This window comes from Erinaceus europaeus, chromosome 1 (genome assembly GCF_950295315.1).
Source record: "Erinaceus europaeus chromosome 1, mEriEur2.1, whole genome shotgun sequence".
NCBI lineage: Eukaryota > Metazoa > Chordata > Mammalia > Eulipotyphla > Erinaceidae > Erinaceus > Erinaceus europaeus.
The window spans coordinates 12731058-12803146 of NC_080162.1; positions in this window are offsets into that span (position 1 = coordinate 12731058).

Genomic DNA, 72089 nt, shown 5'->3' on the forward strand with positions numbered 1-72089 from the left:
GTTTGATGCTCTCAGCAACTTTCAAATATCCAGTTAAATATTTTATCTGTAATCACAGTGTTATACATAAGATTCTCCAGGATGTAGTCATTTTATCACTGGAAGTCTTTACTCTTTAATCATAACTTCCCTGCATCCCATCTCCCCCCACCACCACCCATCGGACTCTGAATTCTGTTCTATTGGTTTATGTGTTTCTCAGTTTATTATTATTTTTTTATTAATGTAGTTTTGTAGCATAGTTTCAGATATCGAATTATGATGCCTCTGTGTTTTGTCCTTCTTACTCATGATTCCTTTGGCTAGTCAGAGTTTGCTTTTTTTTTTTATATATATAGTTCTATACAAACTTTCTGATCTTGATTCTCTGTGTGTGTGTCTCTCTTTCTCTTCTACCAGGGTTTTCAGGCTCAGTGCCTGCATGACTCCACTGTCCCTGGCAGTAATTTCTTTTTTTAGAGGGGAAGGGGGTTGAGAATTAGATATATAGAGAAAAAAGAAATGTAGAGAAAGAATTCAAGAGAAGACAGACAACTACACTGCCCCAAGGCTGAAACCTGCCCCCCCTGCAGGCAGAAACAAGAGTTTTAAGCCCCCAATCCTGGTGCTTGGTAACTTGTAGATTCTATATGTGAACCACTGCTTGGCCCTTTTATTATTATTTTTTTTGTTCTCTGAAGAAATGCCACTGAAATTTCCCAGTGATCAGGTTGAATCTTCAGATGACTGTGTAGTATAGAAAATGTAAGGATATTCAGTATTCTCATCCATGGGCACAATGTGCCTTTACATTATTCATGTTTTCTTCAACTTACTTTATTTGACTGTTGGAGATTTTAGTGTACACGTATTTCACGTCCTTGTTTAAATTTGTGCATTAAGTACTTTAATTTTGATTCAAGTATGAATGTGATTATTTTCTTTACTTTTTGTGGTATTTCATTGTGAATAAAACGAAACAATTTTTTTTTTACTTGATTCTCTATTTTTACAGCAGAGCACTGCTCAGCTCTGCTGGGACCTTTGGTGCATGAAAGGTGTGAAAGTCTTTCTGCATAACCATTTTGCTATCTCCTCAGCCCCCCAAATAAATGTCTATATATTGACTTTATATTCTATAACTCAACTGAATTTTTAGTTCTAATAGTTTTTTCTTAGTAGCTTTTGTCTAATAGTTCCAGCTGTAAGGTTTTGCTGTGCTTCACATGACTAAGTAGTACAGTATCCAAGTGAGCTATTTTGTCATCCCATACTACATCTTTTTAAGACATCTAATCTGTGCTTGGGCATCTGGGTTGCCAATAAAATGATAAAAAAACATTTGAGCCTTTATGACCTTGCTGGTTGGTTATTTCAAGGCAATTCAATTTTAGATATTGCTTATATTTCTTCTTCTAATTTACTTCTCTTTTCCTGTTCTACTTTAATGTGTATATGCTAATAAAATATTAGTTTAACTTCAAGATAAAGAAAGGGACTGAGCAGTTACATCCTGCGGAAATAGTCTTTTATAAAACTAGTTGAGGAAAAATACCGGTAATATCCTTGTTCTTGTTTGCACACATATTTCTAATTCATTCTGAGTAATCAAATTCTTAAGATTACCTCCTGAGACTTTCAACTGATTTGATATTGAAAGTTTTAATTCTATCCACAAAAGACCACTTCTCTCATTCATTTATGTATATCTCTTTGAGTTATTAGTGCAAACAACCTTTGAAATAGAAACAATTCAGTATTCTTTGTTTAGGTTAGCATTCATGTTTCAAGGATCGTGAAATACATGTGTTTAATATTGGGAAGATAAAAAGAAGGTCTACAGAACACCAGGGAAGGCACCAGGGGAATTCCATGGACTATGGAGCAGTGCTAAGGTATCTCTGTTGACTCTCTTTCCCTGGCTCCTACTAAATTAAGAAAAACAAACAAAATGGGTCCATGAGAAAATTCAGTTGTACCCTGTAGGAAAATGGCCTTCATCTTTCCTTTTTATTTTCTTCTTCATTCTTTCCTTTTTTTTTTTTTTTTCACTAGAGTACTGCTCAGTACTATAAATTAAACCAGAGACGCTGGGGCCTCAAGCATTATAATCCTGGATAATGATTATGCTACCCTCTATCCCTTGGATCTGCATTTAAATTTGTGTGTGTGTATGTGTGTGTGTGTGTGGGGGGTAAAGTCAGAGAGTTTATTTTTTAGATTTTTTTTTTTGCTTTGTTTCCCCCTCTTATTCCTTTCCTTTCTTCATTTCTTCCTGATTATTATTATTACTTTGGATAGAGACAGAGGCTAATTGAGAGGGAAGGCAAACTTGGGGGATAGAGAGAGAGATAGACAACTACACAAGTGTGAGACTTAAGGTGAAAGTGGGCATTCACTTTGGCTCTTAGCATAACAGCAACTACTTCTCAGATCCCACCTAACATTCTAGTTCTTTATAACTTCTTTCACTCCTGTGCATATGTGCTTTTATGTATCCAGTCATTTATGTTCCCCTCCTGACTCCTATAGACAGGGAATTTGCAATTTTTGTAAAAAGAAAAAGGAAAAAACAAAAACAAAAACTAGTATAGCCACAGGCCCTTTGGAATTTAACTAAAATATGCCTACTAGCTATCTACAAAATGGAGAACCCCCCAACTCTTCAACTGCACTATTCCAGCCCTCAGGTCCATGATTGGTCAACAATTTGTCTGGCTTTGTATGTTAACTCTTTTTTCAACCACCAGGTTCCAGATGGTAGCATGATGCCAACCAGACTTATCTGGACAGACAACCCCACCCTTGTGTCCTGGAACTCCGCTTCCCCAGAGCCCTTCTCCTCTAGGAAACATTAACTAAACCATAGGATGAGAGGGGTACAACTCCACACAATTCCTAGCACCACAACTCTGTATCCCATCCCCTCCCCCAATAGCCTTCCTATTCTTTATCCCTCTGGGATTATGGACCCAGGGTCATTGTGGGATGCAGAAGGTGGAAGGTCTGGCTTCTGTAATTACTTCCCTGGCTGAACATGGGCATGGACAGGTCGATCCATCCTCCCAGCCTGCCCCTCTCTTTCCCTAGTTGGTTGGTGCCGGTCCCTGTTCAGGCGCCAATATGCTGTGCTAGCTTTGCAAGCGGGAGACAGACGACCAGGGACTCATGACTGAGCTTGGAGTGCAGTTCAGTCTTTATTGATGAGCGGGGATGCAGTGCAAGCAATTTAATCTCTCTGCGTTAGAAAATCCTGTCTTTTATATCTCCTGAGGTGGAAGTGTCAGATTGGAGGAGGAAATACGTAGGATAGGGGGTGGGGAGAGGGAAAAAGCTCGCATATCAAGTTTGCATGGGATTAAACCAATGCCCTGTAGGCAGGGCGGGTCTCAGGTAAAGCAGTGATTATGTAAATAGACCACAGTGTTAAGCAATGCAGCAGAAGGCGTCTTAGAAGCAGAATTAGAAGCAGACCAACAGGGTGGGGTTCTGGAGAAGCTTAGCTCCAGGACACATTGGTGGGGTTGTCTGTCCAGGGAAGTCTGGCTGGCATCATGCTAGCATCTGGAACCTGATGGTTGAAAAGAGAGTTAACATAATGTAAGTTTTAAAATCTGTCTAGACCAGCACACTTCTTCTACTGGGAAATCCCTATCTCTTTTTTAACTTTTTAAAATATTTATTTATTCCCTTTTGTTGCCTTTATTGTTTTATTGTTGTAATTATTATTGTTGTTGTTATTGGTGGTGTTGTTATTGGATAGGACAGAGAGAAATGGAGAGAGATGGGGAAAACAGAGAGGGGGCGAAGAAGATAGACACCTGCAGACCTACTTCATCGTCTATGAAGAGACTCCCCTCAGGGGGGATCTGGGGGCTTGAACCGGGATCCTTCTGCCAGTCCTTGCACTTCGTGCTACGTGTGCTTAACCCGCTGCACTACCGCCCGACTCCCCAGGAAGTCACTTTCTTCTACATGACTGTTTAAGGTACAGTTCAACAGCCTGAAAGCCCGCACACAGCAAAAAGAATGATCGTATACACTTTTTTGCATTTCCTCTTTTTCATGATAAAGAATTTCTTTTTTTTTTCTATTCCTACTAAGGTCTGACTGGAAATATAAAAATAGTTTTGACAAATTTGAGCATGAGTGGACCTTGAGGACCTCTGATATTTGTGTTTGCATATATCTTGATACACAAAACTTACATAAGTAAATAGTTAATGAGGATGGAACATTGTCTACCGTTGTTGATCCAAGTTGAGGGCAAGGTCCTATGGGGGCCCACAAAAGGATCTATTTTGTTGTTCCTGATAGAAATGACCAGTAAAAATGGAGGGAGGGATTTATTCAAGGTCTAGGCCCATCATGTCTGTTTGGGAATCTCAGGACTCCCCAACTAGGGCCCTAGCTGTCAATGTTTCCTTTTTATGAATAAAAAAATTTTTAAAAACTTACAGTTTTTCATGTGGATGCAACATGGAGTGAATACATTTTCAGGTGAACGTCTCTCCAGTCTCAAATCACATGCTGTCACTTATTTGCCTTAATCCTAGATGTCATGTAATTTTTTTTTTTGAGATGGTATATAATAATGTGTGATGGGAAATCCAGAATTGACTGTCAGTTTTTGTTATAATATCCTACAATGCTTGAGCAGTTTGTCCATTGCCACGGTCTCTGTCCTTAAGATTAGTTGGTAGGGTTTCTTCACTAGTTTTCTGTAAGGAAGAAATGGATATATCAATCTGTGGTTTAAGCAAAGGATGTGAAGAGGAAAACTTGGACTGTAGTTGATGTAGGAAACTAAAGACTCTGAGGGAGTAAGCAAATGGGAGAGGATAAGATGGTGCTGGGTTTTGGTGCATTATAGTAGAAATGAACCTATGTTGAAGGTAAGAATACCTGCAGGCAGCAAATGTACTGTAAACCACTAACCCTTCCCCAATAAAATGCTTACAAACCTATCATAGTTTTAACTTCCAGTAGGTCTTTTATATCTATCAAACTTCATTTTTGTGTGTGTCACCCTTTGAAAAACTAAATGTTTACTCTTGGAATTGGATGATGGAAGGGTCACATTGTAATCATCTAGGTTCAAGACCATAATCCTCATCTCCAGGCTGAGTGGAAACATCATAAGTGGTGGAATAGCGCTTCAAGTGTCTCTCTTTCTCTTTCCCTACCACCTACTCTATTTCTCTCTGTATCTGTTAAAAAAAACAAACGCCACTAGAATTGGTAGATTTGTTATGTAAGCACCAAGCCCCAGTAATAGCCTTCCTGGAAAAAAAAAAGAAATATCTCTGATGTTGTATGAATAATTTTGCAGGTTATTTCATGATAATTTTTATATATTTTTGCCTTTATATTTATTGTATTATTTATTTATTGCATTTATTTCATTTCGCATTTTTCTCTTTAATTATAGAGAATTTATTTTTTCAGGTAATTCTGCTCTTGTCATACTAAGGTCTGAATGGGGATCTGAAAACAGTTTTGAAGAATGTGAGCATGAATGGAACTATTTTTAATTCTAAATACCTCTGGTATTTGTCTTTATAATACTCTACTATATTCACATATTCATTGGTTAGAGGAGGAAATGAAAGTAAATGTATACATTTGACCCACAATACCTGTTGGGTAGTATGCCACCTCCCCCTGGCTTCTGCTTAACCATATGCCTATATAGGGATTTACTGATCCAAAGCTTTGGTCTATTTACATAAATCACTTTTACATTTACATAAAGCACTCCCTCCAGGGCATTGGTGGTTCAGTGATAGGATTCTCGCCTGTTCCGCCCCCTCCTTGTCACACTCTAATTTTCACCAGTCACTTTTCTCTCCACCCTCTCTATATCACATCCTGTTTCCACCCTACTTGGAGAGTATAAAAACAGCTGCTCTTCTGATTAAAGACACTTGGAAATTGCTTTCCGGCTCCGAGAGTTCCAGAGTGTATCTCCTGTGAAGTTAGTGCGGCACAAGTTCCTGATCCCTCTCCCACGCAGCAGCCTAGATCGGCTCCAGTTGAGTTCTCTCCAACCCAGAGAGCACTAGCTCGGGAAGAAGCACCCTCAGGCTATCCCGGCAAATACCTAAGTGAATTTTGATTCTCTCTCTCTCTCTCTCTCTCTCTCTCCCTGTGTGTGTATGTATTTTATGGGAAAATGGCATGAAAACAGAATTAATGCCCTAAGATTGATGATCTGTTCAACTTCATCTGTCTGTGCATAAGTACTAGCATGTACTAGTAAAAAAAATACTTTTTAACTTATTAGAATAGAGAATAATTTAGAGGGGTAGGGGAGATAGCTGACAGAAAAAGAGATGGCCACAGCCCTGCTTCACCACTTGTGAAGCTTCCTACCTACAGGTGCACAGTAGGGACTTGAGCCAGATCTTTGCACATGGTACCATGTGTGCTTAAATAGGTTCACCACTGTCCTCGCCCCCTAACCTTGACCTTTCATCCGTTGAGGGATGGCAGCCTTGCTCCTATCAGTCATAGGAGCTACTATCCAACATTTCACATGAGTCTGCAAGTTTTTGTTCTATCTTTTTTTTTCATTAGGGTTTTTTTTTTTTTTTTTTTTTCCTGGAAGGAGTTAGAAGAATAAATAGTGCCCAGTATTTTGGACTAAGAGTGAGTAGACATTGATAAAACAAGTGAAGTAAGCCTTCTCCTGTCTAGGGCTAAGATCTTAAATTCTAATTACTGACAACTGCCTAAATTGCCAGAACCACTTGCCATTGAATTATTCAATTATCTGTAGAGGCGGATTTTATTCTGGTTCATGTCTTTTTCCTAATTCTTGACATCATAAAAATCAACTCCACTTGAATAATTTTATTCATGTCCCATGGCACAGTGACTCACTGGACCTGAAAGGACAGAACAAATCATGCATGATCATGAGGGGGAAAATAACATAAAGAACATAAATAATTACATTTCCTTATACTGTACACAAGTAAAATTTCAAACCCTGTTCATATTTGGTAAATGTATTTAAACTGTGTAAAATGATTTTGCATTAACAATGGATATATTTTTTATTTATTATTAATTTATTTTTATATTACAGAATTACATGTTGACAGGGGTTTGAATCCAATCCACACCATTCTCACAACCAGAGTTCTGATTTTCACCCTCTCCACAGCAATCCACCACAGTTCCCCTAAGGTTGTAGATATGGGTCAACCATCTTTTCTACAACTATCTGTCCACATTTATACATAGTTGCCCAATTTTTTTCTGATTCAATTCTTTCTTTCACTCCAAGCCACTCATGACAACATAACTACCTCCATATGTCCCTCTCCTTTTCCTTCTCTCTCTGGGTGCTGATGGAGTTGGAGTTCAGGGCCCTCTTACCTTCATCCTGTCACTTCTCCTCTGCTGGGATTATGTATGGATCAAGGTTGTTTTGCGAACAGAAGGTAGGAGTTCTGGCTTCTGTAATTGCTCCTTCATTGAGCATGGTTATTGACAGGTCGATCCATACCTCTAGCCTGTTTCTGTCTCTCCCTAGTGGACCAGAGCTCTGGCGATGCAAGGGTTCAGGACACATTGGTGAAGTCATCTGCCCAGAGAGGTCAGGATAGAGTCGTGGTAGCATCTGTAACGTGATGTCTGGAAGGTGACATGACCTAAGTTGAGACAAAATGGTTAATGAACAGGAACCAAAAAGTAGGAATAGAGCAGATGAGCTCTTTTCTCTACTCTGACATCATTCTCTCAGACAATATTCTTATCCAACCTCAGGCTAGATACCAAACTCAAGCAAACCTACCAGAGTTGTAGACCCCCAGGAACAAGCCTAACATGGATATATTTTTTATTAGTGACTTAATAATGATTAAAAAGACTGTAGTATAACAGGGGTGCAATTCCATACAGTTCCCATCACCAGAGTTCTGTGTCCCTCTGTTGGAAGCTTTCCTATTCTTTGTCCCTCTGGCAGTATGGACCAAAATTCTTTTTGGGGTACAGAAGGTGGAAGGTCTGGCTTCTGTAATTGCTTCTCTGCTGGACATGGGGATGACAGGTGGATCCATATCCCCAGCCTATTTCTATATTTCCCTATTGGGGTAGGGCTCTGAAGAGGTGAGGTTCCAGGGCACGTTGGTGAGGTTGTCTGCCACGGGAAGTCATATTGGCATTATGGTACCATCTCCAACTTGGTGGCTAAAAGACAGTAAGATATAAAGCAGGTCAAATTGTTTAATAACTAAGAACCTACCTAGAGGTAGTTATAGATTTTAGGTATTTCTAATACCACTGACTAATTTATTTTGAAAGTTGTTTTTTGCTTGAGTGTTGCTGTGGGAATGTTATTTTATTTTAATGTATAAAAAGGAAACACTGACAAAACCATAGGATAAGATGGGTACAACTCCACACAATTCTTAGCACCAGAACTCTGCATCCCTTCCCCTTCACTGATAGCTTACACACTTTTTAACCCTCTGGGAGTATGGACCCTGTTGGTATGCATGAGACCCCTTCTGTTTCATTGGTTTAATGCCCCCTGCTTAACACTGTATTCTATTTACATAACCACTGTATTCTATTTACATAACCATTGTATTCTATTTACATAATCACTGCAGGGCATTGGTTCAATCCCCACTGGTTCATGATATGTTTTTGTCCCACCCCCTCTCCTTGTCACACTCTGATTTTCACCAGTCACTTTTCTCTCCACCCTCTCTATGTCACATCCTGTTTCCACCCTACTTGGCAAGTATATATAAAGACAGCATTGTGAGTTTTAGGGTACTTTAGTTTAGCTTAGCTTGGCTTGGATTGTGCTGCATCCTGCATGAATAAAGAGATACTGCCTACAGCTCAACGATGAGTCCCTGGTCGTCTGTTACCCGCCTGTGAAGCCAGCCCGGCGAAAACAACAGGACCCAAGGTCATTGTTGAATGCAGAATGCCTAGCTAGTGTGAGGGTGTTTCTTTCCAGGAACATGCTCTCTGGGTTGGAGAGAACTCGACTGGAGCCAACCTGGGCTGCTGCTTACTCAGTGATGTGGGGGAGAGACCAGGAACTCATGGCAGAGTGGGAACGCAATGCATCTTTATTGATCAGAGACAACCCTTTTATATATTTAGAACCGGAAGTGGCAAGTCTGAAAAGGAAATGGCTAGGAAAGGGGGTGGAGAAAAGGAAGGGAAGGTAGAAAGTTTCCATAGCAGCGGTTGCTAGGGTTTTAACTGGTAGCATTAATTAATACCCTGAAGGCAGGGCAGGTCTCGAGGTAGAAAGAAGATCAGGCAAAACAATGATTATGTAAATAGGCCATAGTGTCAGTAATGGAGGATGGAGCAGGGGGGCTGCCTGACAGCAGAAGGTTGAAGGTCTGGCTTCTGTAGTTGCTTCTCTGCTGAACATGGGTGTTGATAGGTAGATCCATACGCCCAACCTGCCTCTCTCTTTCTCTAGTGGGGAAGTGCTTTGGGGAAGTGGAGCTCCAGGACACATTGGTGGGGTTGTCTGTCCAGGGAAGTCTGGAACCTGGTTGCTGAAAAGAGAGTTAACATACAAATCCAAACAAACTTTTGACTAATCATGAACCTAAAGTCTGGAATAGTGCAGATGAAGAGTTTAGGGGTACTCCATTTTGTAGATAGCCAGTAGGCATATTTTAGTTAAATTCCAAAGGGCCTGTGGCTATACTGTTTTTTCCCCCTGAACCTGAAATCTGATATGCAGGTGGATCCAAGTTATTGTCTGGGGAGTTGATGTCATGGCTGGAAAAAGGACCAGAAAGCTGGATCAAGTACTAGAGTAGCTCCCTAATATGGGGAAGCTGTATAAATATGATTGACTGTAAACCTCATCAATTTGATGTCATCTGGGGCCCATATTCAGCTTAGGAGCCAATGGGAATGGTATATAATACAGTGCCAATCAGGAGTAATAGTATGGGAAGTTGGAGGAGAGAATTACCATGTCCCATAAATTATTCTTTCACTTAACTTCCATGGATGAGAAAAAAAAATTGAAAGAATCACTAGTTGAGAGTTTATTAGGGGGCCACACCTGGTGACACACCTGGTTAAACGCACACATTACAGTGCTCTGGGACCCAGGTTCAAGCCTGTGTATATGCTACATTTTATTTTATTTATTTATTTTTTTAATTTTTTATTTAAGAAAGGATTAGTGAACAAAAGCATAAGGTAGGAGGGGTACAACTCCACACAATTCCCAACACCCAATCCCCATAACCCACCCCCTCCCATGGTAGCTTTCCCATTCTCTATCCCTCTGGGAGCATGGACCCAGGGTCGTTGAGGGTTCCATTCATTCAGGGACACTTAGACTGTTTCATGATTCTTACTGTAGCGCATAATAATGTTGCAATGTACATAGGATTGTGGAATTGTTTTTGTTTCCTTTGGTTGCATACTCAGAAATGGAATTGTTGGATTGTATGAATGCTCAGTTTTTATTTTTTGAGGATTATTCATATTGTTTTCCATAATGCTGTTCCAATGTATATCCCTGTCAACAGAACATTAGGGTTTCTTTTTTCCACATCCTCACCTTCCACATCACCACCAATACTTGTTCTTACTTGTGTTTTTGATATCTTGTACCTCTTGTACCATTGTATCTTGCATATCTTATATCAGTATATCAACAGGTATGAGGTAGTGTCGCATTGTGGGTTTGATTTATATTTTCTGATGAATTAATGGTGCTGAGTAGTTTTCATGTACCTATCAACTATTTGTATATCTTTGAGAAAAATGCCTATTTTGGACATCTGCTCACTTAAAATATGAGTTATCTGTTGTTTTGCCATTGAGCTGTATGAGTTCCTTGTATGTTTTGCATGTTCACCACTTTTCCAAAGTGAAGTTTTCTTTTCTTCTTCAGAGTTTTCGTTTTTCCTATCTTTTTGGGGGAAATAATGGTTTAAAGGACAGTTGGTGAGATGTCACATCCAAGTCCCTCTTCACCACTGTGTACTGGGTACCCATAATTCTCCTCCAACCCCCCTCTAGTTCAGAGTCCTTTGATTTGCTGCAGTGAACTAAACCTAGTCCAAGCTCCACCCTGTGTTTCCCTTTTCTTGCCTTCCTTCTTCAGTGAGATCATCAGCTATTCATCCTTCTACTGGTTTATCTCACTTAAAATGATTCTTTCAGTTTTCATCTAAGATATCAAAAAGGAGCATACATCATTTTTCCCAGCTGAATAGTCTTTCATTCTGTACGGGTAGTACAACTTTCTTAGCTACTCATCTGTCATTGGATATTCAGGTTGCTTTTGGGTTTGGGTTATTACAAATTGTGCTTCTCTGAGCATAAGTGTATGTAGATTTATTTGGAGTGTGTGTGTGTGTGCGTGTGCGTGTGCGTGTGTGTGTGTTTGTTCTTTGAATCTATGCCTAGGAGAGGAACTGGCTGTTCATAGGGTAGATCTGTTCCTACAGTTTTCAATTTTTTTTCTCCCATTGTATAGTTGCCTTTTTGTTTTATTGATTGTTGCTTTTGCAGTACAGAAGAATTTGTTTTTGTATTTTGCTTTGATTTAGCTAGCAATAGAAAAAGCCTATGTATATACTCTCCTTCAGATTCACTCCAGGACATAAAAAGATGTTATTGAAAGTCAACTTTTTGTTACCTTTCCTTTGGTTTTTCTGTCCTTCTTGTCAATTCTCTCCCATGTAGTGCCAAATTAGCTTACATTCAAATGCATTAGAAACTCCATCAGACATGAGTTATCTTGTCTTTTCAGCCATTTTGTTAAATTCCAGAATCCAGTCCCTTGTTATCTTTTTGGGTTAAGTGCTCATCTATGTACATCAGTCCCTGGAGTCTGGAATATAGTCACCTGACAATCAAGTCAGGCATCTATCACAAGCCACGTGTGGAGTTAGGACTCGAGTTAATGCCATCTATCTCACTTGAAATAAGATGTCTAGGAGTTCCCCACCAGGGAAAACCAGAGAGGTGTATCAGAAAAAAAAGTAAATAGATGTTGAGCAGGTAAAATAATAACTGGTGGTCTTGGTCCAGTTTAAACTTTTATCTTACAGCACACTTAAATTAAGAGCATGGAAATTTTTTTAATCAAGGGTCGAACAGTGGCACACCTGAGAGAGCAAACGTTACCATGCTGCCATGTGGGCAGACCCTGGTTCAAGTGCCCAGGCTCCACCTGCTAGGAGGACATCTCATGAGCAGTGGAATGGTGCTTCAACATCTCTCCTTCTTTCTATCACTTACTCTCTCTCTCTTCATCTCTATCACAGAAAGAAGTGAAAAAAAATCACCAACAGTGATGGAGTGCTGCTACTAGGTCTGAGCCCTAGTGATAACCCTGGTGAAGAGAAAACAAGATAATGTGATGATGATAATAATAAAGGTTATGAAAATAGAAGGACTTGAAAACAATACTTGTAAATACAGTATACTAGCACTGTACATAAAAAGCAAATTTAATTAAATGCACACATGTATAGAACTAATAGCTCCTGTTACTGAGTATTGTGGGAGCTATCAAGATAAAGAATGGTAATCTTTGTCCTCAGAGAGGTTAGGAATAACGGGTTCTGGTGAGTACAAAGCAATTAACCACAACACAAGGCAGCTGGAGGTAATCACTAAAGGGCAATGTGTGAGGGAAATCTATTAGGATTCTGGGCAAAGGAATTCAGAACATAAGTTAGTATCTTTATAAACTAGAAGATTTCATGGTTTTTTTTTTTGCTGCTAATACTTCATGTGCTATGATCCCAGTGCTCCCGCTGAACTTCTCCTTTTAGTCTCACAGAGAAACAGGGAGAGAGACAGGGGAACAGAGGCAGAGACAATAGCTCCTCTCTACCTCTCCCAAATCTTCCCCACGTGCATGATGCTCTCTCTCATGTGCAGCCAAAGGCTTGAACCCAGGTCCTTGTGCATTCTATTGGGTGGGCTCTACTCTGGCCCCAATCTCACAGTTTTTGAAGAGAGCACTGGAGTCTGTACTAATTTTAACATGCAGATAGAAAGGAAACAGAGAATTGGACAGTGGAATTTAAGAGGAGAGAAAGGAGTAATATATTAATATAAGCTCAGAAAAGAGAGTAAGTAGATGAAAGTGAATGTGGTTTTCAGTCATGATTAAGAATTAACTATGGAGACTTTTATTCATTTTTATATGGGGTGTGGGAGCCAAGATCGAGAATTATAGGAAGAGAAAATAAAAAGGGGGAGACACCATAACATTGCTTCACTATTAGGGAAACTTTCCTCTTGGTAGTGGGGGCTCAAACCAGGGTCCTTGCACATGACAAAGAATACCTTTTATTGAGTGATCTGTATCCCCACCCCTAACTGTGGAAATTAAAAAATGGAGAGAGGTACAGTTTCTCCCTTGGCTGTCAGGATAATTAACATTATCAAAATGAATATTCTACCCAGAGCCATATATAAATGTTATCCGATCCCCATCAAGGCCCCACCTTCTGAACCCCCAAAAGAATTTTGGTCCATATCCCAGGGGGGGAGAAGTATTAGGGGAGAGGAGTAGAGGGCTCTGAACTCCAATTCCATCAGGACCCAGAAAGAGAAGAGGAAAAAGGAAAGACATTCAGAAGTAGTAATCGTGTAGATGTGACTTAGAAAGGAAGAGAAGGCAGGGCTATAGAATGAGTGGGAAAAATATAGATAGATGATAGATAGATAGATAGATATATAGGTAGATAGATAGTTAAAGACATTAGTCAACTCATATCTATGACCTTGGGGAACCACTGCAGTTTCCAATGGAGGGAATTCAGACACAGAGAAGTCTATTGGTAGGAATGGTGTGGAATTGCACCTCTGTTATCTTGTAATTTTGTGAAATGATATTAAATCACTAATAAAAATAAATATTCAAAAAGAAAAAAACTGCTGTGTACTTGTCGGTCTAGCTTCACGGGCGGGAGACAGACGACCAGAGACTCATGGCTGAGCTGAACGCAGTATCTCTTTATTCATGTGGAACGCAGCACAATCTAAGCCATCTAAAACTATCTATAATCACAATCCTGTCCTTATATATATATACTCACCAAGTAGGGTGGAAACAGGATGTGATGTAGAGAGGGTGGAGCAAAAAAATACCGGTGGAAATCAGGGTGTACTAGGAGAGGGGGCGGAGCAAAAAGACTTCATGAACCAGTGGGGATTAAACCAATGCCCTGCAGGCAGGGTGGTTCTTAGTTAACAGTGGTTATGTAAATAGAATACAGTGTTAATCAGGGGGGATTAAAACAATGAAACAGAAGGGGTTTTAGAAGCATACCAACATGTACTCAATAATAACTTAATTTACATTGTACGGCAACATTATATAACTGGGGGGATGGAAAGAAATCAGTTTTCAAACTCAAATCATTTTCCTAAACTCTTCAGTTGAAAACAATTTACATAATATCATAGTGTATTAATATGCCACTGATGAGTATTTTATTTAACCAGCCAAATCAAGTACTGGGAACTTAGTTAAGGACCAAGGGGAAATAGAACTGTAGCTATAGTTCTCAGTCGGTCAGATTTTAAAGGGTGGTTTACAGTGGGATGGGGATTGGTGACCCACTGCTCAATAGTTTAGGACCTAAGCTGGTGGTGGGCGTGGTATCCGGACAAATACCACGGAAGGAAGAGAAATTGTACTCATGGGGCAACTGTCTTAGAAGCGATTATCTCCCTAGTAAGACATGAAAAAGAGTGATTCTGTGAGCGCCTCTCTCTCTCTCTCTCTCTCTCTCTCTCCCTCTCTCTTCTTGCAACACTGCTCTATTTATCTATATCAAATTAGAAATAAGTTGTTAGAGGAGAATTTGGGTAGCAAGAGGGATTACTAAAATCAACAGTGATGGCCCCAAAATGATCCCCTGAAAGTCAAAAATGAAAAGGAGACTAATATATATGGATAGTAGCATATGAAGAATGCCATATGCATACATGCTCCCTTCTTAAAGTTTTAAAACATGTTTTAAAATATTAATGTATTTACTTATGAAAGAAATTCACAGAGGAAGATCCACAGAGAGAGAACTGGAGCATTGATAAGTTCTGACTTACGGTGGTGTTGGGGACTGAACCTGGGACCTCAGAAGCTAAGGCATGGGATTCTTTCGCATAACCATTATGCTTTTCCCCCAGTTTTCATACATGCTAGTAATTAGAAACCTGAGTTATCAAGGAGTATTGATGTTCAATTCATTCAGTTTCTCAAGTCAAGGAAAGGGAATAATATAATTTATATGCACATATAATTTTATGATTTACTTATTATAATGTTAAAATTTAATTCACATATTTTATTTTGCATTTAATTAAGAAACCTCCCTGGTAGACTTTTAAGAAGTTATTGCTTAATGCAGTGAATTTCAGTTATTTGGAGAATGCACTGACTTGTAACATATTCTCTGACTTAAAAGAGACATTATGAAACTCTCCCTCTGATATTTTATGTATTAAGAAGTATGAATAAGGAAGAAACAGTGATACATATGTAAAAATACATGTGGCTTTGTTCTGTCGGTTAAAATTGTTTTACAACAAACCAGATTTTCATGAAGCGATTTAATCACCTTCTTATCAACAAATTATTTGATGTTAATGACACTTTATTTAACATTTTGCCATGAGGGCTTCTCCTAGAAAACTGTTTTTAATTTTTTAAAATATTTATTTCCTTTTTCTTGCCCTTGTTTTTATTGTTGTTGTTATTGATGTCATCATTGTTGGATAGGACAGAGAGAAATGGAAAGAGGAGGGGAAGACAGAGAGGGGGAGAGAAAGAGAGACACCTGCAGACCTGCTTCACCGCTTGTGAAGTGACCCCCCTGCAAGTGGGAACTGGAGGCTCCAACCGGGATCCTTCTGTCGGTCCTTGCACTTTGTGCCACATGCGCTTAACCCGCTGTGCTACCACCCGACTCCCTGTTTTTAATTTTTTTTAAGTTACCTTTATTATAACCAGTAATCGAGGGTAAGGGAAGATAGAGAGAGAGTCAGACGCTTCACTGCTTCAACACTAACTTTACCCCCCTGTAGGTGGGGCCTGGGGGCTCAAACCTGGATCCTCACTCATTGTAACGTGTGCATTCAACCAGGTGCGCCACCACCTGCCCCACCCCCCCCCAAAAAAAAAAAGAAAAACACTCTTCATTAAGTAAAACTGAGGAGGGAGCATTTGGATCTACCTCTGTGGAGACTGGAACTGAGGCTGGCAAGTTTCTTCGGTATACAAGTTGATCACATGGCGCATATCCCAGGATCCTATCCCAGCAAGCCCCTGAGGTCCCCCCCCCCATTTGCTAGAATCCTCCATTTCTCATAGTTTGTTAAAAATGAAACAAGTTCTACCTTCTGCATCCCACAATGACCTTGGGTCCACACTCCCAGAAGGATAAAGAATAGGAAAGCTATTAGGGGAGGGGATGGGACAGAGTTCTGGTGGTGGGAATCGTGTGAAGTTGTACCCCTCTTATCCTATGACTTAGTCAATATTTCCTTTTTTTAAAATAAAAAATTAAAATTAAATAAAAAAATAAATAAACTGCAAAAAAATGAAACAAGTAATCCTGCAGCAAGTCTGTGATTACAAAACGGAGTTGCAATTTAAAGGTCTTTGCAAATCTCATGCTCAGTGTATAATGTTAGAGCAGCTGTAGACTGTCTGACATTATTGTTGAATTAAAGGGTTGAATTCCCTCCAGATTCTTGTGCAGTCTCAAGTCAGTGTTCTTGTTGAAGGGTGACTGTTCACTATTGGATCAGCTTGTAAGTTTGTCTTTGTGTCTAGTAAATGCAATCAATCTATATATCTTATTTGATTTGTATTGGTGTTGTCATTTAAAATTATAATAACTTGGTGAAAAGATGGGCATTACTCACTGCAGTCAAGCCTTTGCAGAATCTCTAATTTGATTTAGCATTGGAAATTTACAACTTAGACTATTTCTTCAGGAAATGTTATTTGGAATGATGCAAGGCAGTAACTTAAGTTGGTGTCTTATCTTCCTGCCTTATATAGTGCTGGTCTCATAGAGAGAAGGTGAACCATTACTTATTGTAGTCTGAAGTCAGTTCAATTGCTGGTTTGATCTCCTGCCCTCATGTGGCAAACTATAAAAGTTCATTCTGATCTCAAGAGCAAAGGCTGTTATCTTAAATAGTTCCCAAGGAGTTGGTCCCTCTTTGAATGGCATTAATGGTTCAAGTTGAGAGCTTTCTAAAAATTAAGGACAAAAATAAAGTGACGGGGCACTGAATAATCAAGGAAAGTAGTCTCCTTTCTTCATAAATAATCTTCAAAATCATCCAAGGACCTCAGATTCTCAGGATTTTGACATTGCTGTTTTGTAGATCCACCTAAGTATTCATGTTGATTTTGATTTATTCAGGTAGATTAAGCATGAAGGCGGCTCACATTCCAGTATATGTTCAAATCTAATGTGAGTTACACCCATCTAAAGCAAGACATAATATGATGTCTTACTTGCTTCTTTGAAACAGGTTTTCAAGACACCCACGTGAATATCTAGTCAGTTCTGTAAACCAGCAATTTCATAGTGGAAACTTAATAATTTCAGTGTTCAGATCAGATGATTCATAAGATACTTTAATCTTAGTTTTTTGGGGGGGTGAATTTAGGATAATAAAATGCTGTCAAAAATTCAGGTTGCAGTGAATAAAAGATTTTCTCAGATGGATGTTTCTAATTTAGAAAGAAAAAGCTTTTCTGAAGAAATGAAGAAATGTTTGATTTTTTTTTTTAGCCCTTATATACTTTGCCACAGATGTGTTACTTGTTCTTCAGTCACTGACATCACCGTTTAACGACCAGTCATTAACTTAAGTTAAAAAGAAATGCTTTAGAGAGAATGCAGGAAATGGAGTGAGAATTACCTGTATTATCTTACATAGAATTTAGGAATCAGGTCTTCAGATACAAGCGAAGGACAGGGAGCAATTTCAGGCTAGATCTTTCAGAACAGTTGGTCAGGAATTTGACTTATAAGAGACCCCAAACTATAAAGGAAAGTAACTAACAGCTGGCAGGGCAATGTGCTTAGTCGGCTGCTTCCTAAGTAGCTCATCATGTGAACACTAGGGGGCACATGTCTAATATTCCAGTACAGGTCTCACAGAAATGCGGGCTATACTGCTGCTTATGGAATATGTACGTGTGTGTGTGTGTGTGTGTGTGTGTGTGTGTTTCTGGTAAGCATTATAAGTACTGCACATAATAGGAACAAAGACATGGTCTGGGGCCAGATCAGGAATCACAGTCTATCCTTTCCCTTCCTGTTACCCTTTATCCCATTTACCCCTCATCTTTGCCCCCTGTCCATCCCCACCCCCTGCCCCAGTGTCTTTCTGAGGACACATGGTCTTGTATCTCTGCCTTTTGAGATGCATTATCCTTCCAGTTCTCCTGCAGACTATTCCCTCTGTTTCAGGTGTTGCTACTACCCATCTATAAAAGGTGCACAGACGGCTGAGAAACTGATTCGGTCTCCAAAGCCATTATGTCCTATGTCCTTTTTTTTTTTCCTCCAGAACTTAGTAATTGTTAATAATACTCCTGTGTCCTAGTCTAGATAATCTGACTAAGTCGACCCTATGAATTGCTTTCTTTCGATAAGGAGCTTTATTCTGGTCAACTCAGCAATGGCTAGGGAAAATCTAGGGTGAAGTGAGGCAGAATTGAATGTAATCCACTCAGAAAGTCCATGGGCAGTTAGATTCAAAGAGGAAGTTAGGCTTGAAAGCAGCAGATTGACAGACATCATAAAGGTTATACTCAATAATTCTGACATGTTAGATTCTGAATGTTGAACACTTTAAGTTGTAATGTGTACTTGTTAAAGAAGGTTTGAGAAACCATGCAAATGTTGAATAAAACAGAACAAGAACATCATAAGAACATCATCTTATTATGCTGTGTCTCACACAGACACTCTGATATATTTACTTCTAGATTTCCACCCCCCTACATGTAGATCTCATATTGCTGTAGTTTATAAATGAAAACACTAAACAGATAGGAATCAGTAAGTTCATTTTTTTTTACAATTAGATGAATTTTAATAAGTTAAAATTTTCAAGTAATATCTCAAGTTGCTGTAGTTTATTAAAAAAAACAAACATAGGAATTAATAAGTTCATTTCTTTACTATTAAGATGAATTTTAATAAGTTAAACAGTTTTAAGTAATATATTTTGAGGAAAACTTTAAATATACATTACCTTTGATTCAATAACTTATTTAAAATGCTTATTTCACGAGAGAGAGAGAGACAGAGATGGAGAGAAACAGAGAATGAGACTGCACAATGCCCGGAATAAAATTAGCTCCATAAATTCAGTGCTGTTCCCAAGGATCTGACTGTCTTCAGTATTGTAATTTCTTATTTGAGGATTCACTGACAAAATATTCACAAATGTGTACAGATATGTAGTATATATAGGAAGATACCCACCAGCCCATTATTAATTATAGTTCAAAACTGGAAGTAAGAGAAATGCTGACCATTGGTTGACATTTGGTTGAGCAGACAGATTGCCGTGTGCTAGGACCAGGTTCAAGCCCCTCTTTCTCACCTGCTTTGGGGGAAGCTTCACACACAGTGAAGCAGGGCTGCAGGTGTATCTTTCTCTCTCGCCCTCTCCTTTTCTCTCAACTTTTCTCTGTCCTATCAAATTGAACATAATACATGAAAATTAAATCTATCTTAAAAAGATTAAAAAAAAGTACAGCAGGCTGCTAGACAGGTTTTCATAAATAGTAAAAAAAAAAACTTTTGGAGAGAGATAGTAACTGCACTACAAATGTTTACAACAAATTGCTAAGCAGGTTACAAAATCATATGTATTGTGTAAACATCCTTTTGAATAAAATGATATGCATATGGAAAGGGCTTAGTATGTTAATATGATTGTCTACCCTTGTATTATATAATATCCATTCTTACTGTATAATTTAAATATTTATGTGAAATTAACTCACTGCTAATACAGATTCTGTGCTTCTAGTAAACTTCTAGAAGTATATAATTATTAATACAAACCCATTTTTAATATATCCTTATCTTTTTATTTTGTTTATTCTTTTAACTTTTCATTAGAAAATTTGGTTGATCTGTTATACTTTTAATAGTTAAATGTTAAGATTAAATTTCAGACAAAATGAAAATTTTTTTTAAAAAAATTCATTTATTTACTATTGGGGAGAGATAGAGAGGAATTGAAAAGGGAGGGGGAGATAGCGAGGGAAAGAGACAGAGAGACACCTGCAGTCCTGCTTCAGCACTCATGAAGATTTCCCTTTGTGGGTAGGGACTCGGGGCTTTAACCGGAATCCTTGTGCACTGTAATGTGTGCGCTTAACCAGGTATGCTACTGGTTGACCCCCCGAACACTGACTTTTTAAATTACGTTAGCACTGGCTATACAATGTACTAAATTTCAGAGATGTATCTTCACCCCTGTGTATGTGCATATGACTCATCATACTTCCATTGCCACTAGGGCGATGAGAACCCCTTCCTATGCTTTTCCACCAGAGTTTTCAGTTGAAGAGTTAGTTTTCTTATTACATTTATTTTGAAAAATTGTATAAATTATTTATATTCTAATACAAGTAAAGCCATTTAGTGGAATTCCTTCATTTCCTACCTTACTTCACTTTCTTTTACTTCCTTTCTTCACTTAGCACAACCATATCACTCTCCATTCATTTTTTCCTGAAAGGTATGATGTTATCTTTTTTTAATTATGTAATTACATTTATTTACTTATTGAATAGAGACAGCCAGAAATTGAGAGGTAAGGGGTGGATGAGAGGAAGAGAGACAGAGAGACACCTGCAGCACTGCCTCACTACTTGCAAAGCTTGCCCCTGCAGGTGGGGACTGGGGACTTGAACCTGGGTCATTGCACATAGTAACATGTGTGTTCAACCAGGTGCACCACCACCCGGCCCCTATGATGTTATATTTTTAGTTGCCAAGTAATGTTCCATTGACTATATATCCAACAGTTTCTTTATCTAGTCATCTGTCATAGGTCATTTATGTTAATTTATATAGATTCCATATTCTGGCTACTATGAATAGTGCTTGTATGAGCATAAGGGTACATATCACCTTGCAAACCAAGATTTAAGTATCCTCTGGAATCTAATACTGGACTGTTTTTACCACCCCAAGAGTATGCTTTTGCTCATTGCAGTTAATTCTCCCCTTGGCTATAATAAACAACAAATCATCACTTTCTGTCTCTATAAATTTCCCTTCACTAGTATGTATTTTTCTTTTTATAAATATTTATCTGTTTTGACTAGTGATTTACAAAGTTATGAGATAACAGGGGTATAATTCCACACTGTTTCCACCACCAGAGCCTGTGTTCCCATTCTCTCCATTGAAAACCACAGTGGTTCTCCCAAAGTCACAGATACGGGCTGACTGTTATTTCTCTAACAACCTGTCTGTCTATTTGCCCATTTTTTCTATGATCCTGCCTTTTCTTCCTTCATTCGTCTCAACTACATGTACTTCTGAATACCCTTCTTTTTTCCTCTTATCTCTTCCAGGTCCTGATTGAATTAGTTTAGAGCCCATTGGACATCATTCCCCAATATTGCTTTCAATTCTAAAAAAAAAAAAAACTTAATTATTTTATTGAGGGGTTAATGGTTTTCAGTATAATCTTTTTTTTTTTTTTTTTTTATTTCTCACCACTCCAGCCGCCAAAGGTCTGTGTCCCAGTCCCTCCTCCATAGATAACCACTCTGGTTCTCCCACAGTCTTAGATAGAGATTGATATTCTTTTTCACATTCCTGTGTTCAATTCTCTATATTTGGCCTATGAGTGAAACCATCCTATAGTTGTCCTTCACAACTCTTACTTGCATCACTAAGCATAATCTTCTCCAATTCCATCCACTTTATCCAAAGACACAATACCAACTTTTGTTGTTGCTGAGTAATATTCCATTGAGTATGTGTCCCGTAAGATTTTTATCCAGTCATCTGTTGAAGGGCATTTTGGTTGTTTCCAAGTTTTTGCTATTGTGAATAAAGTTACTATGAAAATGGGGGGGGGAGCACATATATTCTTTAGAATCAATGTGAGTATATCTTTTGTGTATATTCCTAATAGTGGAATTGCTGGGTCATATGGCATTTCCATATGTGTTTGTTTAAGGATTCTCTGTACCGTTTTCCATAATGTCTGCACCAATTTACACTCCCACCAGCAGTGTAATTGATATCCTTTTCCTCCACATCCTCTCCAGCACTTAATATGCTCTTGTTTCATTGATGGAACCCATTCTCACAGGTGTAAAATAATCTCAATCTATTTTTAATTTGCATTTCTCGGATGATGAGTGAATTAGAGCATTTCTGCATATGTCTGTGGGCCATGTGTATCATCTCTTCTTTAGAGAACTGTCTATGTATATCTTCTGCCCACTTTTTTTAGTTGGGTTGTTCTTTTTGTTGAGCCACATGAGTTCATACATATTGCATAATACAAGTTGCACTTAACCGGGTGCACCACTGCCCAGTCCCTGTGTGAGTTCCTTACAGATGTTTGATATCAATTGCTTGTCTGAAGTGTAGTTTGCAAATATCTTTTCCCATTTGGTGGATTTCCTGTTTATCCTTATGAAATTGTCTTTTGATGTGTAGAAGCTTTTCAATTTGATATAGTACCATTTGTTCATTCTTGTTGTTTCCCTTTCCCATGGGGTGGCCTCACTCATGGACAGAAACTGAGAAATAAGAACAGAAAGGGGAAACACAAAGTGTAACATGGACTGGATTTAGTGTCTTGCACCAAACTAAAAGACTCTGGGGGAAGGCAAAGGGGTGACTTTCAGATCCTGGTGCATAATGATGGGGGAAGACCTAGCTGGGGGTGAGATTGGGAGAAAATTGAGAACATTTACACATTTATCAACAAGTATATATAGTGTAAACCATTATAAAGTAAAAAAAATCTAATAAAGTAAAAAAAAGAAATTGGGAATAAAAGAAAAATTCTTCAATTTAATAAATACTATACACTGAAGTGGAGAATACTGAAAATCTTTCCCCTTAAAATCTGGAACAAGGGAGTCGGGCGGCAGCACAGAGTGTTAAGCTCATGTGGCGCAAAGCGCAAGGACCTGCGCAAGGATCTCAGTTCCAGCAGGGGAATCACTTCACAGGCAGTGAAGCAGGGTTGCAGGTGTCTGTCTTTCTTTCCCTCTCTCTGCCTTCCCCTCCTCTCTCCATTTTTCTCGGTCCTATCTAACAATGACGACATCAATAACAACAACAATAACTACAACAACAATGAAAAAAATAAGGGCAACAAAATGGAAAATAAATGAATAATTTTTTAAAAAAAAATCTGGAACAAGGCAAGGTTATCTACTCTCATTACTTCTCTTGTACATATTACTAGAAACCTTTGTCAGTGATTTTGGGCAAGAAAGAGATGTTAAAGGAATCCAAATTGCAAAGAAATCATTCAAACTATCACCTTTTATAGATAATTTGATGACAGTGTCTCTAGAGAACCCTAAAGATTATACCAAAAAGAATAAAAATAAAACTAACAAAAACCCAAAATAACCTACTAGGACTCATCAATAACTTTTGTAAACTAGCAGGATACAAAATCAATGTACACAAACCGATGACCTTTGTATATACAAATAATGAATCAGAGGACAGGGGACTGAAGAAATCACTCCCAGTTCTATTTGAACCCCAAAAGATAAAAATCCCTTGGAGTGAATCTAACAAAGGAGGTATAGGAACTTTACAATGAAAATTGCAAGACATTGTTAAAATAAATAGAAAGGGATAACACACACACACACACACACACACACACACACACACGGATATCCTTAGTTTATGAATTGAAAGAACAAATGTTATGAAAATGTTCATCCTTCTAAAAAGCAATATTTGAATTCAATGTAATACTTATTAAGATACAATGACATATTTAATAGAAATTGAACAAATTAACCAAAAACATTATGTGGAATCACAGAAATCCATGAATAGCCAAAGCACTCTTGCTTTCATTTTAATAATTATTTTCCCTTCTCCACTAATCTTGAAAATATTGGACTAGGAAAGGAGGAAAGAATGCATTAGGCTTCAGTTGTTCAACTTCTTGTATGTTAGTCTATGATTAAAATCTTTGCAATATAAAATAAAAAGTTACACAGATTGATGAATTTGAGTACTTGTTTTGATTATTGACTTTCTGTATAATGTGTGTTGTTGTAGCGGTCTGGAGTCGGGCTGCACCACGGAGAAGAGAGTGGACGTCCAGAGCAAAGGGGAACACAAATCTTTATTATAGGATTGGGGGGGGTTGGTTCAGACCACGTGGAGCCAGCCAGCAATGGCCATCCCCACTACCTGACCACGGGGAGAGAGAAGGGGGCGAGATCTGAGAAAGGGAGAGCTGAGAGCCCGGGGGGGGGGGGGGGGTGAGGGGGATTTTTATTGAGCGACAACCAGGGGTGAGACAACCAGGGGTGATGTATGGGGCCAGTATTGGTTGAAGGGGGCACTGCTAGGATTTCGCTGGGCGTAGTAAAACCTGGGGGCAGAGACTGCATCAGAATAATTCCTCAGCAACATCTCCTCCTATCCCTTTATATCTAAATGGACACAGTAAAGAAAAATGGAATGGAACAGGCTTAAATGTTTTTTTTTTTTTTTTTTTTTTTTAGTGTTCTTTTTTTTTTTTTTTTTTAAATTTTTTATTTAAGAAAGGATTAGTGAACAAAGGCATAAGGTAGGAGGGGTACAACTCCACACAATTCCCACCACCCAATCCCCATAACCCACCCTCTCCCATGATAGCCTTCCCATTCTCTAGCCCTCTGGGAGCATGGACCCAGGGTCGTTGAGGGTTGCAGAAGGTAGAGGGTCTGGCTTCTGTAATTGCTTCCCCACTGAACATGGGCGTTGACTGGTCGGTCCATACTCCCAGTCTGCCTCTCTCTTTCCCTAGTAAGGTGTGTCTCTGGGGAATCTGAGCTCCAGGACACATTGGTGGGGTCTTCAATCCAGGGAAGCCTAGTCAGCATCCTGGTGGCATCTGGAACCTGGTGATTGAAAAGAGAGTTAACATACAAAGCCAAACAATTTGTTGAGCAATCATGGATCCCAAGTTTGGAATAGTGGAGAGGAAGTGTTAGGGAGGTACTCACTGCAAACTCTAGTGTAATCCTGCTTTCAGGTATATATTTTGCAGTAGTTTATGGATACGTGTGAACATAAGCTCTCTCTCACAGAAACTGTTGTATGTCTAGGTTATGGGACTTTGTTAGAAAGTGAACTACCTGAGATGAAATTAGAGTGTACTATTAAAGGAAAGGTCTCACCCGAGTAATGAAGCTGAAGGGTTGTCATTCCACACGTGAAGTCTCTGGATACAGTCTGAGGTGAAGCATGTTGAGATGGCAATCGTTGCTTTGGTTAGGTTGTGATCGGCGGATGCAATATTATTTGGTTTGGATTGGGAGATGCATACGGGAAAGTGGGCCCTATCCAAGGGTGCCAGGACTGAGGGAAGTAGGGGCTCTATAGTGAAGATGTGAGGTTCCTGCTGTCTTAGGGTTCAAAAAGACAATCAATAGTTAATATTATCATCACATTATTTGTTAATAGGGTTAACTTTGAAAAGTCCCTTTGTTATGGTTTGCTGTACAGTACCCAGTATCTTGTATATAGCTGTGCTATTGGAAGCTTCTAATCTACTTGGTCTAGGCTTTTGAGAGAGTCCGCATATCAAATATGTAGCCTATCTATTTAAAAGATTCAAGTTTGTCTTTTGAGAACCTTTGAGACATACAATTGATTTCCCCCTCTCATATTAATTAACTACTGATTTATATGTCTACATTTTGCTAGGAGTGTACATAAACACCATTCCCATCACCAAAGGACCGTGACCCATCCCTCCCTCCCACTCCCACCCCCCACTGGCCCAGGAAGCTACATGTCTACCCCTCACCACTGGGTTTTTACTTTGGTGCCCTACTTACAATTTGATCCGGTCCTGCTGCCACCTCACTCCTGCAAGAATGGCATACATCAAAAAGGACAGCAGCAACAAATGCTGGAGAGGATGTGGGGACAGAGGAACCCTTTTACATTGCTGGTGGGAATGTAAATTGGTACAGCCTCTGTGGAGAGCAGTCTGGAAAACTCTCAGAAGGCTAGACATGGACCTTCCATATGACCCAATAATTCCTCTCCTGGGGTTATACCCCAAGGACTCCATAACACCCAACCAAAAAGAGGTGTGTACTCCTATGTTCATAGCAGCACAATTCATAATAGCTAAAACCTGGAAGCAACCCAGGTGCCCAACAACAGATGAATGGCTGAGAAAGCTGTGGTATATATACACAATGGAATACTATGCAGCTATCAAGAACAATGAACCCACCTTCTCTGACCCATCTTGGACAGAGCTAGAAGGAATTATGTTAAGTGAACTAAGTCAGAAAGTTAAAGATGAGTATGGGATGATCCCACTCATCAACAGAAGCTGACTTAGAAGATCTGAAAGGCTTAAATGTTTTTAAGGAATGCCGTGCTCAGGTGGGAAGATGTAGGACTTTCTGTGGAGGAGGGAAGGCTTAAATGGCTGCCAACCTTGTGAGATTTATGTGTCATCCTGTGCTCAACCCCTCTTTAGAGAGAGAGACTTACCTGGAGAGACTCATCTCATAGGTTTAAGTGCAGCCTGCTCAACCATCTCTTCACAATATCTCTACATCTTTTATATCTTTCTATCTGTAAAAGACTATCATGGAGCAGAAACCTTTTGGGCATAAACCTAAATGATATAACAAAACAGGAAGTAGGGGAGTAGTAAAAGCCAGTGTGGTGTGAAGGGAAGGATTGGTGTGTAAAGGAACATTCCCTGCTTGGGGTGGGGGAAGGGCAAGGGTATATAATGAGGGGGAGGCGGGAGGGCATGACCCACCAAACAGAGGGGCTATTTGGCATTGTATAGTCCTCAAGGCAACAGTCTGTAAAGTCTATGAATTACTCAGGATCAGTCTATAAAAAAAACCAGCAGCGTGAAGGGAAATAAGCTGCTTTAAAATTGTGTAAAATGTATATAGGATATGTCAGAAAGTCTGATACAAGTCTCAGTCCGAAGTAGATGGCTAGGGGAAGAATTGGCAGGGGATGCGACACTGCATGAGGGAGGTCAGCCACTGGAATTGAGGAAGGTCAGCCACTGGAATTTTGCTTTTATGTAGATAGCCAGCTGGAACCGCCAACACGTGACAGGCAGGTTAGAAGCAGGAACGGCAAGCAGGCATTAAGAAAGTTCTGTCCTTGGAGTCTGTGTATCAGGTTCTTCAGATCGCGTTGAGAGACATCTAGGGTTTTGGGGGGTGTGTCACTGTAGTCGTGCCATCTAGTGGGTGACATCAGGGTGTGCAGGGGTTCAGATGGTTTTTCCGGGATTCCTGTGAAAGAAACACAAACAATCTGCTTCTCATGGTTAATTTGAACTTGTAACAAGTTATAGGTTTGTTATAGTTGATACCTCGATGATTATAATTGGTTTAAAATCTCTTTATGATTTTATCTAAAGGTCATCTAATGTGACCTCCTGTAGCAGTCTCTACCGCAGGATCTTGAGACTAATTTTAGCTAAAATATGTATTTTAAACAGACTCAAATTGCTTAGAGAGTTAACGCATATTCGTGACAATGATTTTAACGTTTACAGTGCCAGATTGATGCCAGATCTGTTGTGGATTAATTTCCACAAGATAGTTTACAGGGCACCTCTGGGGGCCCTTCAAAGGTGTCCTGTATATAAAATTTATATATTTTAGTTTTGGGAATGAATAGTCACGTTAAACATTTAGACTTTTACCTAAATAGTTAGTTACCTTAACAAATTAATTTTTACCTTGTCTGGTAATAGTGTAGCTGTAGGGTTACACTTTTGACCATTAAGTTAGTGTTACCAAACTTGAGACATACCCATAAACATTTAGTTATAACAAACTGGAGGAAAAATAACTTTTGTTATAAAAACATATTGTTTTAAAAACAAATTTATATCCGTCATTAGTCACACAGTTTAAGATTATACACTTACATATATACCAAAACTATATATAAAAATCAAAAGAGGTAGAAAGAAAAAAAATTTTGGAATGTTTCTGGATGTCTCCAGAAACTTTGGCTGTGTCCAGCATTTTTATATAAAGCCAATTACCTTTTAGAGTACTCCGAGCAGATAGGTCATGCAAAAAAAATTTTTTTTTTTTTGTCATTCAACACACTCACTCACAAAAACAACAGGCCAGTTATAACATAAGACATACAGGGAAAGGGTAGGAGAGAGGTCTCTGTGAGCCAGATTTTGTAGGTTCTGCCATGTCGTATTACAGGTCCTGGGATGTATCCTGCATCTGGTCCTCTTGTAGTATTTCTTGTTCTTCAGGAATAATAGCTCCACCCTGCGGGTATTGTCGGACATGGCGGGCAGGAACCCAGACAGGTTTAGAGAAATTTTGAGGGAAAATGCATGCAAAACCCCTTCCCATGGTCAATAATGGGTCAGGCCCTTTCCAAATTTTATCGAGTGGGTCTCTCCATTTGACCTTAATAGATGGGAGGGTTGATGGTGTTTGCCAGTGAAGAATAATAGGGGGTAAGTCCGAGTTATTGTAAATATTAAAGAGATTTACCGTAGTTAAGGCTTTTGCTAGCTGGATATTGGGGGGATATGTTCCTCCTTTATCTTTATTTAGTTGAGCCTTCAGAGTTTGATGGGTCCTCTCGACAATGCCTTGTCCCTGCGAATTGTAGGGAATGCCCGTGGTATGAGTAATATTCCAGAGGGAACAAAAATCTTTAAATTGTTTGCTTGTAAACATAGCTGCATTGTCTGTTTTCAAAAATAATGGGACCCCCATAACGGCAAAACAAGAGAGCATATGGCTTACAAGCTTTTTAGCGTTTTCTCCTGTCTGAGCTGTAGCCCACATAAATTTAGAAAAGGTATCAATTGAGAACATATTTTTGTTTGCCAAAGTTTAGTATGTGGGTGACATCAATTTGCCAAATAGCATTAGCTTTTAAACCTCGGGGGTTAACCCCAAGGGTCTGGATAGCAGGTGTCTTTATGAGACTTGCACAAGAAGAGCATGTAGCGAGGATATGTTTTAACTGTGGTACAGGAACATCAGGGAATCAAGCTCGAAGGCCTTTAAGATTAACATGGGTTAGAGAATGAAAATTAGCAGGATCAGAGACAGAGACTGGGAAAGTTCCTGTGGAGGCAAGGCGGTCAACTGCGGCATTTCCTTCGGACAGGGCACCAGGAAGAGGGCTGTGGGAACGAAGGTGTTGAATATACAGTGGTTGGGTTCGAGAACAGAGCATAGAGGCGATTTGAATCAAGAGAGGGGAAAGTGGGTTGTCATCAATTTTCACATAAGAACGAGCAAGCCATGGAAGTAAGTTAACAGTGTACACACTGTCAGAAAAAAGGTTGAAGGATTCTGGTACAGCTTTTAATGCAAGGAAAACAGCATAAAGTTCTTTGTACTGAGGGGAATTCTCAGGAAGCTCAGTAAAGAGAGGTTTAGGAGATTGTTTGTCTGGGTAATATATAAGGGCAGCAGATCCCTTTTTTCCGCCATCAGTAAAGATTGTAGGAGCAGAGGGAATGGGATCCCGAGAGAAAAGTTTAGGTGCTAGTAGAGGCAAAAGAGGTAAAGAAGCTATCAATTTATTAGAAGGAAAATGGTTATCTATTTGTCCTGGAAACCCCACGAAGCTTATGGCAAAGCAGGACTGATGGCGTATAAGCCACTCTGTATCTGTGAGAGAAAAGGGCAGAATAATTAAATCTGGTTCTTTCCCTAAGACCTGCACAGATCTATTTCTCCCTTGGAGAACCATGAACGCTAACACATCTATCTCAGTGAGGAGTCTTGGAGCTCCTCCTACTGGCATGTGAAGCCACTCGAGAACCCCACGGTCTTGCCACAGTGCCCCTACTATTGTGGGGGTGGAGTTGAAGATTAGAAGGTTTACTGGAGAGGAGGGGGAGAATCGAACAAGGTGCATGTCCTGGAGGGCCTGGTTAACCCTTTCCAGTGCCAAGGAGGCCTCGGGAGTTAACTTATGTTTTGAGGAGGGCTGTTTGTTTCCTTTCAGCAGGTCAAACAGTGGTTGGAGGCAGCTTGTGGGCAGATAGAGATACTGCCTAAGCCAATTTAAATTTCTTAGAAAACTTTGTAAAGAAGCAAGAGTAAGGTTAGAAGGGAAGGTAACATTAGGTTTTAAGGGATGAATTTGTGTTAGAGAAATCTCTGAACCTAGGAAGGATATTGGAGGGATTAGCTGTATCTTCTCAGGGGCTACATTAAGGCTGCTTTTCTTTAATGCAGGAATGAGAAAATCACGTAAGGCATAGAGATCTGTATCTGATTTTCCCCATATTAAAATATCATCTGTATAATGAAAAATATTAAGGCCCTTATGAATATGTGGGACAAGGGCAGATTTAACAGCCTCCTGACAAATAGTAGGACTATTAGCCATACCCTGGGGCAGCACCACCCATTCAAATCTGTCAGCAGGGCTGGCGTTATTAATAGACGGAACAGAGAAGGCAAAACATTTACAATCTTGCGGATGCAAGGGAATAGAGAAAAAACAATCTTGTATATCAATAGCTATGATTGGTATTCCTGTGGGAATTGCAGAAGCAAGAGGCAAACCCCTTTGGGGGGAGCCCCAGACCTGCATGGTTTTATTTACTGCACGGAGATCTTGAAGGAGGCGCCATTTTCCCAAGCGCTTTTGTTATATGCTTTTGTTGTGTGTTTTACATTGGGTTGTTCTAGCTCTCCCCCTGCCAAGAAAATTGGTTCAGTCCTGCTAGTTTCGCGGGCCCACTTGTCCCCACCCCAAGGAACCCTGAGAGAGTTCCAGAGTTCGAGAGTTCTTGGCGCTGCCATGTGAGAAAGGCAGGAGAGTTTTGTGTGGTGATTAGTTTGGGTTAGTTTATGAATCATTGTTCCTGAATAAAGAAATATAGCTTCCCTGCCCAGCCGTGTGTCCTCAAGTCTCTGTCTACCGCCACAACGCTAGCCCGGCCTGCTGGAGCCCCTGAATTTTAACAACAAATGTGCATAAGTTTCTCTGTCTTCTCATCATATTTGGTGTTCATAAGGACCTAGGCTAAGACCTGTGCTTGAGTGGACCTGAGCAGTGACTGGGGGCCAAGATAAAGTATTTGAGCTTTGGGGCTAATTTCTACAGTGACTGCCCTACAGAGAACTTAGTACAAAGTCTATCCAGAGATAGTCTTTTTTTTTTTACCCCTTGAAGGCATAAGTATTTAGAGAGTTCTGCATGGAGTTAGGTGAGAAGAGTGTGGGCTCTCACATCTATAGATTGTATGTTAAGTTTACCCTCTTTTCAGGTCTGTTATTTGAAATAGTCTTCTGCTACAACTCATGTTTCTGAGATCTCCAGAGCAAATGTGTTCATTTATTGACTGTGATAGACAACATTAGTATTCTTTGCTGTGGTTTTCTCCTTTCTTATTCAGAATCCATCTATTTTTATGTGTGATAGAAGCTGTAAGAAATCTCTTGCTCACTGATAATGCCTTACTTTATTTACATCTATCTGTTCTTTCACTGTCAGTATGATGGTGTCTCAAAAAGGGGAGGAGATAAATACAGATTCCATATTAAAGATGTAAATTACCTGTATAGTTTTCTTGTTTTTTATTATTGATTTACTATTTATTTATAAAGTTGTAAGATAATACCGGTATAATTCCATAGTTCTCACTTCAGAGTTTTGTGTCCCCAGAACCTGTGGCGGAAACTGCAATAGTTCTCCCAAGGTCACAGATATTGGTTGACCCTGTCTATCTATTTATATCTATCTATCTATCTATCTATCTATCTATCTATCATCTACCTACCTATCTACCTATCTATCTATATATCTATCTGTCCACCTATCTATCATCTATATTTATCTCTCTCTGTCTCTGTCTCTCTCTCTCTCTATATATATATATATATATATTCCATCTTTATTCACTTCTGTGGTCCTACCTTTACTTCCTTTCTTTTTTAAAAATTATCTTTATTTATTTACTGGATAAAGACTGAGAAATTGAGAGGGGAGGGTGTGAAAGAGAGGGAGAGAGACAGAGAGATGCCTGTAGCACTGCTTCACTACTGAAAAAGCTTTCCCTCTGCAGTTGGGGACTGGGAGCTTGAACTTGGTTACTTGCACATTATAGTATGTGTGCTCAACCAAGTGTGCCACCATCCTTCCACTTCCTTTCTAAGATACCCCTATGCCCATTATTATTTCTGAGTGTTCGTCTTTTTTTTTTTTTCTTCCACTTCTCTCTCAGATAATTGAAACAGTGCCTGACTTTCTCTGGTGTTTTCCAGATTCACTTTCATTTCAGTGATGGTATATATAAAAAAAGATGCCTGATGAAAAACATTTTAGACCCTGGTGGAATTGGGTTTCAGAGCTCTGCACATTACCCTGTCATTTCTATCCTCTAGAGAATGGACCAAAATTCTTTATGGGGTGCATAAGGTGGAAGGTCTGGCTTCTGCTGTTGATTCTCCACTGGACATGGATTTTTGTCAAGTTGATCCATACACCCAACCTGTTTCCATCTTTCCCTAGTGGGGCAGGCCTCTGGGTAGGTAAGGTTCCAGGATATATTGGTGAGATCATTTGCCCAAGGAAGCTGGGATGGAATCATAGTAGCATCTGCAGCTTGGTGGCTTAAAGACAATAAGATATAAAGGAGAAATAAAATGTTTATTAAACAGGAACCAAGGAGTAGGAATAGAGCAGATGAAAATAGGGCCTTAGGGAGGAAAGAAGCCTATTTTAGGTATGTACCTAGGGGCTCATAACATTATTAATATTTGAGTTTGATAACTAACATAGAGATAGAGTAGAAATATTGTGAATATTGTGTGGGAAGATGGTGTCAGAGTTGAGACTAGAATTAGAAAGTTAGATTAGGGCAGAGAATAGCACCCAGAGTAGAAAAACAATTATATATATATAATATTAATCTGACTAGGGGCCCATATCTATTCATATTTGTCACAAAAGCCTGTATTATCTCTGCATCCCTGTTGGTCTGAGCTTGCATTCATTCCATGGTTACAGATGGGAACATTCTAGGTTGCACTCATTTCAAAACCAGTCTTCCTCAAGTGGCAGAGTAGGATGACCCAGCATCCCTTTGGAGAGAGGGGCAGTCCCTACCATTGCTAGTTTATAGTAAGGGATAGCTTATAGAGAGACTCACACAAGAGCTTATGATGACATTCCTGATGGAAGTGACCAGTACCAACAGTATACTTTCAACCAAGACATTTCATAGGATCCAAGATCATAAAGATCAAAGACTGTCAGAAGTCTAGCAAGATGAATACAAAATAAGTGTTGGTTATTAAATAGGTTTCATATAGTGTCAAGACTCCAGGTATTCTCCTAGAATTAAAAATAAGGTATACCTTTTGACTGAGAGTAGAGGTTTATTGACTATGCAAGGTGGAAAATTGTGATTTTTTTAAATTCACAGTCATGGAATCTGTCTAGCTGATGTATTCAGAAAGCAATGGCTAACAATTGTGATGTATGCTGTACGGCAAAAAATAGATCACCTATTTTCATAAACCTATCCCATAGATGGAAAGACATTGTTGATAATGGATTCAAGTCTTTGTAATAATAGGTTGGTAGGACCAACAGAATACACCAGCATTTAATGACTAAAATGTCAAAACATCAGTGACACCAGGATTCCCCAAATAGAAAATTAGGGGGGCCACATGGTGGTATACCTAAGTGAGCACACATGTTACAGTGTACAAACACCCAAGTTCAAGCCCTGGTTCCCACCTGCAGTGGGGAAGCTTCACAAGTGCTAAGGCAGTGCTGGAGATCTCTTTATCTCTGTCTCTCTCTTGTCCTTTTTACACCCCTTTCCTCTCAATTTCTCTTTGTCTTTCAAATTAAGTAAAGAAAATTAGGGCCTCAAAAATGTGTAGAATTGGAATAGTGAATCATCTAATACCATTTAAAAGTTAAATACTCCAATGTTGAAATAATTTTTTTTCTTCTAGAATGTAAAATGTCAAAATGAATGAGACAATTTGCTTCAAAAGAACAGATTGACAGTTCTCCAGTTTATTTTGACTTTACCTTTATTTTCCATATGACACTTAATGCCAGTTATTATTTTATGAGTGTCTGATTTATACTAGTGTAATACATAACTTACAGTATCTAGTATAGTATGTACCTTCCCCACCTATTTTTAAAAAGTGAGGGAAGTTCGGTTGACATCATGGTGGCATCTGGAACCTGGTGGCTGAAAAAAGAGTTAGCATATAAAGCTAAACAAATTGTTAACTAATCATGAGCCCAAAGGCTGGAACAATTCAAATGATGAGTTGGGGGGGGGGGTCTCCATTCTGTAGATAGTTAATAGGCCTATTTTAGTTATATTGCAGAGGGCCCATGACTATACTAGGTTTTTTTGCAGGAAGACTAATGGATTTAATTGTGGAGTCATTATACAACTATGAAACTTCTGTATAACCTTTTGATACTCTTAATATGACTTTCATATGATGCACAGTACTATATGAGGTATGCTTATAGTGTCATCACACTTAATTCTCCAGCAAAGGTATAAACTGTTAATATTACTTAAGAGATAAAAAAGGGAGAGTCACTCTTGAAAGTCTGGGTTGTCATCATTGTCAAACTCTTTTCAGGATCTCTTTATCAGTCTTTGAAATATCTTCTTTTCAATGACCACTTATAAACCATGAAGATAGTCAAAATGCTCACCTTCATTTGGAAGATAACCTTGGAATCAGTAGCTTAGAAGAGGCTTTAAGCATAGTTATTTTAAAAGTTCCACTTATTGTGAGTTGCTAAAGAAAGTGATATTAATACTTGTCACAATGACAAGAAACTTGGAAAAGAAATAAAAGTGTTTTTCTTTTTTAGCCTACATATATATATATAAAAAGATTGCAGCCTTAGAAACTTGACATTTTTTTTTGCCCTCTGGGGAAAATTACCATTTTTTAAAAATGTATTGTCGTCAAGGGAATGTATCTTGGAAGTGGAGAGGTCTTTGAGAATTAAAGGGAGGGAAGCGGTATGACTTGATCATAGAAGGAGTGAATTGAATTTCTTTACTCCCATATCAAGATAGTTGTAACATAAGGGGAAGACAACACGAATGCCTGAAAATTCTATACTCTAGGTGCTAGTTATGAAAATGGATCCTGCCTGAGCTTGGCCAAAGGCAGGGCAGCATCCTTAAAAAGCAGTAGATAAATCAATGCTCATCAGATCAGGGAAGAGGGATCAAAGCCAAGATAAAATAGAAAGCTCATTCAGACTAGTAAGCAGCTTCCAAGGTTCAACAATAAATGAAACAGATAACATCTTATAAAGAATGTCACCATGCACTTTCAAATGTCTGGGTATGTAATATGCATGCATCTCTCTATATTTCTATCATATACAGGGATAATTTCGAAGATAGTTCTGATAATCTGAAGAGGAAAAGCTTCTTTCCCTAGTCTTAAGGATTGATACAGTTTATAGGACATCAAAGTAGCAGTCTAGAGAGAGGAATTGTTACTCTAGGTATGTCTGAGTTTCAGTTATGTACATTGATTAGTAAGGGAGTTAGCAGAGTAACTTTTGTTTGAAACAAACAAAATGAGATGAAATTTTATGCTTTTTGAGTGCCACACATACCCATTAGTCATAATAGAACCTGGCCATAGACATTCATCTTTTGTTATTCTTATTAGATGCAAATCTAGCTCTACAATAAGGACTGAAGGACCAAGAAATAAAGGAAGAAGAGAGGATATTGTAAAGAGAGTGGCTAGAAAGAAGGGAGGTAAAGAGAGTATTTAAGGAAAGGTAAGAGCTGGCATGAGTGTACACTGACCTGAGTAGGGTGTGTGTGGGAATGAATAGTGGTATTTTAAGGTGTAAGAAAAATAGGAAAAGTGTTAGATTCTGAAACTGATTTGGAATTCCTGTGGTTAGTCAGGGTCAGAGAGTGGCTAGGAAAGTTGTGGCATATATACACAATGGTATGCTACTAAGCTGTTTAAAATGATGAAGTCATCTCCTTTGACTCTGGACGGAACTGAAGGAATCATGTTAAGTGAGATAAGTCAAAAAGAGAGAGGGGCAAACACATGATTATCTTACTCATATGTGGAACTTAAGAAATAAGGACAGAAATGAAAAGCACAGGGGCTATGTAGTGGCGCACCTGGTTGAGTGCATGTTACTATGAGCAAAGACCCGGATTTGGATTTGAGCCCCTAGTCCCCACCTGCAGGGGGAAAGCTTTGTGAGTGGTGAAGCAAGGCTGCAGGTGTCTCTCTGTCTCTCCATCTCTACAACCCCCCTTCCCTCTCCATTTCTGGCTGTCTCTATCCAATAAATAAATAAAGATAATAAATTATTTTTTAAAAGAAAAGAAATGAAAAGCAGACTGAAACTTGGACCATGTGTGCTGTTCTGTACCGCAGCAAAGGACTGTGGGGAAGAAATAGAATGGAGGAGGTAGAGAAATCTTGAAGAGCTGGTGCACAGTGGTGACAAGGACTCTAAGTTGGGGGCTGAGCTTTGCAGATACACACCGCAAGGAGATAAGTAATAGTACCCATATGACAGCAGCTGTACTGTAAACCATTAACCTCCCAGTAAAGTGATTAGGGAAAAAAAGAGTGTCGCCATTACTTACTGGTCCTAGTTTATGAGAGACATAACAGATATGCTTACCAACTGGATAGTAGCACTGCACTGAAGTTTTTGCTATAGGTAACCAATGTGTTCATTTTCTTTTCATCTCACATATTTGTCTGTTTTCTGCTTCCAGTCCTGTTGTGTACACAAATGAACACAACACACTGGGAAAATTTATGTAAACTAACATTATATATCACATGTTAGAGAATTAGCCTCTCCTTTTGACAATTGGAATTCATTTTTTAAGACAATCAGAAGAGATGCTTTTTTAAAATTAATTTTATTGGGGGATTTAATGATTTATAGTAATCACAGTTTTTTATTTATATATAGAATTTCTCAATTTTATGAAAAGCTATTTATTAATTATTTATTTTAATGTTTTGCCATCAGGATCATTGTTAGGGTTTGGTGCCAGCACTGTGAATCCACCGTTCCTAGTGGTGGCCATCCCCCCATTTTTATTAGATAGGACAAAGAGCAACTGAGAGGGGAGAGGGAGATAGAGAGGGATAAAAAAAAGATAAACACCTGCAGACCTGCTTTGCCATTTATGAATCATCCTTCCCTGTAGATGGGGATCAGGGGGCTTGAACCCAGGTCCGAGCTTGGTAATATGTGTGCTCAACCGGGTGTTCCACCTCCTAGCCCCCAACACTTTCCAAGCTAGTCTAGGCCCTCCTCCACTGTCATGTGCTGAGACCTGACCCCACCACAGTCCTTGACATTGGTGCAATACACCAAACTCAGCTCAAGTTCTACTCTGTGTTCCCCTTTTCTGTTCTTATTTCTCAACTTCAGTCCATGAGTGAGACCATTTCATGCTCATCCTTGTCTTTCTGGTTTAAGAGATAAAAAGTTTTACTAACGCTTGTGAACTCTCTTGGAGTAAAATGCTAGAAACCAAAGGTATTGTCTGTGGGCCACTGAGAAGCTCTGCTCTTTAGAGTTTGTGTGACTCTTCCTGTGGAACTTTCTTCAGTGACAGCATTTATTGAAGGGAGGGGTCTACTTAGTGAGGAGCCTCATGGTATCTCTTATTTTCTCCTCTTGCCACATGCTCTCTAGAGGCCAGAAATAAATGGACTTTGACAAAAACAATATTTGTTGTCTTACAAGTCAGAGACAGAATATAGACCTGTAGGGATGGTACATGTGTGAAATCATGTAGCAATAACACTGGGGAAGAGTATACTTTTCGGTCATTTGCCTACTGATTAATAGGTAGAGAAAGCTGGCCCTCAAAGGGAAGCAGGTAAGGGAAGAAGGAAAGACGAGGAAAGCAGAAAAAGGAGCACTGTGGCTTCATAGGGGAGGCTTAGTGAAGTCAAGGAGTTGCTTTGGTCACTGACAACATTGTAATTTTAGGTCACCAAACGATCTTTCCTTGGATTTTTCCCATATCCTTCCAAGTCCTTCTTTATTTGAGTTGGTTTATGTGGACATCTGTTCCTTTCAGTCTCTAGTCTTCGATAGAGAACAGCTGCCATTTAATAAGTAGACTTTATAAAAAGAATTAAAAAAAAAAAAAAAGTCTGGTTCTGTTCCAGGCCTCTGCAGATACACAGATAAATCTCAGTTATAGAAATGCACTCTTATGTCAAGGAAAATAAATTATTATTAAGCTAATTTTGGATGTCTATCACTGTACTACATGCTTCATAAATTTCTTTCATTTAACTCTTATTAAAACTCTGAAAGTTGTGACCATTATCGGCACATTAAAGATTAAGACCCAGAGACCCAGAAAGGTTATTATTCTCTTACTTTCCTTCTGAGATCTGGGAATCAAAATCACATCTCCTTTTCCAACTCCCTCAAACTCTCACAGAGTTGTTTCACTTCATTTAAAGTGGAATATTGAAAATTTTCTCTCCCCATAGTATTGCTTTAAAGCTGTATTAAGTTTGCTATCCTTGATAAAAATTAGGGATTATTCTGAATTTAGCAATGCTGTTATTATTATCTGGGAATATATGTAGAAAATTTATCTGTATTTCTAATCTGGGACCCTCTGGAATTATTAAGAGAGTTCTGGAATTATTAAGAGAGTATTGTTAAAACCAGAAGATTTCATCAAGAATGTTAAAGGAATGTAAATGAATTCGAAAAGGCTGCAGGGCAATTGTTCTGAAGAGCCCAACATTTTTATTGGTAGATTATTAGCTGGGTAACTCTGACTTTGCTAGGTATGGTTATACAATTTAAGAAATTACTGGAAGAATGTAAGACATTACATAGGAGAATTAAAAACTAGCTTGGAATCTGCCCTGAGGACATTCTGAATGGATTCCAGGCACACCATACTGTTCTTTACTGATTGATGTTCTGTTTGTTTCAATCCTGCTGTTTTGCGGTTTCAGCGCTATCCTATACTTTACTGATATTCCCAGAGACACTAACATCTGTCCCTATTCCCCATCACCTTAAAGAATCGTAATTCAAAATTGTGAGAAAATATTTTGGGAAATTATGAGATGTTTAAATCCGTCCATCAATCAGAGCTTCCTTTGATTCTCAAGCATATTTTAGGATACTTTAAAAGCAATTTCAATGCAGCTTAAGCTAGTTGGGATAAAATTACAGTGCTTAAAATCTTTGTTGAACCTGCTCTTAGTCTCTGAAGGAGACTAAATATCTGTGGGTTTAGAAAAAAAAAAATCCAAGATGAGAATTGTGATTAGAACTTTTTGGTTGTTGTTCTGGTGTGTTCTTAAATTCTAGATCCTGTGGTTTTGGATCACCTGGCATAATGGGAAGATCTACTCAATAACTGTAAGTGCCTATATTAACTGATGGTCAGGAGACAAAGGCTTTCTGCTTACTAAATTCCCCAAGAGCTTTCCAGTTGGAACCCCCTGAGAGAAATCAACTTTCCCATCAGATTTTCATTAAGATCTATTTGCCTAAACCCGTCTGTTCCTCTGTTTCTGGAATGTCTTGAGAATCAATCATTACATTTTATTTGCCTGATTGTCATGCAAATATGAAAACACTTGGCCAGAGGTCTGTGATCACTAAACTATAACAAGATGTCCCTATATCCTTAAATGTGTTTTTATGTAGGTGTGATTTTCAATCTTTCTTTCTTTTCCTAACACCAGGGTTGTCGCTGGGGCTCAGTACTAGCACTGTGAATCCACTGCTCTGGGCAGCCATTTTTCCTTTTTTTTTTTTTTCTTTCTTTTTTCTTTTCAGTTTTTTTCTTTTTATTTATTTATATTTATTTCCCTTTTATTGCCCTTTTTCTCATTGTTGTTATAGTTATTATTGCTGCTGCTATTGATGTCGTCTTTGTTAGGTCGGACAGAGAGACATGGAGAGAGGAGGGGAAGACAGAGACGGGGAGAGAAAGATAGACACCTGCAGACCTGCTTCACCATTTGTGAAGCGACTCTCCAGCAGGTGGGGAGTCAGGGGCTCGAACCGGAATCCTTATGCCGGTCCTTGCACCACGTGCGCTTAACCCGCTGCGCTACTGCTCAGCTCCCTTTATTTTCTTTCTTTCCGTTATACTTGATAGGGCAGGACAGAGAGAAATTGAGAAGGGAGGGGAGATAGAGAGAGAAATGATGGACACCTGCAGACCTGCTTTACTGCTTGTGAAATGTTCTCCCTGCAGGTGGGGAGCAGGGGCTCGAACCCAGTTCCCTGACTTTGGTAATATGTATGCTTAACCGGATATGCCATCACCCAGCCCCCTCCCCTGCAGGTATGATTTTCAGTCCCTGAAATGAAGCATGCTGGCTTGCATTCCAGCTGGAGTTGTGAAGACTTGGCTCAGTTTGCAACAACTGTGGTGCAATGATTATTTTCACAAATTTTGTTTAGGGTCAGAATCACTCCTATGATACACTGTAGTACTAACCTCTGAAAGTAAATGCCGGTTAAGCAGCTGCCAAATACTAATGACTAAATGTCCTCATGTATCTTCATAATACGTGTGCTGACTCTTCACTGGGGTATAGTTAAGCAAGAATGAGAATGATGAGAAAGATTCAAACTTTTAGATGAAGTAGTTTAGAATTGTAACCGTTTTCCTTTAACAAGATTCCTAACACTCTTTTACCTCGGAGACTGAAGGCTAAAATTTTTGTTCATCTTATTTTCCTTGCTTTTTATATCTAAAATTGATTCAAGCATTTGCCAAGCATAATTCCAACTTTCTGATTGCAGGCCAAGTTTTCACACTAAGCAGTATGAATTTGCAATTAACTCATAACGTTTAGTATTCATGGCAATAACACTGATCATTATGAAAAGATGTAATATTCATGAGGGTTATACTGCTATTTTCTCAGGTGCCGTAATAATTCTTAATGATAATTCAGCCTTTCTACACAGGCAGTTGGCATCATACACTGCGATACTAGCGCTGGTTTTGGTTAAAGGAAATTAGAATGAATCAGGACAGTAATACAAACTTATAAACTGGATCTTCGATGAGAATATTTTATCAATATTATTCTCTGTTATTAAAACAAGCTGTCTCTGCTAAGTAGCTCTGTAAAGTCTAAAGAATCTATCTCTCAGTTGGGCATGCAAACTGATACCTAGTGCAGTCACAGGTCAGGGGGGTAGAGGTACTTTAGTATTTGTGTTATCCTTGGCCTTTGTGTCCTTAAATTTTCTTTTAAACAGCACATGCACTTCAGAGTGTTTTTTTTTTTCCCAGTACACCATCTGTTTCTTTGCAATTGGGGATGGATGAATAATTTCCTGAGGAATTGCTGACAAGATGTGGCCCAGGAACAATAATCCAGCAGGACCAAATTTCTCATTAAAATCACTAAGCTCAGCTGCGTTATAGAAAACTCTTGACTTAAGGTGGTCACTATGGGCCAACAAAGGTCAGTGAACAGCGGGTACTGATTTTTTTTTCTTTTTGAAAATAGGATGGTGAAATATTTGTATACATACTGTAACCAGGTTTATATGCTGTGTCACTTAGGAGGGACAAATGAGCTCATCTCATAGGGACTTTGGGTGTTGGATCACCTCAGTTTTAATGACCATCCTTGTTTACTTTCATATAGTGCTGTTACTGATTCCCTGGAGTGAGTGAGGCTGGGAAACTTATCTCACGCCAGGACACATATTTTACCTCCGTCTACTACTATTTTCTTCTCCGCTACAAAGATGGACTGGCATATATATATATGTTTACCTACAGCTTTCTGCGATTCTCTTCACAGAATTTAACTGAGTTTCCTAGTTGCTGATGGGGCTGGTAGGGCAGAAGGCAGCTGGAATTTGCTTTGCAATTTCATCAGGCAGGTTAGATTAAGATTCACACTTTCCCATAACTTGAATATTATTATTTTACTCACTTTATAGAAGAGGAAACTGAGATGCAGAATATCTAATTACCTGCCCCAGAATACACAACTAGTAAGTAAAGAAAAATGGGGTTTGTAACCCATTACCAGATTTTTTTGTTGTTGTTTTTCCACACCTGCAGAGTGTTACACAGTGTCATGGTCTTGGATATTCCAGAGTAGTGGGCTGCAGAATGTGTTCGTTTGATCACCAAGATCAGATGCAGCAGTACTGTGAACAATTAAGTTCTACCTCCCAACTTTAGAGTCACTGAAACAGACTCTCTGGGGTTGGTGGGTTCCTGGAGTTTTTAACAAGCTCCCCTGGTAATTCTGGCACATATTAAAATATAAGAACTGCTGTTCTACAGCATTATAAATGTGATTTAATTAATTGGTTTATTAAATATTGAACAGTTGAAGTTATTATAAAGCTGAGAGGAGACTTGGATGAAATTAAGAGTAAAATTTGAAAGCTATGTGAAGGTGGTAGTGAGATTAAAGTTCAATAAAAAAAGATCAAATCTGGGATGCTCGTATAGGCAATAAATACATGGTTTTGGCTTCTGGTTTATGTACAGTAACATTTATGGCCTTCAACTGAATGAGTCATATTCAGTTCTCTTGTTTCATATTTAGGCTGACCCAGTTGAAGGTGTACTCACCCACTGATTGCCTTTTGCTGTATACTCTTTAACTTCTCTGGGCAAGCCAGCCAATGATAAGGGAGCACTAAGTTTGTTAGTGCTCTAAGATCTCATTTCAGTTCAGTATTCGGCATGTCATATATGTATTAATTCTTGCTATAAAAGTTGGCAGAATTTTGAATTAGGTCTCTTAAGATACAGTGTAGTTCTCCCACTAGCCGTCATCGAAGTGAAAAGGGAACTGCGTGGTTTTGATTGTGTGACATCCTAGTTTGAACTTGATAAGTAATGTTTGAAAAATATCACCACCTTTGAACTCATTAGTTCCTCATAATAGACTGAACTGGCTATAAAAGGAAGAGGAGGAGTATTTTACTATAAAGGTTCAGAGTTATCTCAAACCACCTGAAGAAGGCACTTGTCCTGAAAGATTCATAGGAACCAGTGGAAAATATGCCCAGTATTTTCTTCTTTTTTAAATTTATTTATAAAAAGGAAACACTGACAAAACCATAGGATATGAGGGGTACAGCTCCACACAATTCCCACCACCAGAACTCTGTATCCCATCCAATTCCCTGACAGCTTTCCTATTCTTTATCCCTCTGGGAGTATGGACCCAGGGTCATTATGGAGTGCAGAAGGTGGAAGGTCTGGATTTGGTAATTGCTTCCCCTCTGAACATGGGAGTTGACTGGTCGATGCATACTCCCAGTCTGCCTCTCTCTTTCCCTAGTCGGGCAGGGTTCTGGGGAATTGGAGCTACAAGACACATTGGTGGGGTCATCTGTCCAGGGAAGTCTGGTTGGCATCATGGTAGCATTTGGAACCTGGTGGCTAAAAAGAGAATTAACATACAAAGCCAAACAAATTATTGGCCAATCATGGACCTAAAGGCTGGAATAGTGCAGATGAAGAGTTGGAGGTCTCCATTTTGTAGATATCTAGTAGGCATATCTTAGTTAAATTCCAAAGGGCCTTTGGCTATACTAGTTGTTTTTTTTTTTTTCCCTGAGCCTGAAATCTGATATACAGGTGGATCCAAGTTATTGTCTGGGGAGAAGATATTGCTGGGAGAGCCTGAGCGTGCTTTGCCCTGAGCAAGTGCTCTCTGGGTTGGAGAGAACTCAACTGGAGCCAACCTAGGCTGCTGCATGGGAGAGGGATCAGGAACTCGTGCCGAGCTAGCGTCGCAGGAGATACACTCTGGTACTTTTGGAGCTGGAAGGCAATCCCCAGTGTGTTAAAACAGAAGAGCTGCTGTATATATACTCACCAAGTAGGGCGGAAACAGGATGTGACATAGAGAGGGTGGAGTGAAAAGAGACTGGTGGAAATCAGGGTGACTACAAGAGGGGGCAGAGCAAAAAGACATCATTAACCAGTGGGGATTAATCCAATGCCCTGTAGGCAGGGTGGTTCCTAGGTAACTGGTTATGTAAATAGACTGCAGGGATAAGCAGGGGGGAACTGGCATACTGCCCAACAGACGTCATAGCTGGAAAAGGACCAGAAAGCTGGATCAGGGAAGAGAGTAGCTCCCAAATATGGAAAATGTGTATAAATATTGTTGACTGTAAACCCCATTGATTTGATGTGATCTGGAGCCCATATTCAGCTTAGGAGCCTATGTGCCTTTGCATCCCAGAGATCTGAGCTCACATTCTATGGTCATGAGTAGGAATGTTTCAAGCTGCCCCAATTTCAGGACCTATCTTCCTCATGTGTAGCATAGAGTATATTGTCCAGCCTCCCTTCAGAGGATGGAACATCTACCATTCTTGATACACATTGAGGGCAAAGTCCTAATGGGAGTCTACAAAGGGGTCTATTGTGTTGTTCCTGATAGAGATGACCAGTAACAATGGAAAGAGTGATTTATTCGAGGTCTAAGCCTATCATGTCTGTTTAGGAATCTCAGTACTCCCCGAATAGGCCCTAGTTTATGGGGTGGCCTAATAGTGACTAAAGAGTCATCGTTTAAGTATGCCAGTCTCTTCCCCTCATTCAGCTTTTGCTCTATAACACCCAACCAAATAGAAATGTGTACACCTATGTTCATAGCAACACAATTTGTAATAGCTAAAACCTGGAAGCAACCCAGGTGCCCAACAACAGATGAGTGCCTGAGAAAGCTGTGGTCTATATACACAATGGAATACTATGTAGCTATTAAGAACAACGAACCCACCTTATCTGACCCATCTTGGATGGGGCTGGAAGGAATTATGTTAAGTGAGCTAAGTCAGAAAGATGAAGACGAGTATGGGATGTCCCCTCTTATCAACAGAAGTTGAGAAAGAAGAACAGAGAGGGAAACTAAAAGCAGGATTTGACTAAATTTGGAGTAGGGCACCAAAGTAAAAACCCTAGGTTGAGGGTGAGGGGCGTGGGGTGGGGTATTGGGATGAGACACAGTCTTTTGGTGGTGGGAATGGTGTTTATGTACACTCCTATTAATTTGTAGTCATATAAATCATTATTTAATTAATGTGAGAGGGAAAAATTGATTGAATGTCTCAAACTTTTTAACACACACACCATGGGCTGAACCTTCGATATGTTGAATCTCTTAAAAGCTTAGACCAGGGAGAACAGTAGCAACTGGTGGCACAGCTATACACAAATAATGTCAAAGGACATAAATTATGGTGATGTTGTATATGATACAGCAAATCCTAACAAAGGGACTTTTCAAAATATGACCAGTCTTTCCTTGAACATTCTTGCTATTTCCATGGTTACTCTATCCTCCTGTGTTATTCTTCTGCCCCATTTTTCAGGCTACTAGGAAGCAGTCCTTTGATACCTGTCTTATATATAATTTATTCAAGAGAGTAACATAGCCCATAACAGCATAGTGTCCAAATAACTCAAAAGTCCAAAAGTTGAATTATCTTTTATTAAGTATAGTGTCTGTCTATATATTTAAATTCCTTTGAACTATTAGTAATCAGTCAAGAGCAGTATATAGAATGTTTGTTTGCCTTTTTTTTGCCATGTCATAATCTTCAACATAATATGCTTCAAATATAATAATGATGCTCTCTTAGTTTTAGATTATGTATGGGCTTTGGTGAGGTGATGAGAATGGAGAGAACAGAGGAAAGGGACTGTAGGACTCCGGCCACAGTGTGCAGTGATAAAACTGTTGTTGATCCATATGAATTAGTGACTAGGGAACTCTCTGGAACAGGAGCTCTTAAGGGATTATCTTATTTTTTATTATTGATTTCATAATGATCGACAATATTGAGGGATAAGAGGGGTACAATTCCCACCAACAGAGTTCCACATCCCACCCCCTCCATTCTCCATTGGAAGCTTTCCTATTCTTTATCCCTCTGGGAGCATGGACCCAGGATCATTATGGGGAGCAGAAGGTGGAAGGTCTGGCTTGTCTGCTGGTCCTGGGCATTGAAAGTCGATCCATATCCGCAGCCTGTTTATATCTTTCACTAGTGGGGTAGGGCTTTGTATAGGTAGGGTTCCAGGACTCGTTAGTGAGGTCTTCTGCCCAGGGAAGTCAGGTTGGCGTCATGATAGCATCTGTCACTTGGTGGCTGAAAAGCGGAAAAATATTAAGCAAGACAAACTGTTTAATTACCAATAACCTAAAAGTAAGAATATAGTAGATGGGATTTGGTGTCTTTATGTTGGAAGAAGCTAGGAATTCTGTTTTAGGTATATTCCAAGGGGCCCGTGACTTTACTAATTTTTACCTGAGCCCAACAGCTAACATGCAGGTGAACTGAAAGTACTGTCTGGTAAGATGGTGTCAGAGTTGGAAATTGGACTAGAAAGCTGAATCCGGGCAGGGAGTAGCTCCCAAATATGGGGAAAGTCTATAAGTGCTGCTAACTGTAAAGCACACTGACCTGACCTAGGAACCATGTCTATCCATACTTAGCACAGGAGCCTGTGCAGCCTCTGCGTCACCGCTGCTCTGAACTTGCATTCTGTGGCCATAGCTCGGAACATTCGAGACTGCACGCATTTCAGGACCAGTCTTCCTCAATGTTGATCCAGTCTCCCTTCAGAGACTGGGGCAACTTTTACCACTTATTTGTTTATTTAAAAATTATTATTATTATTACTGTTATTATTATTTAAAAAAGGATAAATTAACAAAACCATAGGATAGGAGGTGTACAACTCCACACAATTCCCACCACCCAATCTCCATATCCCATCCCCTCCTCTGATAGCTTTCCCATTCTCTATCCCTCTGGGAGCATGGACCCAGGGTCATTGAGGGTTGCAGAAGGTGGAAGGTATGGCTTCTATAATTGCTTCCCCGCTGAACATGGACATTAACTAGTTGGTCCATACTCCCAGTCTGCCTCTCTCTTTCCCTAGTAGGGTGGGTATCTGGGGGAAGCAGAGCTCCAGGACACATTGGTGGGGTCTTCAGTCCAGGGAAGCCTGGCCGGCATCCTGATGGCATCTGGAACCTGGTGGCTGAAAAGAGAGTTAACATACAAAGCCAAACAAATTGTTAAGCAATCATGGACCCAAAGCTTGGAATAGTGGAGAGGAAGTGTTAGGGGGATACTCACTGCAAACTCTAGTGTACTTCTGCTTTCAGGTATATATTTTTCACTAGTTTATGGATACGTGTGAACATATGCTCTCTCTCACAGAACCTGGTCTATATCTAGGTTTTAGGACTTTGTTAGAAAGTGATCCACCTGGGATGGAATTAGAGAATGCTATTAAAGGAAAGGTCTCACCCGAGTAATGAAGCTGAAGGGTTGTCATTCCACACCTGAAGTTTCTATACACAGTCTGAGCTGAAGCATGTTGAGGTGGCAATCCTTGTGTTGATTAGGTTGAGATTGGCGGATGCTATATTATTTGATATGGATTGGGAGAGGCATGTGGGAAAGTGGGCCCTACCCAAGGGTTCCAGGACTGGGGGAAGTAGAGGCTCTATAGGTGGAGATGTGAGGTTCCTGCTGTCTTAGGGTTCAAAAAAGACGATAGTTATTGTTATCATCACATTATTTGGCAATTGGGTTAACTTTGAAAAGTCCTTCTGTTAGAGTTTGCTGTACAGTACCCAGTATCTTGTATATAGCTGTGCTATTAGTTGCTTCTGATCTACTTGGTCTAGGCTTTTGAGAGAGTTATTTAAATACCACTGAATACTAAATACTAAATACTAAAATACCACTGTTATTTTACATTGAGGACAAGATCCTTTTGAGGACCACAAGAGGGCTTATAATGTTCTTCCTGAGGGAGATGATCAGTGATGATGGAGAAAGGGATCTGTTAAAGGTCTAGGCCCATCATATATGTGTGGAAATCCAAGGACATCCCTAACTAGGGCCCCACATGATGGTGTGGTCTGGTAGGGACATAAAGGACCATCATTAGAGTGTGCCACTCTCCTGCCCTTATCCAGCTTTTGTAATCCTTACTTTATATGACCGGGCTAGGCCTAGAGGGGTTAAGGGAAGTGAAATAGGAAGCAGGTGAGGAGGGTGTCAAGGTCTAAATAGAAAATATCTGATTAAGTAGTTTACGTTATCTTTTTTAGGTCTTTCTACTTGTTTGCTGCACTTAGTGACTCACTGTGGACTATTACACAATTTTACTTTAAGGTATATATTTTCCCTAACTTATGGATACATGTGTATATGTGCCCTATCTCATGGTCCTGGTATTTATCTAGGTTCCGTAGCTTTGCTAGAAGTGTGCCACCTGAAATGGAACTAAGGGGTCCTATAAACTAGGAAAGGTCTCACCAGAGTATTGGACCTGGAAGGTTGACATCCTAGGCCTGTCATCTCTGGACACTGTCCAAAGTGAAACATGTGGAGGGTGCCCTAGTTGTACTGATTGGATTGAGATCAGCAAGACACAATATTTAAACATTTTTTTTACATGTTTTTAAAAAAAGTTGTTTATTCTCTTTTGTTGCCCTTGTTTTATTGTTGTTGTCATTGTTGGATAGGACAGAGAGAAATGGAGAGAGGAGGGGAAGACCTTAGAGAGGGGGAGAGAAAGACAGACAGCCGCAGACCTGCTTCACCACTTGTGAAGCGACTCCCCTGCAGGTGGGGAGCCGCAGGGGGAGCCGGGGCTCAAACCGGGATCCTTACGCTGGTCCTTGTGCTTTGGGTTACGTGCACTTAACCCTCTGTGCTACCACCAGACTCCCAAGCAAGATGCAATTTTAAATGGTATGGATGAAGAGAAGCCTGAAGAAAAATGAGCAAAGCCCCAGAGGTTCCATACAGGAACTTACCATGATTTATGTCATTTAATGTTATTTGCAAATAGCTATATCTTATATACTGACAAGACCAAAGATTACTTTTAAACCTGATTGTCAGCGCTCAGCCTTCTGATTTTGATACAGTCTATTATTCCAAACATTTCTACTGAAACTAGAAAAACTGAAGTTTAATCAGCCTTTTGTATCTTAGTGTCTTCTGCTGGCTTGATGCTTTTGTTAGCTAAAAGTTTGATAACTGTGTTCTGTTATGATATGATTAAATATTTGATTAATTGCTTCAGCCTTATTCCACAGAGTATGCAGTTGTCCTGAGTCAAAGAGTTTATCTCAGCACGGTGTCAAAAAACATGAAGATTTAAGGCCCACCCAAGCATCAACTAAGAACTAGCACTGGCGCCCTAACTAGAGGCTGCTGAATGGTCGGATTAAGCAGGGTTGTTACGGCGCTCCTCAGTGAGCTCCATGATAGAAAGTGTCAGGTACAGAATGAAGTACATGTTTATTTCTGTGTAACAGGTGCTCTGACTACTGTTTCGTTTTCTCTATTAACCGAGGAGAGTGAGGTTTAATCTGTTAAGAGGAAGATCATGAATAAAGCTAAAAGCAGAGAAATTTCTTTTTTCATCTGGTAAACATTCCTTAATCACCTTTTATGTGCCTGACACAGAAAGGAGTGAGACAGCTTTAAAGGTGCTCATGTCCTACCAGAGGGTAAACTTTTTTTAAAAATGTATTTCTTTATTGGGGAATTAATGTTTTACATTCAACAGTAAATACAATAGTTTGTACATGCATAACAGTTTCCCATTTAACAATACAACCCCCACTATGTCATTTATCATCCTTCATGGAGCTGTATTCTCCCCACCCACCCACCCCACAGTCTTTTACTTGGGTGCAATATGCCAATTCCATTTCAGGTTCTACTTGTGTTTTCTTCTCTGATCTTGTTTTTCAACTTCTGCCTGAGAGTGAGATCATCCCATATTCATCCTTCTGTTTCTGACTTATTTCACTCAACATGACTTTTTCAAGGTCCATCTAAGATTGGCTGAAAATGGTGAAGTCACCATTTTTTACAGCTGAGTAGTATTCCATTGTGTATATATACCACAACTTGCTCAGCCACTCATCTGTTGTTGGACACCTGGGTTGCTTCCAGGTTTTGGCTATTACAAATTGTGCTGCCAAGAACATATGTGTACACAGATCTTTTTGGATGGATGTGTTGGGTTCCTTAGGATATATCCCCAGGAGAGGAATTGCAGGGTCATAGGGTAGGTCCATTTCTAGCCTTCTGAGAGTTCTCCAGACTATTCTCCACAGAGGTTGGACCAATTGACATTCCCACCAGCAGTGCAGGAGGGTTCCTTTGACCCCACACCCTCTCTAGCATTTGCTGCTGTTACCTTTTCTGATGTATGACATTCTCACAGGAGTGAAGTGATATCTCATTGTTGTCTTGATTTGCATTTCTCTGACAATCAGACACTTGGAGAATTTTTTCATGTGTTTCTCGGCCTTTTGGATCTCTTCTGTGGTGAATATTCTGTCCATTTCCTCCCCCCATTTTTGGATGGGGTTATTTGTTGTCTTGTTGTTGAGTCTGGCAAGCTCTTTATATATGTTGGCTATTAAACTCTTATCTGATGTATAACATGTAAAGATCATTCTGTGAGGGGTCTCTTGGTTTGGGTAGTGGTTTCTTCTGCTGTGAAGAAGCTTTTTAATTTGATGTAGTCCCATAGGTTTATACTTGCCTTAGTCTTCTTTGTAATTGGATTCGTTTCATTGAAAATGTCTTTAAAATTTATGCAGAAAAGAGTTCCGCCAATATTTTCCTTTGATAGTTTCTGGTCTAACATCCAAGTCCTTTATCCACTTGGAATTTACTTTTGTATTCGGTGAAATACAGTGATTTAGTTTCATTCTTCTGCATGTTTCAACCCATTGTTTCCAACACCATTTGTTGAAGAGACTCTGCTTTCCCCATGTAATAGGCCCCTTTGTCAAAGATTAGATGTCCATAGGTGTGGGGCCTTATTTCTGGGCTTTCAATTCTATTCCACTGGTCAGTGTGTCTATTCATGTTCCAGTACCAAGCAGTTTTGATGACAATGGCCCTATAATACAGTTTGAGATCTGGGAGTGTGATGTCTTTGGTTCTGGTATTTCTTCTCAAGACGACCTGGATGTGCACCACAGACCATCACCTAAGTGTGCTCAGTAGGGGGAACTTCATGAGCAGTGGAGAAGTGCAGTAATTGCTCTCATTCTCTGGTTTTCTCCACTTCTCTCTCCATATCTTTTCTTTGCATCTAACTTTCTACCTCTCTCAGTGTCTCTTTCTCTCTTTTTCTCCTCCCTCTTTTTAGAGGAAAGAAAAGAAAAGGTGGGGATGGGTGGTGGCATACACAGCTAAGCAGACATATTACTACATGCAAGGACTCAGGTTCAAATTGGCCTTCCCACCTGTAGGGAAGAAACTTCACAAGTGTTGCAAGTGTGTTTATTTCTTTCTCTCTCCCTCTCCTCTCTGTCCCATAAAAAAATAAATGAAAGGGGAAAAATGGCATCTGGGAGCCATAGATTTGTTGTGTAGCCACCAAAGTCCCACAATAGTCCTAGAGGTAATGGAAGAAGAAAAAAAGAAAGCATGAAAGCAAGAAAGAAAGAGAAAGAGGAAAGAAGGAAGAGAAATGGAGGGAGGGAGGGAGAGAGAGACAGAGAGAGAGAGAGAGAAAGGAAGGGAGGGAGGGAGGGAAAATTGGTGACAGTTGTGAACAGTGGAATTGTACAGACATGGAGCCCCAGTGATAGCCCTGGTGCCAAGCAACAAGAAAAACAAGAAAAAGGTATGAAAATACACTAGTAGGGATGGTTATCTGTATACACACAATCTGTGATTTCTGTAATGTTGATTTGCTTTGGGAAGTTGCTGAAGAATCACTGTCTACCCTTCCTCTTTATTGGCATCTTATCTAAGACCCTGTGACTGCTTTTGTCCGGTAGAATGTGTAACTAATGTGTATCCCAACTAAAGAGGCACAAGGTGCAGGTATGGCTTCTCATACTCTGCCTTCTTGCCATCCTGATATTGAAGATAATGACATCAAAAGGGAACCCTAGTAGTTGCTTTGTTTGTTTTGCATTCAGCTCAATATCAGAAAAAAAAACTGATTATTTTGAGCCAGTGAGCTTTGAGTCAGTGAGTTGCAGCAGTTAGCCTGCCAGAAACAGGACCAGATGTAACCGATATTCATTATATCATGTGGATATGGAAGATCTCAAATATAGCAGTGGATGTAAAAAAAGTATTGTCCCATTTTAAGCATCAGAAAACTATTAGGGATTTCAATTAGGAAAAAAAAGACTGATCTCTTAAAAAATTAGCTAGTAAATTTTAAAAGAAAATTAATTAGAACATGCTTAAGTATATTATGCTGTACGAAAGCATTTTAACTTTCAAGTTCCATTCCTTTTCTCCCCAAGTACTTATGTATTTTTTATCATTCCAGTAAATTCATTTTATTTATTTGATTATTTATTTTAATTTAATTTCGTTTAGGGGGATTAATGTTTTGCATTCAGCAGTAAATACAAGAGTTTGAATATGTTTCTAAGTTTTCCACATAACAATATAAACCTCACTAGGTCCTTTGTCATCCTTTTAGGACCTATATTCTCCGCTCCCCACTCACCCAAGAGTCTTTTACTTTGGTCCAATACACCAACTCCACCTCAGGTTCTACTTGTGTTTTCTCTTCTGATCTTGTTTTCAACTTCTGCTTGAGAGTGATATCATCCCATATTCATCCTTCTGTTTCTGATTTATTTCACTTATTTCATGATTTCTTCAAGCTCCATCCACGATGGGCTGAAAATGGTGAAGTCACCATTTTTAATAGCTGAATAGTATTCCATTGCATATGCATACCACAACTTGCTCAGCCACTCATCTTTTGTTGGATACCTGGGTTTCTTCCAGGTTTTGGCTATTACAAATTATTCTGCTAAGAACATAGGGATACATAAATATTTTTGGATGGGTGTGTTGGGTTTTTTACGATGTATCCGCAGGAAAGGAATTTCAGGATCATAGAGTAGGTCCATTTCTACCCTTCTGAGAGTTCTCCAGACTGTTCAACACAAAGGTTGGACCACTTGACATTCCCACCAGCAAGTTCCTTTGAGCCCACAACCTCTCCAGCATTTGCTGCTGTTACCTTTTCTGATGTATGACATTCTCACAGGAGTGAAGTGGTATCTCATTGTTGTCTTTAGTTGCATTCCTCTGACAATCAAAGACTATTTTTTGGAGTATTTTTTCATGTGTTTCTCAGCCTTTTGGGTCTCTTCTGTGGAGAATATACTGTCCAAGTCCTCTCCCCATTTTGGGTAGGGTCATTTGTTTCCTTGTTGTTGAGTTTGGCAAGCTCTTTAAATATTTTTGTTATTAAATTCTTGTCTGATGTGTGGCATGTAAAGATCTCCCATTTTGTGAGGGGTCTCTTAGTTTGGGTATTGTTTTCTTTTGCTGTGCAGAAGCTTTTGAATTTGATGTAGTCCCATAGATTTATACGTGACTTAGTCATCTTTGTGATTGGATTCATTTTATTGAAGATGTCTTTAAAACTTATGTGGAAAAGATTTTGATTTTTTACGTCTTGGAAACGTTTAATCCTGAAAACTGTATGAGTAGGGGTGGGGAAGATAAAGCAATGGTTATGCTAATGATTCTCATGCTTGAGGCTTCTAACCATGGTTCTTTTATTGAGTTTAAACTGTTTAAACAATCTTAAAATCATACTAGAAAGGACTTCCAATTATAATGGAGTTATCAATTATAGTGAATTTCTAATCTGCTCCAAGTTTTGTTTGACAAGTAAGTGAATTATAGCTGTCAAGTCTTCACAGGAAAAAGCATTTGCTCAAATGAAATCCCCAGAAATCCATTTGGACCCCTGTTCTCTGACATCGCCCACAAGATGGCATGACTACAACGCATCCCCCTGAAACCAGTGATGTGACCTGGCATGACCTAAAGAAACTGATTCACAGACTCCAAAGCTCACTCTATACAGAAAAGCAGAATTACAGTGGCTGACCTTCCCCATCAAGACAGACGTGCAGCATTTCATCCCCTGGCATTTCTTCCGTGGTCATCTGCTTTGGACTGACACTTCTACTGACTTACTGGTACACCTCTTGGACACTTTATGCAACTTTACAGCAGTTTCCGTTTATGCTGCTGGGTTTCTCAAAGACTCACCACAGCAGTCCATGGACTTTGCAGCCAGCAACCTTGGGACTCTATAGGCTATGTGCCCTCGCCTGCAGGCCCTGTTCCCAGAGGTAGGAAATGCTCCCTCCTTACTAGGTCATGTCCACAGAGGCAGGAAACACACTTTGAGGCATGAAATGCCCTTTGAGGAAAGAGATGCCCACAGAGGCAGGAAATGCCCTTTGAGGCAATAGATGCCCCCCAGAGGCAAGAAATGCCCTTTCACCTGCTAGGCCTTGTCCCTTGAGGCAGGAAACACCCCCCTCAGGCCTCCCCTTGGCATCACACTGGTTCTAGCTGCTTTCTTAATTGTTCCTCCATGTCTTGTGCCAGTTATTTTGAAAATGCCTGTACAATATAGGTTTCTGTTCACCCCACACTCCTGATACTATGACCATTAGTTAAAAAGAAAGGGGGAAATGTTGGTATGCTTCTAAATTCTGCTCCTAAGACCCCTTCTGTTACATTGCTTGAGGCTGTGGTCTATTTACATAATCATTGTTTTCACTGGTTTAATCTCCATCGGTTCACGCTGTTTTCCTTCCCCCCACCCACTATCCTACATACTTCCTCTTCCTGACACTTCCGCCTCAGGAGACATAAAAGACAGGGCTTTCTAATGAAGAAAGATTAGATTAGAAGGGATTAGATTGTTGAACTGCTTCCCTGCTTGTCAATAAAGACTGAACTGCATTCCTAGCTCAGGCATGAGTGCCTGGTCTTCTGTCTCCCGACAGCGAAGCTAGCCCAGCCTGACATTTGATAACTGTTTCAATTTCGTTGGCTGTTATGGGCCAGTTCATATTATCTAGTTCCTCTTTATTTAATTTTGGAAGTTCATAGTTAACTAGGAAATCGTCCATTTCTTTCAGGTTCTCTAGCTTGGTGGCATATAGTTGTTCATAGAAGCCTCACATGATATGTTGAATTTCTGTGGTGTCTGTTGTGATATCTCCTTTTTCGTTTACAATCTGATTTATTTGGATCTTCTCCCTTTTTTGTTTTGTGAGTCTGGCTAAAGGTTTGTCAAGTTTTTTTCTCTCTGTCAAAGAACCAACATTTACTTTTGATGATCTTTTTTGTGGTTTTCTTATTTTTGATGTTTTTTATTTCTGCTGTAACTATAGTGATTTCTGTCCTTCTAGTTGCTTTAGGGTTCCTTTGTTCTTCTCCTTCTAGATATTTAAGGTGTTCCATCAGGTTGTTTATTTGTGTTTTTTCTTGTTTCCTAATGCGTGTTTGAATGGCTATGAACTTCCCTCTCAGTACTGCCTTAGCTGTGTCCCAAATATTTTGAGAGCTTGTGTCTTCATTTTCATTGAAATCTGGAAAAATTTTGATTTCTTCCTTTATTTATTCTCTGACCCAGTAGTTGATACTTTTGAGCTTCCACATTTTGAGACTATTACTAATCTTTTGTTGATTGTTAAGTCTTAGTTTAATTACTCTGGCCTGAGAATATGTTTGGGGTTATTTTAATGCTCTTGAGTTTTCTGATGCTGTCTTTGTGGCCTAACATATGGTTGAGCCTTGAGAATGACCCATGTGGACTTGATTAGAATTTGTATTCCATTTTGTGGGGTGAATGACTCTGAAAATGTCCAATAGTTCTAGTTTCTCTATCTCCTCATTTAGCTCCCTCCCTTCTTTATTGATTTTCTGCTTGGATGATCTGTCAAATTGAGAGAGTGGGGTGTTGAAGTCCCCTACTATGACTGTGTTGCTGTTAATATATTGCTGTAGCTCTTTCAGTAGATGTTTAAAGTATTGCAGTGGCTTCTCATTGGGTTGCATAGATGTTAATAATTTTTAAATTCTCTTGATTGACTAGTCCTCTGAGCATTAAGTAATGTTCATCCCTACCTTTTTAACTTTTATTTATTTTAAAGTCTATCATGTCAGATATGATAATTGCTGTTCCTGCCCTTTTTTGTGGGCCACTGGCTTGTATGATAGTTTTCCTTCCTTTCATTTTGAGTCTGTGTTTGTCTTGTTGAGTTAGGTGGGTTTCCTGTAGACAGCATATTGTTGGACTGTGTTTTCTCATTCATCTTCCTACTCTGTGCCTTTTATTAGGTGAATTCAAGCCATTGACATTTATTGGCATCATATATTGAAGATATTTTAACACCATTCTTGTAGATTTTTAGTTTATTCTGATATATGGCATATTTATGGTGGTCTGACTGTTTATAGGAGAACTTTCAGAACTTCTTTCAGAGCAGGCTTGGTGATATTTAATTCTTTCAACTGTTGCTTGTCTGAGAAGGTTTTTATAACTCCATATTTTGAATGACATTCTAGTAGGATGCAATAGTCTTGGTTGAAATCCTTTCTCTTTGAGCACTTGATAGATATCTTCTATTCTTTTCTGGACTGTAGTGTTTTTGTGGAGCAGTCTGCTGCTAATCTTACAGGTTTTCCTCTGTAAGTGATCTTTGTTTTTTTCTTGCATCCTTCAGGATCCTTTCTTTATACTTATTCCTTTCCATTCTAAATATGTTTTGTCTTGGTGTCTTTAAGTCTGGGTTAATTCAGTTTGGGACCCTCTGGGCTTCTTCAACCTTTATGTGTTTTAGGTTGTTTAGACTAGAGAAGTTCTCAACTATGTGCCCCGAGGAATGCTTTCTTCCCCTCCCTCTGTTTCTTCTTCTGTCAAGCCAATAATGCATATATTATTTCTTTTGAAGCCATCCTATAGGTCTGTGTTGTTGTTTTCAGTATCTATTAATCTCTTTTTGAGATCTCTTACTTCTTTTTTTGTTGTCTCTAATTCATCCTCGATCTTGCTAATTCTGTTTTCAGTCTCATTTATTCTGTTCTTTCTCCTGTATTGTTTTTTGGGTTTCATCTATTTTGTTACCCTGTTCTACTGTTTTAGCTTGTTCAGCTAGTTGTGTTCTTAGCTCAGCTATTTCAGCTTACAGCTCTCTAATAACCTTGAGATAATTAGTGTTTTCTTCCAGAATGTCATTTGTTCTTTCTGCATTTCTGATGATGACAATTCTTTCAAACTCTTTACTCACTCCTGTGACTATTTCCTTAACAAGCGTTTGGATGTTGACCTCATTATTTTGTGCTTCAACCTCTGGGGGGATTTTAGCTGGACTCTTGACCTGGTTTATTTCTCCAATATTTCTTCTTGTTGGTTTAATAATCCTATATAGTATGTTATGAGGTCCCTCTCTCAGTATTTTTCAAATTACTGATCATTCTTGCCTCGGTTGACTTGTGTCTAAGTAAGGTACTTAAAGAGTTCACAGTTGTGGAAATTAACAGTTATTTTAATATTATTTAAATCCCTGAGTTGGAGCACAGAGGCTGTTAAAAGCCTCTTTTTCTTCCTTGTTGGCTATGGGAGCCTGAGGGCTTTTAAACTCTAAGTAGACTTCTTAGCTTAATAACTAGAAAACGCTAGAAGAAGAAGAAGCTTAATAACTCATTCCTGACCAAGAGATAAAGCAGGGTGGGGGAAATATAGCACAGTGGTTATGCAAAGAGACTCTCATGCCCCAAGGATCCAAAGTTCCAGGCTCAGTTCAGCTTCTTTGCCAAGCTGGGTAGCACTGCTGGGCCCTGTGAGTTTCTAAACAAGTCCCGTTTATAGTCTGTAGGGTCTCAAGCAATTATTTACCATGTTCTCATCAGTAGATCAATGTGGAAAGGCTCCCACAATACAGCCCCACTGCTAGGCCACAAGGTGTAGCTCTTCTCCTGAGTTTCCTGGTCAGTTCTCTTTTCCCAGATGTCAGCACAGGGCCTCCTCCACCCCTTACCCCCACTGCTCCAGCCTTTGAGAGCAGTAGCAATAGAGACTCACAGCTGCATTTGGTGAGTCTTAGGGAAGTCCTCTCCTCCCTTCAGCCATCTTTTTGTTGATAAAACAGACTGGAGGTGGTGCCTCAACTGGTAAACTGCCGGACTGTTACCAGCTGCCTAATCTCTCTTTAGGCTTTCTCTGTCCACGAGCTACATGTGTTTGCACTTACCAGTGATTTGGTGGGTTCCTGTAGTCATTCTAGCCCTGCCTTGTTGCAGTCCCTGGAGAGGAGAGGAGAGGAGAGAAACCTAAACTCACTTTATATTTTTCTTTTATATTTATTTATTTGCTTATTCATTTATTTATTTTCAGAGCACTGCTCAGCTCTGGCTTATGATCTCATGTGGTCTTTTAATAAGAGAGGGGAACCAGAGCCCTAGTAGACCAGATGTAGTGAAGGGGATTCAGTTGACAGTCTCAAGAATGCAAGCCCTCTGCTCTATCCACTGAGAAGTCTTGAGTATCTGAATATTTTTTTTATATATCACACTAATACTACAATATACAATTTTAATGAATAAATCTGATAACAAATTTTAGGCTCACCATTATGGTAGCTGATCTGTATTTTATTTATGGAAACACATAGATTGACTATCTCAAGGGAGATTTAGCTTGAGTTGCAATAAGTAAGAGAAGAAAAAGACTTACAGAGAGTCTTCCTAGGGAAAATGATATATTAGTAAGAAGAACTTCAGATGCGGGTGACAGAATCTGACAGGAAATAACTTGATTCAGTGGTGGGGGAAGGCTTTATGATAGAACATAACTAGGAGGGTGCCAGGTGGTGGCACACTAGTTTAAGCACACATGGCAAGAAGCTCAAGGACCCACTCAAGGATTCTAGTTGGAGCCCCTCTTCCCATCTTCAAGGGACCACTTCACAAGTGGTAAAGCAAGTCTGCAGGTGTCTATCTTTCTCTCTCCCTCTCTGTCTTCCCCTCCTCCATGATTTTTCTCTGTCTTATCCAACACCATTCATAACAACAACAAAATGGGAAAAATGGCCTCCAGGAGCAGTGGGTTTGTAGTGCAGGCACTGAGCCCCAGTGATAACCCTGGAGGCAAAGAAAGAAAGAAAGGAAACTAGAACTAGGAGAATAGAATGGCAAGGGTAAGCTAGGTTTAGAAACTAAAATGCCATTATGTTTTTTTGCTGCCTCATTTCTGCTTTGCCCTACATGCTGTTTCAGATTCCTGCTGAGTAATGCTTCTTTCATGTTTACTGATATACCTTTCTTGTTTTTATTCTAATGCCAGTCACCAAGACAGCTTTTACATACAAATTGTTCTCTTCTGAACCCTAATATCCCAGGAAAGAAATTTACTGGATTATTCAAATTATGAGTCTTGTTTTTTTAACAGTAGTGAAATCACTAACATAATAGTTTTGAATTCATGTTGCATGAGACAAGAAAATACTAGAAAAGAATCGTAGATACATATTTAGCAGATATGACGTTTGGGTGTGAAGTGGCTGATTAAAATAGCAACTCAATATGTGCTTTGCTTTTGAGAACATATAAGTATACGTATCTACTGACCTCTGGGAATTTATAATATAATACAGAAAGAGGACTAACAAATTCTATTTTTATTTGTTCTTTGATTTGTGTAAGACACATTTTGGTTTACCTTTATTTAACATAACTGGTTTTTCTTATGATTGACAAAGCTCACATCTTGAACAATATACAAACTTCTGAATCATAATTTAGGAGTTTCACTTACTTTTAGATTCCTAGAAATGTTTCTCTATTTAGTAATTTTTATTACTAATTTCAGTCATACTTCACAAAAATATTTATATAAAGGCTTTAAAAATTGATTTTTCATTATGATTTTCATCACTGCTGAGATCACAAAGAAGAAACCTTTGTCATGGCAACAGAAACTTACAGTAGAGTATAATAATATTTGACTTTACTCATCTACATAAGAAGATTAAACTGAGTTTTTCCATAAGTGTGTTAAAGTCAACATTTGCATACTCAGATTTGAGTAAATTTTACTTGTATTCTGAGACAATTGATTAAGGAGTCTTTATTTTTATCCTCTGTTGTAGGTCTCTCATCATTCATTATTACTCTCATCAAAATAAAAGATCACCTGGATTTTTGGGTGCGAGCAGAAGAACTGTATTTAATAAAGGGAAGACCCCAAAGGATTTGCTTTCAAGGAACACTACAGAGAGCATCTCAGCTGGTAACAGTGATCAGCCATAGATTCATTCTGTCTGGCATATAGGCACCAATGATACTTTGAAACTCTTTTCAACAATTCTTTGCATGAGCTGGCAATAATGCTGAACTTTCTGATGACATCTTCATGTTTCCCAGTCTAGTTGTTTTTTCTTTCTCCACCAAGGTTACAAACAGAAAGGAAATACACAGGTTGGGCGGTGGCACAGTTGGTAACATAGAACTTGTGTGTCTGATTGGCTTATCTCATGTTGTAGACTTAAAGTTTTAACTGCGTTCCTTTTAAGCCCTTTCTTCAGTCCCCTAGAAGAGATAATTTTCAGCTGAATATTTCAAACAAGCAGGTCAAGTCATATAGATGGTACAACATCCTGTGAGTGTCTACTTCCTTGCCATATTGAAACACTTAAGAATAGGCATGATCTAAATGTTTCCAAGAAAGGCATACATTCTTTTCAAATTATAATAGATGAAAATACTATATGTTAAAAATAGATTTTTTATCCCCTCTGTCTTAAAATTCATAGCCAGAAACATGAAAGGGGAAAGTCTTTCCATGAGTTCTCATGAGGCAATATCTAGAAAGTCAGGACTGGTGTGTTAAGTTTTTATATTTTTCTTTTTTTCTATGTGAGCATCTCCATTAACTTTTATCCATATATTAATCTATTCCTGAAAGTAAGACTAGACTATCTTCAGCCTGTCAGTTATAATACATAGGCATTGAGGTAAAGATAAAATTCAACTGGGGTTTTTCTTCAATTTTATTATCCTTCAGTCAACTCTTCTGTTTCCTGCCCCATTTCTTAATTGTGTCCCCTTATATTCTGTCTCAGAACTTTCCACTAGTTCTCTACTGCACTTGTAGTAACTTTCATTGTCTCTCTCTCTCTCTATGCTAGGTGGTGTATAGAGTTCTCCATTGTTTGATAATCAGTGAAGGCCGATATGTTTACCAGTTCTAAAAATGTCAAAAATTGCCTTCTTCTGTAATTATTTCTGTCCATAGTTTTTCCTTTTTTTTAAAAGATTTTTATTTATTTATTTATTTATTTTAAATAATTTATTTCTTTATTGGAGAATCAATGTTTTACATTCAACAGTAAATACAATAGTTTGTACATGGATAACATTCCCCAGATTCCCATTTAACAATACAACCCCCACTATGTCATTCATCATCTTTCATGGACCTGTAGTCTCCCCACCCGCCCACCCACCCCAGAGTCTTTTACTTTGGTGTAATACTCCAATTCCATTTCAGGTTCGACTTGTGTTTTCTTTTCTAATCTTGTTTTTCAACTTCGGCCTGAGAGTGAGATCATCCCATATTCATCCTTCTGTTTCTGACTTATTTCACTCAACATGATTTTTTCAAGGTCCATCTAAGATTGGCTGAAAATGGTGAAGTCACCATTTTTTACAGCTGAGTAGTATTCCATTGTGTATATATACCACAACTTGCTCAGCCACTCATCTGTTGTTGGACACCTGGGTTGTTTCCAGGTTTTGGCTATTACAAATTGTGCTGCCAAAAACATATGTGTACACAGATCTTGTTGGATGGATGTGTTGGGTTCCTTAGGATATATCCCCAGGAGAGGAATTGCAGGGTCATAGGGTAGGTCCATTTCTAGCCTTCTGAGAGTTCTCCAGACTGTTCTCCACAGAGGTTGGACCAATATATTCATTTTGATGATGTTAATTCTTCCAACCCATGAACATGGAATATCGTTCCATTTCTTTGTGTCTTTTTCAATTTCTTTGAGTAGTGTCTCATAATTTTCAGTATACAAGTCTTACACTTCTTTGGTTAGGTTTACTCCTAGATATTTTATTGTTTTTGTTGCTATAGAAAAAGGAACTGATTTCTGGATTTCAATTTCTTCTAACTTAGTGTTTGCATAGAGGAATGCCACTGACTTTTGAATGTTAATTTTATAGCCTGACACCTTACTGTATTGCCTGATGATTTCCAAAAGCTTCTTGCTGGATTCCTTAGGTTTTTCCATGTATAGTATCATGTCATCTGCAAATAAGGAGAGTTTGACTTCTTCTCTTCCAATCTGTATGCCTTTAATTCCTTGCTCCTGCCTGATTGCTATGGCAAGAACTTCCAACACTATGTTGAATAGTAATGGTGATAGTGGGCAGCCCTGTCTAGTACCTGATCTGAGGGGAAATGCTTCCAGTTTTTCACCATTTAGTATGATGTTGGCTGTAGCTTTGCTATAAATAGACTCCACTATCTTCAGGAATTTTCCATCTATTCCCATTTTTTGTAGTGTTTTGATCATAAAGGGATGTTGTATTTTGTCAAAGGCTTTCTCTGCATCTATTAATATGACCATGTGGTTTTTGGTCTTGCTTTTGTTGATGTGGTGGATCACATTGATTGATTTATGTATATAAAATCAACCTTGCATGCCTGGGATAAACCCCACTTGGTCATGATGAACAATCTTTTTGATATACTGCTGTATCCGGTTGGCTAGAATTTTGTTCAATATTTTCGCATCTATGTTCATCAGAGATATTGGTCTGTAGTTTTCTTTTTTGGTTGTGTCCCTGTCTGCTTTTGGTATCAGGGTGATGTTGGCTTCATAGAAGCTGGCAGGGAGTATTCCAATGTCTTCAATCTTCTGGAAGACTTTTAAAAGTAGAGGTATTAGTTCTTCTTTGAAAGTTTTGTAGAATTCATTTGTAAAACCATCTGGTCCAGGACTTTTATTTTGGGGAAGATTTTTGATAACTGTTTCAGTTTCATTAGCTGTGATGGGCCTGTTCATGTTATCCACTTCCTCTTTACTTAGTTTTGGAAGTTGGTAGGTATCTAGGAAATCATTCATTTCTTCTAGGTTCTCTAGCTTGGTGACATATAGTTGTTCATAGAAGCCTCGCATGATATGTTGAATTTCTGTGGTGTCTGTTGTGATATCTCCTCTTTCATTTACTATCCGATTTATTTGGGTCTTCTCCCTTTGTTGTTTTGTGAGTCTGGCTAAAGGTTTGTCTATTTTGTTTACTCTTTCGAAGAACCAACATTTACTTTCATTGATCTTTTGTATGGTTTTCCTATTCTCAATGTTATTTATTTCTGTCCTAACTTTAGTGATTTCTGTCCTTCTGGTTGCTTTAGGATTCCTTTGTTGTTCTTCTTCTAAGTATTTAAGATGTGCAATCAGGCTGTTTATTTGTGCCTTTTCTTGTTTCCTAATGTGTGCTTGTATAGCTATGAACTTCCCTCTTAGGACTGCTTTAGCTGTGTCCCAAATATTTTGATAGATGTGTCCTCATTTTCATTGAACTCTCAAAACATTTTGATTTCTTCCTTGATTTCCTCTTTGACCCAGAAGTTGTTAAGAAGTGTACTGTTGAGCTTCCACATTTTGGGACTGTTACTAATCTTTTGTTGATTGTTAAGTGTTAGTTTAATTCCACTGTGGTCTGAGAAGATGCTTGAGATGATTTCAGTGCTCTTGAATTGACTAATGCTGTCTTTGTGGCCTAACATATGGTCTATCCATGAGAATGATCCATGTGGATTTGAGTAAAATGTGTATTCCAGTTTCTTGGGATGAATGACTCTGAAAATGTCCAATAGTTCTAGTTTATCTATCTCTTCATTTAGCTCCCTTATGTCTTTATTGATTTTCTGCCTGGATTATGTGTCAAGTTGAGAGAGTGGGGTGTTGAAGTCCCCTACTATGATTGTGTTACTGTTAATATATTGCTGTAGCTCTTTCAGTAGAAGTTTGATGTATTTAGATGGCTTCTCATTGGGTGCATAGATATTAATGATTGTTAAGTCCTCTTGATTGACTGATCCTCTGAGCATTAAGTAGTGTCCATTCCTATCTTTTTTAATCTTATCTATTTTAAAGTCTATCATGTCAGATATGAGAATAGCTGTTCCTGCCCTTTTTTGTGGGCCATTGGCTTGTATGATAGTTTTCCATCCTTTCACTTTAAGTCTGTGTTTGTCTTGTTGAGTTAGGTGAGTTTCCTGTAGACAACATATTGTTAGGTTGTGTTTTCTGATCCATCTTCCTACTCTGTGTCTTTTAATAGGTGAATTCAGGCCATTGACATTTATTGATATCAAAGATTGAAGATATTTTAACGCCATTCTTGTAGAGTTTTAGAGTGTTTTGATATATGTCCTATTTGTGGTGGTCTGGTTGTTTATAGGAGACCTTTCAGAACTTCTTTCAGAGCAGGCTTGTTGATGGTTGCTTCCTTCAACTGTTGCTTGTCTGAGAAGGTTTTGATGCCTCCATCTAGTCTGAATGAAAGTCTAGCAGGATATAGTATTCTTGGCTGAAAGCCTTTCTCATTGAGCACTCGATAGATATCTTGCCATTCTCTTCTGGCCTGTAGTGTTTGTATGGAGAAGTCTGCTGCTAATCTTATGGGTTTTCCTTTGTAGGTGACTCTTTGTTTTTCTCTTGCAGCCTTGAGGATCCTTTCTTTATCCTTATTCCTTTCCATTCTAAGTAACACATGTCTTGGTGTCTTTAGGTCTGGGTTAATTCTGTTTGGGACCCTCTGGGCTTTTTGAATCTTTATGTCTTTGGTGTTGTCTAGACTAGAGAAATTTTCAGCTATTATGGCCTGGAGAATTCTTTCTTCCTCTCCTTCTCTTTCTTCCTCTGGTAAGCCAATAATGCGTATATTGTTTCTTCTGAAGTCATCCCATGGGACTCTGTTGTTGTTTTCAGCATCTCTTAATCTCTTTTTGAGCTCTCTTACTTCTTTTTTAGCTGTCTCTAATTCATCCTCAATCTTGCTAATTCTGTTTTCAGCCTCATAGATTCTATTCTCTCTGCCCTCTACTGCTTTCTGGAGTTCATCTATTTTGTTGCCCTGCTCTGATACTGTTTTAGCTTGTTCAGCTAGCTGCCTTCTTAGCTCAGCGATTTCAGCTTTCAACTCTCTAATAACCATGAGATAATTAGAATTTTCTTCCATATTCTCATTTGTTGTTCCTGCATTTCTGATTACTATTTTTTCAAATTCTTTACTCACTCCTGTTATTATTTCCTTAGCTAATGTTTGGATGTTGAACTCGTTGTTTTGTGCTTCACCCTCTGGAGGACTTTTGGCTGGACTCTTGTCCTGGTTCGAGTTTCCAATATTTTTTCTTGTTGTTTTAACCATTTTATATATTATGTTATGAGTTCCCTTTATCAGTACTTTTCAAATTATTGATTACTATTGACTGGATTGACTTGTGTCTAAGTAATTTAATTAAAGGGTTTACCATGGTGGAAGTTAACAGTTTTTTCAATCCCTGAGTTGGAGCTCAGTGGTGTAAAAGCCTCTTTTTTTTCTTCCCTGTAGGCTATGGGAGCCTGAGGGATTTTAAACTATCAATAGGCTTCTTAGCTTAATCACTGACTCCTGACCAAAAGATAAAGCAGGTTGTGGCAGAGATAATCCAGTGGTTATGCAAAGAGACTTTCACAGCCCCTCAGCTATGCCTATAAGACCTACCGAGGTATAGGTCTTCTCCTGAGTTTCCTGGTTAGATCTCTGTACCCTGGTGTCCCTCCCTGTTGCTGCTCCAGATTCTGAGGGTAGTAGCAATGGAGACTCAGAGTTGCACTTGGTGAGTCTCTGGGGAGTCCTTTCCTCCCTTCAGCTGTCCCCTTGTTGTGCAGCAGACTGGAGGTGGTGTCTCCACTGATAAACTGTTGAACTGTTAGCAGTCACTTAATCTCTCCTTAGGCCCCTCTCTCCTCTCTGTCACCAGCCATGCGTGTTTGTACTCACGGGTGATTTACTGGGTTCCTGTGGTCATTCTAGTCCTGTCTTGTTTCAGTCCGGGTGGTCTCCTTTGGTATTCCTAGTTGATCCGGGAGAGGAGAGGAGAGGAGAGGAGAGGAGAGGAGAGAAAGCGATCTCGGTAATATAATTCTTTACTGATGCGGACGCCCCAGAGTCAGGTGTGAGCACAGCGGGTTTATGCCATGCAGAGCTAGCAAAATGGCCGCCTCCCACTATGCACAACAGCCCTTCTCCAGGTCTTCTCCAGGTTTTCTCCAGGTTGGGAAGCGGAAGAGAAAGAGCTTTTTTAAAGTTTATTTTCTTAATTTTTAAAAATTTTGCCTTCAGAGTTATTGCTGGGGCTCAGTGACTGCACCACGAATCCACTGTTCCTGGGGGCTATTTTTTCCCTTTTGTTGCCCTTACTGTTTTATTGTTGTAGTTATTGTTGTTACTGATGTCATCATTGTTGGATAGGACAGAGAAAAATGGGGAGAGGAGGGGAAGACAGAGAGGGGGAGAGAAAGAGAGACACCTGTAGACCTGCTTTACCACCTGTGAAGTGACTCCTCTGCAGTTGGTGAGCCGGGGGCTCGAACTGGGATCCTTATGCTGGTCCTTGGGCTTTGAGCCCTAGAACTTAACTCGTAGGGCTATACTGCCTGGTCTCCATTTTATTTCTTTTTTGTATGAATATTTTATTTATTTTTGGATAGAGACAGTGAGCAAATAGGGCAGAGAGATATAGAGATGAGAGAGATTCCTAAGCATCTGTTCACTTTTTGCTAAGCCTTTTCACTGGAGCTAAGGAGCAGGGCCTGAATCCAGACCTTTGCATATGTGCACTTAACTGGGTATGCCACCACATGGCTCCCATACGCATATATTCATAAAGGAATACATACTATAATTTTTTGGTGCAATTTTGAATGGAGATAGAGGAAAATCCCTGGTCTGTTATCTTGTATGTTAATCCTTTTTCTCTCTCTTGCTCTCTCTTTCTCTCTCCTCCTTTTCTCCTGTCTCTCTCTCTCTTTCTCTTTCTGTCCATCTGCCTTTCTTTCTTTTTAAATTTTGCCACCAGGGTTATCAAGGGCTCAGAGCCTGCTGCTCCTGGTGGCATTTTTTTTTTTTTTTTTACTTATCATATTTTATTTGAAAGGACAGATAGAAATTGAGGGGGGAACAGATAAGGAGAGAGAAATAGAGATGCCCGAAGCCCTGCTTCACCACTCATGAAGCTTCCCCCTGCAGGTGGGGAGCTGGGGTTTGAACAGGGTCCTTGCACTTAGTAATGTGTGTATTTAACCTGGTGCACCACTGTGCAGCCCTCCCCCCACTCCTTCCTCCTTCCCTTCCTTCCTCTCTTTCCTCCTAACTCCCTTCCTTCCTCCCTTCCTTCTTTCTTCCTTCCTCGCTTCCTTCCTTCCTCCCTTCTTTCCTTTCTTCCTTCTTCCTTCCTCTCCTTCCTTTCTTCTTCCCTTCCTCCCTTCCTCCCTTTCTTCCTTCCTTCCTCGTTTCCTTCCTCCCTTCTTCCTTTCCTTCCTCCCTCCCTTTCTCCCTCCCTCCCTTTCTTCCTTCCTTCCTCCCTCTCTTCCTTCTTCCCTCACGCCCTTCTTTCCTTCTTTCCTCCCTCCCTTCTTTTCTTCCTCCCTTTCCTTCCTTCCCCCCTTCTTTCTTCCCTCCCTCCCTCCCTTCTTTCCTTCTTTCCTCCCTCCCTTCTTTTTTCATCTCTTCTTTCCTTCCTTCCCTCCCTTCCTCCCTTCCTTCCTGTGGGACTATGTGAAAACTTGGTAGAGCTTAGGAGAGCTCTGCCATCCTTGGATGGAGGTCTGGAAAGACACCCGCTTGTTAGTCTCTCTCATTATAGAGGTGAGCCAAGAGGGAAAAAGTCTCCCAGACTAAGCTTGCCTTGTTAGCCTCTCAAGCCTACAGAGACCTCACGGTTTCTCCTTATTAACTGCAGGCCACATTGCTGCCTGCTTTAAGGTTCATTTACTCAAAGTTCACCTAACCTTCTGATCACAGAGGAGAACACACCTTATCACACACTCCTAACAGTGCCCTTTGATGTCCTTAATTTGCTTATCTTCTCTCTATCTTGCCTTAACTGGTTTAACCCCTATTCTCCTCTCAAATGCCTTTGGGTAATTAAATGCCTGCATCAGGAGACTAATTATCTTGACCTTTATGTATCTGCATCAATTCTTGTCATACCAGCCCCCTACCATAGGGGCAAGCTGACCTTTAAGAGACCTGTAATTTCTGACATATTTGAAAAATGTTCTTTGTCTGTACCTCCATTTAAACCCAAGCCCACCCCTGAATCAATTGAGAGTTGAGAATGTTCCAAGTCTCCCCGGTGTCTCTTGCCTATTTTGCTGTGTCTCTTGAATGAGTGAGAGCTTACCTTCGTTGCTGAGAGTCACCCAGCATAAGTGCAGGCACCTTCCTTCCTTCCTTCCTCCCTTCCTTCCTTCCTTCCTTCTTTCCTCCCTCACTTCTTATCTTCCTTCCCTCCCTTCCTTCCTTCCTCCCTCCCTTCCCTTTTCCTTCCTTTCCTCCCTTCCTTCTTCCCTCCCTCCCTTCCTTCTTTCCTCCCTCATTTCTTTTCTTCCTCCCTTCTTTCCTTCCTCACTCTCTTACTTTCTCCTTTCTTTCCTCCCTTCCTTCTTCCCTCCCTCCCTCCTTCCTTCCTTCTTTCCTCCCTCACTTCTTATCTTCCTTCCCTCCCTTCCTTCCTTCCTCCCTCCCTTCCCTTTTCCTTCTTTTCCTCCCTTCCTTCTTCCCTCCCTCCCTTCCTTCCTTCCTTCCTTCCTTCTTTCCTCCCTCATTTCTTTTCTTCCTCCCTTCTTTCCTTCTTCACTCTCTTACTTTCTCCTTTCTTTCCTCCCTTCCTTCTTCCCTCCCTCCCTCCTTCCTTCCTTCTTTCCTCCCTTCTTTCCTTCCTTTCCTCCCTTCATCCCTCCCTTCCTCCCTTCCTCCTTTACTCCCTTCCTTCCTCCCTCCCTTCCTTCCTTCCTTCCTTCCTCCCTTCCTTCTTCCCTCCCTCCATTCCTTCCTTCCTTCTTTCCTCCATCCCTTCTTTTCTTCATATCTTCTTTCCTTCCTTCCCTTCTTCCTCCCTCCCTCTCTCCCTTACTTCCTTCCCTCCTTCCTCCCTTCTTCCCTTCCTCCCTTCCTTCCTTCTACCATGGTCTATCTGCTTATCTTCCCTTTCGATGAAACAAGCCATGATATCTGGCTTGAGAAGTAAATGTACCTAAATGTGTTTATATATGGGGATATAAGTGAGAAAGACAGTAGGGAAGCTTAATGTTGTTTCTCTTGCCAAAGTGTACTATGAGACTTCAGAAAATAATTTAAAACCAAATAGGTAAAAGGATTTACAGTGTATTTTATAACATTTTATTAGGGTTATAAATGACTATAGAATTCAAAGCATGAAGCTTCTTGGCAGGCTTTAGATAATCACCTAACAATAAATTACTTTGGACCACCTATTAATTTCTTAATCTATGTCACCAGATTTTACCTAGGCATTGATACCAAGTGCTAGCAAAAATATGATTACTCACAGTTCATATCATTTATCCTTTTTTTTCTAATAAAACATGTTTTTTTTTCACTATCAGGAGGAATAAAACTTGATTGCTATGTGTTTAGTCCATTCTAGTTTATTTTTCTGGTACTTCTGAAAAGGCAACTCTAAGCCATATGCTCTATACCAGAACGGCTGTAAATAATCATAAAATTAAATGCCAGAATTTACCACTACATGTGGTTTCTCATTAAGGCTTGACGTGGCTTCTCTCAACAGAAAATGGTTGAATCGTTGATTTCTTGTACTATCAAGCTGTTCTCTGAACTTTCTTGCTGGCCCACCTACCTGGATATATAATTAACTTCAGCTCTCAGAGGCTTCTGGTAGATCAGGGATATATCTTTGGGGAAACTAGGAAGTTATTCTCTGAAACACATATGTACCTTACGAAAAGTGATTTCAAAATATCTCTAGCGATTGTTGCCTAATATGATAGTGAACATATGTTCTGGATAATCCCTCATAGACTTGTGTCATGTATCCTGACTCAGGGTTTGTAAATACAGCCAGGATTCTGTGTACTACTAAGTAGGGAGAACAACTCAGGTTGCTATTGCTAGTGAGCTTGCTAGTGAGCGCAACACTATTTTAAGATGAATCTCAAACTAGCCCAGATTGTTTCAGTCACAGTTTCAAATCAATGACTTTACTTTTCTTCATTATTATTGTATATTAGATAATTAGAAAGTTCTGTATCAGGTTTGGGGAAGGTGGCTCAGTGGTAAAGATCATGATTTGCATGGGTGAAGCTGTGAGTCTGCTGTGTGACACCACATAAAGTGACAACATGGTACTCCGGTCTCTCCTTTTACAGGACATTATAAAAATAAATGACATTTCTACATAGAAGGGCCCATGGTTTTATGGTAACAAGTCCATCTAGAGGAAAGATTATATACATCAGACAATATCTATCTTTAAGAATTTTTTTTTTCTGGAATTAGGTCTTAGTGCGTACGTGGTTCCACAACTCCCAACAGACATTTTTTTTCTTTTTAATTTCAGATAAAGACAGGTAGAAAGGATTGAGGGGGAGAAGCAGAGAAGGGACAGAAGAAGATAGAGAGAAAGAGACAGAAATGGAAAGAGAGAAGCAAGTCTCTGCACACGGTTCTCTTAGGTGGTTCCGAGGTACAAATTCAACCTTCACACACAGCAAAGTGTGATTTCTTGTGGTGACCTGTTTCCTGGCTCTATCTATTTCTTTGATTATCTTCTCTAGATGTTATGTCATCAATAATAAGGTATGTCTCACAGAGAAGCTAGTGATCCTGTGCTCACTAGTCAAAGCAGATGGAAGGTTTGAAGAAAGTATAACTTGATATTTGTCAACACTAGGACATGCTTCCACTCAGCTGAATGGGTAGGAAGAAGCACTTGTCTTGTTTTTCTCAGCATTATGTCAGGATAGAATTATTATGATCTCGAATTACTAGAATTACGATTTATGAGCCTGGACTATCTATGAAATGAACCACTATCGTGAAAGAGGAAAGAGAGGAGCCAGTATGAAAAGAAAGATGAATTCCTAGTGAATTCAAGGTCATTCAGTTGTCCTTGGTGGGAGTGGAGGGGAGGGAAGTCTGTTTAAGCAATCAGAGACCCAAATCAATGATCAGAAAAAAGAAGACTGTGTTCTCATTCTCTAGGTGTATTTCTTCTGAGAGACTCATGGTCTTCTGGGAATGAATTTATAAATGATTTGGTTCAGTGTAATCCACCATTTTTGGTTAAAAACCATGGTAGCATACTAATTTGTCATCCTCCATAGAACACACACATATATATATATGGTGTAGAGAGCAACTTATAAGAGTGGGAGGCAGTGACCTGGACGCTTTCTGTGCCATTCAGTACGTTGATTTTCCCATGTTTTCTTTTGGATTCTCTAAGATTTAAAGCATCATAGACCTTTTTGACATATGAAAAAGTTGAGACCTAGAGAAAGAAAATTATATATTTAAAACAATGAAGTAGTTACATCAGAATTTTAAAAATTTCTGAGAGCTCATCAAACCCAAGTCTTCAAATATCCAGTTATTGTAGTTCCCTTACAGAATACTGACTGCCATTTATCTTGAAAAGTTTCTCTTTGAGAACTTTGGTAGAAAGAATACAGCTAAGTACACAACAGCCACAAAATATGCTGTTGCTGCTACTACCACCTTTACAAAATGAAAAAAAAAAAAGGAAAACAAAAGCATCAAGTATAGGAATTTATTGTAATTCATATGTAGAACTATGAGCTTCTTTTTCAAAAAGATTTTTTAAATATTTATTTATTTCATCTTTGTTGCCCTTGTTTTTATTGTTGT